Source organism: Aquarana catesbeiana, linkage group LG01 (assembly GCF_042186555.1).
Source record: "Aquarana catesbeiana isolate 2022-GZ linkage group LG01, ASM4218655v1, whole genome shotgun sequence".
Taxonomy (NCBI): Eukaryota; Metazoa; Chordata; class Amphibia; order Anura; family Ranidae; genus Aquarana; species Aquarana catesbeiana.
In genome coordinates, this window is record NC_133324.1 from 208161889 (window position 1) to 208233977 (window position 72089).

Here is a 72089-nt window from a genome sequence, read left to right on the forward strand (position 1 = left end):
TTAACAGTGAATAACTGTAATCTACATCAGACTTTTTTCAACCAGGTGCCAAGGCACCCTGGGGTGCCTTCTGGGTCCTTCAGAGGGGCCTTGACAAAAATCTAGAAATTGGTGCAAACTGCCCAAGAATTGTGTACAAGCCAGCTGGTGAATCAAAACCACAGGTTTTCATTGTGCAACCTTGGGCAGCTTGTAGGCCAGCCACCAGCATCCTAACAAATGTGGACATCTTTGGTTAATAAGGAGGATGTTGGGCACTTGCACAGCATCCTTGCTTGACCCACTGCCAATGTCTGTCAGCACTGGGGTCACATTAGCTGCTTGGGGGAAAGAACATGAGGGAGAAGAAATGCTGGAATAGTAATAAGTAGCAGTGTGCAAAAGTGTATTTGCTTTGTACAAATAAATCACCTATGGTGTCCTGCATGTGTAGATGCTGCTGCGATATGTAAAACTATTCAGTTTTTCTTTTTTTACATTTTACAACAGAGTGCCTCGACTGGAAAGGGATTGAGAAACACTGATCTACTGTACATAATTGAGCCTCATAGCTGACGTGCTTTATCGCCCTTTTTAATTTTGATGCTCTTTGCTGAAATCTTTTTAATTCAACAAATGTCTTTCCTGAGGATTGGTGACCAAAGCTGAACTGCATATTCAAAAGGAGGCTGAACTGATGCTTTATACACAGTATATCTAAGTGATAAAAAGCAGTGGTAACATCTGGCCAGCCTAAATTACTATAATGCACACTGCACTGTTTCTGAAGGCAAAGAAGACCAAGCCTTCTGAGAATGAAGGCCCCTTGAACATACACCTTTAGGGAAAGGGAGCCTTAACTGCTGGAAGCATGGCATTACTGTGGGGGTGAACCTAAAAGGGAAGTTAAGTAGCTCCTTTAGGATTGGCTACAAAGATCTGAGGTGACTGGGTGGAGCCTGAACTCTGGGAAAAGGCTACACTTGGGCATGTCCAACTGCTCTGAGAAGATTCAGCAGTCGCAAGAGTTGTCCACTCTCCTGCCGTTGTGATGTTTTGTCACAGCTTTATTGATGGTTTTGACCTTGCCAGCAATTGATGTTGCTTCATGGGCTATGTCCTCAAGTTAAATTCTGGGGTCAGTCTAATGCCTGTCTGGCACTGATGGTGAGGACAGGCCTCTTAGACTATATGAGTTTATGTTTTATGGGTGCTCACAGTATAACTGTGACTGGCATTGTTGTTTGGTACATTTGGAAAGTTGCTACCTTTACAAGGTTCAATAAGGCTGTGGCCTTGCCCTATTTCCAACTTAAGCAGCTTTGGTATCTTTTGGGGGGGGCAAGGTATTTATTAGTTGGTCATAAATGAGCCTATGCTTCTCAGCAGTCAAGTGCAGTGAGAAAAATGGGGAACAAGGCTGCGCAAATGTTGCCAGCTTATTTAGCCTTTCAACGATGTGGTACTGTAAATCATGAATGCAAATAAAACTTGTGGATCTGAGGCTTCACATCTTCTCTTCAAGGTACAGAAAAACTGACACTGGGGGCTGTAAATCTCTTTAGTATTGTTTGCTTTCTAATTAAATGTAATTATGAATCAGGAACTGATATTCTGTGCTTGTATGAGTCTGACTACATAAAGTATTTCTAAATAGGTGCAAAACATGTACACTATTTTAACCCAGTAAGTACATATACAGTGCTTGAACTTGTTGCTTAGTTACGGACTGGTGGTGTAGAAAATACTCTTTCACTGTTTTCCTCATATAATTGTTTGTTTCCTAGCAACATGTATTTCCCTTGCTCATTTTGCATGGATTCCAGAAATACAGAATGGAAATGCCATGAAGATGTAATGCTGTGATCTTGATGAAAAATGCAGATCATTTACACAAGTCTATATTACATAAAGGTGGTAATAATACCAATTCAAAAAAAAAAGGGAACAGCACCGTGCCCATACAATTTCAGTCATACAATTTAAGCCTGAGGAGGAAATACAGACAGAAGCCTAAAATATAATCACATAACTATCAAATACTGCTCAAAATGAGAACTTCTAGGGTGAAAAAAAATAGGATGAGATCTAATGGTAATTAACCATATCCATTCTCTTGTTTCACTGTGCAAAGAAAGCAGTGAGTATTGCTGCAGTTTTTATGTAGATAAAATAGTATCTTGATAAAAAATATCATATAGAAAAGCATCTTTAGGTAAAGATGTTAAGATAAATTAATTTTTTGTTGTAGCTGTAATGTCCAGTTGAAAATATCACAGTAAGTGTAAATAGCAGGCAAATGTAGCTTCACCTATAGCAGCCTCCCTTCCCTTAAGGCAAAGATGCCTAGGAGTACTAGGATACCCGCTAGCAGACCCAAGGTACAAGATAGATCCAAGGAAGCCATACCAGAAAGCCACTCTGGAGGTGTCAGGACTATCAATTGGCAGCAGGCTTAATCCTTGGATATTGCAAAGGCCAGGGCTGGCATCAGACAGATGAGGTATTTGGTAAAATAGTAAAGGTCAGGTCTAGCAGCAGACAGGAAAAGTATTCAATAAACCTAGCAAAGGTCAGGCCAGGCAGCAGACAGGAGAAGAATCCATTAAATGTAGCAAAGGTCAGTGACAAGAACAAATAGGCTCACTTGATTAGCAAGTAAACATTATAACAAGCACAGAAGCAAAGGCTTATGCACTTCAAATATGCTGCCTCTTACTTTATGGATTAATCCTAGAGCTGGGGGACACACATGGCTGGATTCAATAAGCCACAGCTGACAAGGAAGATGGGGAAAGTACAGAGCAACAGTTAGTAAATACCTGGTGGAACTTGAAGATTGACTAAGGCTGGTCATACATGTATAGATTTTCATTAAAAATGTTTCATTTTAAGAATGTTCATTCAATTTTCTAATCATTAGTGGGATAATATGGAAGGAGCAGAATGAAGACCTTTTCTTGAACAAACAAATTTCCTGACAGTGTATGTGGTTATTATTCAGGAATTACATTCCTTTTGAAATCAAATTAAATTAAATATTAAAATCAAGTAAAATGTTCTAATGGCAAGAAAGTTTGTATGAATGTTCATACGAATATTCTGATTGCTCCTATATTGAATTGTATTGTACCTGCACTGTTTACCCTAACATTGTAAAGCGCTGTGCAAACTGTTTTATAATTTAACATTTTTAGAGATTACTTAATGATTACAATGGTAGCTAGTTACAAAACAATTTGATAATCAATAGACAACACGGACTTATGGAAGACTGATGTTATCAATCAAATCTACTTACTTTTTTTTATAAGGAATTAAGCATAAGGCATAATGAAGAAAAAGGGATGGCTGTAGATGTAGTACTGTAAATGTGGACTTTGCTACAATGTTTGACAAAGTTCCACACAGATGGCTAATGTGTAAGTTAAGGTCTAAAGATTTAGAAAATGAGGTCTGTAAATGAATATAAAATTAGCTTAAAGACCAAATTCAGAAAGTAGTGATTTAAACTATTAATAGTCTAATGCCACATACACACGATCGGACTTCGACGGAAAAAGATATGATGGCTTTTCCAACGGGATTCTGCTCAAGTTTGCCTTGCATACACACGGTCACACAAAAATTTGCTGAACTTACGACCGTCAAGAACGTGGTGATGTACAACACTACGACGAGAAAATGAAGTTTTGCTGGCTGGAATCCATTTTAAAGTTTTTTGTTTGGAAGTGATATGAGGAAGAAATGCCCTTACAAGATAACCTGAATGTTCTGTTTGCTTACTCATAAAAAATCATGCAATCTTAGGGGAGTGAAACTGGATGAATTAATGACAGAGAAGGCTCCATGGGGTTGATTTACCGAAACTGGAGAGTGCAAAATCTGGTACAGTTGTGCGTGGTAGCCAAACAGCTTCTAACTTCAGCTTGTTCAATTAAGCTTTGACAAAAAGAAACAGAAAACTGGAGGCTCATTGGTTTCTGTGCAGAGCTGCACCATATTTTGCACTCTGTAGTTTTAGTAAATCAACCCCTATGTGTCCTGGTAGACTTACTAACAACATACAATGCCATTATTTACCTTCTAGAATGAGCAAGACCATTTTTTGTATTAAAAGTGCAATAGACTTTCGAGAAAGGCATAATTTTAGACCTATACGAAGCATTAGTGGAACACCATGCTTTAGGAAGAGAACTGAGTGTTCTCAAAATATATTCAGTTAGCCAACAAAATGTATTACTTATATTTCAACAACTCTGCTACTGTCTATGGCTACTATTGCACATTACTTTACAGCTGAACAGCAAAGAATAAGCCTTTTCTTCTAATGTAATAGTGCTTCTCTTCATCAATGACAGAATGTTAAACATTGCATACTTGAACACAGAGGAAACCAAGAATACATTTTCTGCTAGCTTAAAGGCATTAACAAAGCATGTAAGGCCAATCTATAGCTAGAGTGCAAGGTATTTTTCTTGTATTAAAAAAGGCATAGACTAAAAAAATATAATCTTGCCCTTGTAGAAAGCATTAGCAAGACCTCATATTGAATATACAGTTTGAGCAATAGGGATTAGCTGAATTTCCTTGAGTTCAGTTTGAGCAGGGTACAGTGAAGAAGCACGGATGCCAAAACTGAATGCTATAGAAATCAAAAGGAGTTGAATCTGTCAAATGAAAAGTGCCCATTTTCTGGACCAATAAGCAATGGGTTGTCAAAAAAATAGAAGGGCAAGAGGGCAGTGGCCCCGAGAGCATGTACCAATGCAAAAACAAGATTTATATTTTTTCAATTTGGATAGGAGCAGTGATTTTTAAAACGCTTAAAGTGAAACATTAAAAATGACCAATTTCTTTCAATAAGGTGCCTGGAGATGCCCTAATCCTGTGAAGAGGTGAATCTCTGTGATGTACAGAAAGTGCTGCAGTAGCACTGACATTTACTAATGTAAATGTGGTTTAAATTGACAGCAAATTACATTTCCCTGCAGTCTTAAAAAAAAAAAAAACCCACACAGACCCCTCCAAAGGACCCCCAAAATTCATAGAAGACATAAGGTCTGCTATATATTTTGGGGGACCTTGGAGTAGTCTATGCTTTCATTTTTATAGATGTCACTTTTGCTGTAGCGCACCCAAGCACAAAAGGGTCACAAAAAATTTGCATAGAGTCCCAACTAAATTGCATACTGGACCCTTAATCTGAGCTTGCAGCCTGGTTGGCCAGGAAAGAAAGAGGTGAGCATGTGCACCCCCTCCTGAACCATTCCAGGCTACACGCCCTCAACATAGAGGGGTACCTTGCCATGTTGATGAGGACAAGGTTCGACAGAAGAACATTTAATGAGAAACTTTTTTACTTGTCAGGTTGCTTTAACTCTCTTGCAGATCAAAGTTCAACCTTTTGATCTGTAAATAAAAAACACAGAGAGTTGCAAATGATACAATATTTCAGTGTAACTTTTTGTATTGTCTGAACAATGTTGTTGATAAACAGCCAGACTGCTTTTTTTTAAAACTCCTTCTCTGTGTACTCGGCAATGCAGCTGTGATTAATCAGAGCTGAATTGCCTGGTATTGGGACAGGGAGGGATCCCGGCAGCATGAGAGAAGGACTGAGTGTACTAGATGTGCCCTTTGCACAATGATGAAATGTTTTTGGGTGTGTCTAGAATCCAAATGTTTAACAAGTCCTTTATTAAGAAAAAACCCCTTGCTGTTGTCAGTTGTCAATCGTGTCAATCATTGCATTGACAATCAAGATGCCCGCTAACCACCGACTCACGCAAAGAAAAACCCAATGGATGCAGGGCACACAGCTGATCCCCACACTAATTCTTGGATTGGCTATAAAGGAAAAGGGAGGGTATAGTGGTGACATCTTTGCACAAATATGGTCATGGCCATGTTTGGTCAACTCCATTGCCAGAATATGGCAAGTAACAGTAAAAACAGAGATTTTATTTGCACACATTTACAAAAATATTTGGCAGTCACACCTGCTCCTCAATGCCTGTCTGTAAAGTGTGGTCCTAAGTCTTACATTTGATAGTCTCCAAATTGGAGCATATACAGTATCTCACAAAAGTATTATATCTTTTCATGTGACAACACTGAAGAAATGACACTTTGCTACAATGTAAAGTAATGTGTACAACTTTTGTAACAGTGTAAATTTGCTGTCCCCTCAAAGTAACTCAACACACAGCCATTAATGTCTAAACCGCTGGCAACAAAAGTGAGTACAATTCTATGTGAACATGTCCAAATTGGGCCCAAAGTGTCAATGTTTTGTGTGGCCACCATTATTTTCCAGCACTGCCTTAACCCTCTTGGGCATGGAGTTCACCAGAGCTTCACAGGTTGCCACTGGAGTCCTCTTCCACTCCTCCATGATGACATCATGGAGCCGGTGGATGTTAGAGACCTTGCGCTCCTCCACCTTCTGTTTGCCCCACAGACGCTCAATAGGGTTTAGGTCTGGAGACATGCTTGGCCAGTCCATCACCTTTACCCTCACCTTCTTTAGCAAGGCAGTGGTCATTTTGGAGGTGTGTTTGGGGTCGTTATCATGTTGGAATACTGCCCTGCGGCCCAGTTTCCGAAGGGAGGGGATCATGCTCTGCTTCATTATGTTACAGTGCATGTTAGCATTCATGGTTCCCTCAATGAACTGTAGCTCCCCAGTGCCGGCAGCACTCATGCAGCCCCAGACCATGACACTCCCACCACCATGCTTGACTGTAGGCAAGACACACTTGTCTTTGTACTCCTCACCTGGTTGCCACCACACACGCTTGACACTATCTGAACCAAATAAGTTTATCTTGGTCTCATCAGACCACAGGACATGGTAATCCATGTCCTTAGTCTGCTTGTCTTCAGCAAACTGTTTGCAGGTTTTCTAGGGCATCATCTTTAGAAGAGGCTTCCTTCTGGAATGACAGCCATGCAGACCAATTCAATTCAGTGTGCAGCGTATGGTCTAAGTACTGACAGGCTGACCCCCCCACCCCTTCAACTTCTGCAGCAATGCTGGAAACACTCACGTCTATTTCCCAAAGACAACCTCTGGATATGATGTTGAGCATGTGCACTTAACTTCTTTGGTCGACCATGATGAGGCCTGTTCTGAGTGGAACCTGTCCTGTTAAGCCATTGTATGGTCTTGGCCACCATGCTGCAGCTCGGTTTCAGGGTCTTGGAAATCTTCTTATAGCCTAGGCCATCTTTATGTAGAGCAACAAATTTTTCTTTTCAGACCTTCAGAGAGTTCTTTGCCATGAGGTGCCGTATTGAACTTCCAGTGACCAGTATGAGAGAGAAAGCGATAACACCAAATTTAACACACCTGCTCCCCATTCACACCTGAGACCTTGTAACACTAACGAGTCACATGACATCAGGGAGGGAAAATGGCTAATTGGACCCAATTTGGACATTTTCCCTTAGGGGTGTACTCACTTTTGTTGCCAGCGGTTTAGACTTAATGGCTGTGTGATGAGTTATCTTGAGGGGACAGCCACATACTTTACATTGTAGAAAAGTGTCATTTCTTCAGTGTTGTCACATGAAAAGATATAATAAAATATTTACAAAAATGTGAGGGGTGTACTCACTTTTGTGAGATACTGTATAGCAGTTGATAAATTAAGGACAGGTATGCCTGGAGGAAGTTCATTACTCCTCAGCCGCCTCCCACCCAGATGCTGGCCGGGTGGGAGAAGTGCCATTCTGAGTGGACGTACCTGTACATCCTTCAGAACAAGGCTACGTGTTCCCGGTGTGCCTGTGTCCGCTGGACACAGCGCATCCCAGATCAGCAGATGGGTTCTGTGATTGGCCCTTCTGATCATATGATGGCTGTGTCCAATCACAGCCATCATGTAATGTAAACATTGCGGCCTGTCACTTGATTGGCTCTACTTCTTAGACAGAGCCAACTAGTGTGGAGAAATAAAGCCTGTCTTTGTTGCTAGCGGGGGATCAGTGAGTGTACAGCATTTTCACTGAGTTACACACACTGATCACTTAACAAGTACCCCCAGTGTACACACATCTGTCACAGTGTTAAATCTACATCTGTACCAGTGATCATCAATATCTGTCACATTGTACCAGTGTCAAATCCACATCTGTCACAGTGTACCAGTGTCAGATCCACATCTATATAAAGAAACGTGATTTTGCGCTAACCATACAAAAAATAAATAAATAAATAAATAAATAATAAAAAAAAATTGTGCTGCTGCTCGTGTTAGTCCATAAATACAAAAGACCCAAAAAATAAATAGTAAATAGTGTAACCAGCGCGCATCATATCTTAGTGTGTATTAAATATAAGTGATCCCGATAGTTATGACTACTATTGGTATACCACACTTAAAGCCATTTCAATCCGGCCAAAAACTCATGAAAAACGTTATTACTATAGACATATATTTAAAAAAAAATCGTGAAATTGACTTATTTTTCTATATTAGGAACATTTAAATCCTATACTCACACCACGTGTTCAACAGTGAAACAAAACATGTGTTATTAATTACAATGTTACTTATGAAAATCAATCCGCAACAATGTAGTGAGCACCCTGAAACATATGTGCTAGTAACAATGTTACTTGTGACTATCAATTCGCAACAATGTGGTGAACACCATACATATCCAAATTAGTGCTAAAAATGTTTATCAGTGGGACACTTATTCCCCTTGAACATCTTAGATGTAGAAACAATGATCAGTCCTTGATGGAAATATGCTAGGTTGATATTAGCACCAATCTTCTTTATAGAAAGAGACACACCGATATTCCTCCTTTTCACAAATATGGTAAAAAAGGCCGCTTACCGGATCAGATGGATCTCAGGTTAGTGAGATCAGATGAGCATGTTGCATTAGCCTGCCGGCCTTAGATTATCACTTGGGCGTTTTCCTGGGAGATTTCCTCAGCCACTGTGCTCCAATTCACAGGCAGATCTGGGCGTTTTCCTGGGAGATTTCCTCAGCCACTGTGCTCCAATACACAGGCAGATCTATCCTCACTGATACAATGTATCCAGTTTCAAAATATTAGTTCATCCATACAGAAGATACACCTCAGTGGGAGTAAAACGAAAAGGGCTCCATAGTGCAAATGTGTTTTATAGATTTATTCAAAATCTCTTTCACAGTCACTTTAAAACAATTCTTTCCACTGCAAATGTTCACAGCAACACTCCACTGCACATCAGGAACTACAAATCAAAAAAACTCCCAAGTATACACCAAACGGAACTCAGATAAAAAATGGGAACCAGATAAAAATTAGCTAAAAATCAGCATACATGCAGAGCGGGAGCAAATCGGCTGACTGCATGGAGAAAGACCAGACAAACGTGATGGCGTCACAGCCTCTAGCTCCACCCGACGCGTTTCCCCCAAACAGGCCTCCACTGGGAACGGAGACATCCACATCTGTCAGTGTATCAGCGTTAAATCCACATCTGTCAGTGTACTAGTGATCAGCAACATCTGTCACAGTGTACCAGCATCAAATCTGCATCTATAAGTGTACCAATGATCAGCAACATCTGTCTGTGTGTATTAATGACAAATCCACATCTGTCAGGTGTACAGGTGATCAGCAACCCCTGTCAGTGTACCAGTGTCAAATCCACATTTGTCAGTGTACCAGTGATCATCAACAACTGTCGCAGTGTATCATTGTGTATCACTGTACACTTGATACTACTGTCCCCAATATCTCTCCCAGCCAGGCCTCTGTATTGGAGAGTACTTCTGGATCTATCATACATCACTACACTATTAGTGAACTAAAAGTGAAGTGAAGATATATTCCAGTATCCGCTATCTGCTATATGGCTGTATGACCTGGACTGTTTAATGACCATGCCTGCCAGTGCCACCTGAATTATCAACCATGTTTCTGCCTTCCACGTGAACTGACTTTGGCCTGTTAATCGACCATGCTTTTTACCTGCAGCCTGAACTGATCTTTTGCCCTGCCACTAAATTTCAATATAACACCGGGGTCTCATGTATGTGAGGGGCTTCAGAATAGTTTTTATGAGTGGAGAAAACTATGTTTTTGTTTTTTCTCTGAGTTTTGTAATTCTCGTATTAGGGTCTGCTGATAGGAGGCTTTGAAGAGATTTTGGTTGGAGGAAGCCACTACCCCTGTATCCAGGTCTTACCTGGCCGAGTCCCTAAGCTTGATATTTCGGCCTTCTGCCATCTGACCCTGGCCAGCCTGTACCTGAACTGACCACGCCCCTGCCTGGACCCTGCACTGTTTATGGACCATGTTCCTGCCTACTTCCTGCATGTCAGCCTGCAGCCTGTACTGTATAGACCATGTTCCTTCTTGCTGCCTTGCCAAGGCCTTTGTACTGACCATGCGAGATACCAGCCCCACTCATCCTATACTGACAACTGCACTACTAAAATCACAGGTGGGTGTTTGCTTTTCAAAATGTGGTCATTTTGTAGGTGTTTCTATTGTCCTGGTTCTCCAAGACCTTCAAAAATGTTATAAGTAGTCAGGAAATTAGATGTGTATTTTATGCCCCTAGAGCACCTGAAGGTGCTACTTGGATATTGGGCCTCTGTATGTGGCCAGGCTGTGGAAAAGTCTCACACATGTGGTATCGCCATACTCAGGAAGAGTAGCAGAATGTATTTATGGGTGCAATTCTTAATATGTACATGCTATGTGTTAAAAAATATCTTTTAAATTGACAACTTTGTGTACAAAAAAAATAAGTTTTCATTTTCTTTCCCTATTTTCCAAAAACTTGTGGAAAAAATGACACGTTTAAAACACTCATTATGCCTCAAAGGATATACATTGGGGTGTTTGCTTTCCAAAATAGGGTCATTTTATGTGTAATTCCAATGTCCTGGTGCTCCAGGGCTTTCAAAAATGTGCTAGGTAGTCAGGAAAAACCAAAGACATGTAGCATAATACATTCTGGCCTAAATTTATGATCAAATTTGATTTTATTGGACATTTGTTATAACAGAAAACAGAAAATATATATTTTTTTTAATCAAAATGTTTGCTTTTTTTCCACTTATATCATAAAAAAACAGTGGTAATTAAATACCACCAAAAGAAAGCTCTACTTTTGTGAAAAAAGTGATAACAATTTCATTTTGGTACAGGGTAAAAAGACTGAGCAATTGGTCTGGGCAGGAAGGGGGTAAAAGTGCCCAGTATTGAGGTGGTTAAAGGTTCAGGGACACATTAGAAGCCCCGAAAGAGCACAATGGCAACCCGATTTATAACTAACTTATGAAGTAAGGTGCACATGAAAGGGCTTTGCAAAGCACAAACAAAAAAAATGTTTTCCCAGCACACTATCAACTATCCTTAAAAAAGGGCACTACCTAACAATTTACACTAAAAACAGAGATTTTAGTTACACTTATTTGCAAATATATGAGGACGCTGCATTGCCTCTTCAAGGCCCTTCTGTAAAGTGCAGTTCTAACTCTTATATTTGAGAGTCTCCATGTTGGAGAAGTTGATAAAATAAAGGCAGGTATGCCTTGAGGCAACAAATGTTTGCTCTGAACTTAGGTTTCAACTGAACCACTGGCTCATCCCTCTTGAGCAAGGGTTACAAAAACTAAAAATATGCTGTTGAACTAAAAAGAGTGTACAGAATGGCAATTAAACCAATAAGACATTAGTGGATCGAATTCATTAATTAAATAATGTATCCATGGCAAGAAGCAACCAAGAGTAAATATGATCATAACTAGAAAAAAGTTCATAGAGTAAACCTGGTGGAATATGTTCACTTTAAAGTAATCACAAAAGAGAAGGGGGTACTCTTTGTGTCTGGAGGAAAAGAGGTTTACCTTCTGCATAAGAAAGGGTTCTTTACAGTAAAAGCTGTGAAAATTTGGAATAGACTTTCATAAGAACTGCTTCCATCCAGCTCAGAAGGTTGCTTCAAACAAAGTGCTATTTTACATTATAATATATTAATATTATTTAGATATAACACTGTGGAATGTTTATGAAATTGTCTTAGGGGATCTGGGTTGCTTCTTGTTACAGCAAACTGGATCCTGATTTCTTCTGGGTCAACTGCAGGTTTGGAATCCTGATGATGACAATTTATTTTGTTTGTTTATTTTAAGTAAAACTCAATAGACAAGTGTCCTTCTAAATTATACTAACTATATTGCTATGTAACAAACGTTTGTCTCTGTAATACGCAATGATATCACTCTTTTCTCTCTTTTGGTTAATGACAACCTTCACTTCCATTCCTAGCTGCAAAAATATAAGTATTTTCTTAAACATAAAATAAGGAGATTATTTTCTTAAATTTAGGTTATCCTTTCTAACAAATTAGGTCACTGTGTCAAAGATATATATTTAAAAAAAAACCCCAAAAAACTATTTCTTGATCGTTTTTAATTTAGATAATTAGATCATTTTATATTACAGTAACTTCATTTAATCTCCCAAGAACATAAACAAAGTTATCTTTGATCACCTGCTCTTATAGGCACACATTTCTATTTGGCTGCTTTTGCATATAGTATAGTGTAGTAATTGACTGCTAGTCATAGTGTTTTTTAACAAAAAACATTCGCAAAATTGTCAGGAAATGATCTGCCTAAAGAATTATACTCCAATACAATTGTGAACAAAGGCAGTTCTATCTTCTAGCTCCTTTATATCTCCTTTATTGCTCGTTCAACTTTAGTCATCTCAATCTTCTTTTAGGACTTCTGTCTCCCAAATTATAATTCAATTAAAGAATATCACTCTAGAAATAATTGAGTTCATCAAGCAGTTTGATGCAAGCTTCAAAAACGAATATGCTTCATTGATGAACATTTTCAAAGATCTTTGCTCAATTTTGGGTGTGCTTCAGTATGTTACAGTACATGTTAGCATTCATGGTTCCCTCAATGAACTGTAGCTCCCCAGTACCGGCAGCACTCATGCAGCCCCAGACCATGACACTCCCACCACCATGCTTGACTGTAGTTAAGACACTTGTCTTTGTACTCCTCACCTGGTTGCCACCACACACGCTTGACACTATCTCAACCAAATAAGTTTATCTTGGTCTCATCAGACCACAGGACATGGTTCCAGTAATCCATGTCCTTAGTCTGCTTGTCTTCAGCAAACTGTTTGCAGGTTTTCTTGGGCATCATCTTTAGAAGAGGCTTCCTTCTGGGACGACAGCCATGCAGACCAATTTTATTCAGTGTGCGGCATATGGTCTAAGCACTGACAGGCTGACCCCCCCACCCCTTCAACTTCTGCAGCAATGCTGGCAACCCTCACGTCTATTTCCCAAAGACAACCTCTGGATATGATGTTGAGCATGTGCACTCAACTTCTTTGATCGACCATGATGAGGTCTGTTCTGAGTGGAACCTGTCCTGTTAAGCCATTGTATGGTCTTGGCTACCGTGCTGCAGCTCGGTTTCAGGGTCTTGGCAATCTTCTTATAGCCTAGGCCATCTTTATGTAGAGCAACAATTTTTTTTTCAGATCTTCAGAGAATTCTTTGCCATGAGGTGCCATGTTGAACTTCCAGTGATCAGTATGAGAGAGTGCGAGTGATAACACCAAATTTAACACACCTTCTCCCCATTCACACCTGAGACCTTGTAACACAAACGAGTCACATGACATCAGGGAGGGAAAATGGCTAATTGGGCCCAATTTGGACATTTTCCCTTAGGGGTGTACTCACTTTTGTTGCCAGCGGTTTAGACTTAATGGCTGTGTGATGAGTTATCTTGAGGGGACAGCCACATTACAGTTTTACAAGCGGTACATTCACTACTTTACATTGTAGCAAAGTGTCATTTCTTCAGTGTTGTCACATGAAAAGATATAATAAAATATTTACAAAAATGTGAGGGGTGTACTCACTTTTGTGAGATATTGTATAACAGTTGATAAATTAAGGACAGGTATGCCTGGAGGAAGCTCATTACTCCTCAGCCGCTTCCCACCCGGATACTGCACTTAAATGGCCGGGTGGGAGAAGTCCCATTCTGAGTGGACGTACCTTTACATCCCTCAGAACAAGGGCTGTTTGCTCCCGGTGTGCCTGTGTCCGCTGGACACAGCGTATCCCAGATCAGCAGATGGGTTCTGTGATTGGCCCTTCTGATCATATGATGGCTGTGTCCAATCACAGCCATTATGTAATGTAAACATTTGTCTCTGTAATACTTGTTTGTCGCAGAGATATCACTCTTCTCTCTTTTTTGGTCAATGACAACCTTCACTTCCATTCCTAGCTGCAAAAAAATATAAGTATTTTCTTAAACATAAAATAAGGAGATTATTTTCTTAGATTTAGGTTATCCTTTCTAACAAATTAGGTCACTGTATCAAAGATATATATTTAAAAACAAAAAACAAAAAACTATTTCTTGATCTTTTTTAATTTAGATAATTAGATCATTTTATATTACAGTAACTTCATTTAATCTCCCAAGAACATAAACAAAGTTATATTTGATCACCTGCTCTTATAGGCACACATTTCTATTTGGCTTATTATTAATAATAGTATATATAAACCAGACGAGTAGACATATACTACAAACAGCGCTAATTGTTGAGCAAAGATAAATATAAAATCATGCGGCCAACTACGCACAAAAGCAATCAAACAGAGAGGTAGAGAGTCTGTGAAGTGCTCAGAAAACAGTCCATCAGTGACAATACAGTCGTATCTCAGTGTGCGCCTTCCACCGGTCAGCAGAATTTCACCCTGTGTTGACACTCTCCCCCTAGGGGATCGAACTCACCAGATCTACTAATTTAAAAAGCCTCCAAGAACAAAAGGTCTTCTCAGCACCACTCTCTCAGTACCGCTCCTGGGGGTTCAGGGGGGGGGCCACAACTCCAAACAGATGAATGCCAGAGAAAGAAAATTGTGTGCACATAGCGTAATTCTGTTTATTAAATTGTACCCCACAATCTTCATAAAAAACCCCTCATTCTATATACGTACACTATAAAAGCAGTTAAACAAGCAAAAACGTATATGGGTAGCGTGTCACCGTTCAGAAGACCAGCCGATTCGATATCCAGGGGGACAGGTCACTTCCTGGTTGTGGATCGGGCCGTGGTGGAACGCATACCTCACTTCCGGCGTCGTGTAAGCCACGCCCTGACGCGTTTCGTCATATCCTGACTTCGACAGAGGGCGTGGCTACACGGCGTCATGCAAGGCTTATATCACCCGCCCCAATCACAGCTACCAATCGCAGAACATCCGGCCCGACGTCAGGCGCATGACGTCAGACAAGGAGCTCAGCGATGGTTCAGCATAGGAAGAAAGGGGGGGCGTGTCAAACCTAGCTGCACATAGTCAGTGACTGTGGCGATGTGTCAGGATCAACGAGCGATCGCTCATCTCATAGGTCCACACAGTGCACAAACCTACACAGTCACTAGCCGGCATAACAAACAAATATCACTGCAATACAAACAGACATGATTACATAAACTTAAAGATTACTCAGATATCAACATAATCTTAATGATAGAGCAAACACTTACAAGCTATGATTTCATAAATATTTTCAAGCATAAGAGAAATTAGTTAAATAAACAGTATATATTAAAAATCATATCCCGATAAAGGACATGCAGGTAAAAAATAGATAAATCAATATAAATTGAATTAATATAGATTAAAAAGCATCAGTATCAAAAAAAGGAATATAAATCTATATCCCTTGAAGATAACAGCATATCACACACATATATACTAAAGGTCATAATGAGGGTCATACAAAAACTGACATTATAAATAAATAGTAGACATTGATTAAAAAACTCTGCTTCAGAGATAATCATTGCTCAGTTAATAGACACTATAATCATTAAAATTACCAAAAAATATTAATACACAATTACTTTTAGGAATCACTGATAAAGCAGTTGATGTCTAGGTCAACGTTTAACCCCTTTGGCGACAAGGTATCAGCCAGGAATATCCACTGGGTCTCTCTTTTGGAGAGATCGCGAACCAGATTAGAACCCCTCCATTTCTGCTTGAGGTGGTCGATACCCCAAAACTTAAGACCCGACGGGTCCTGATTGTGCTTAAGTTTAAAATGTAAAGAGACGTTATGGTCTTTAAAGCCCAGTTTGATATTGGCTATGTGTTCAGCAATTCTTACTCTTAGAAGCCTTTTTGTGCGCCCAATATAAATCAAATCGCACGGGCATTGGAGAGCATACACCACATGCGACGTATTGCATGTGATGAATTCACCAATGGCAAATTCTCTGCCATTAGAGGTTGACCTAAAGTTTTCCACAGCCCTGAGAGGCCTATTGACCTCTCTGCAAGCTCGACATCGTCTACAGCTAAAAAAGCCTTTTCTGTCCCAGATAGTGGGCAACCTGGACGGGGGGTCAAGTACTTTCTGCACTATTTTATCGGCAATACTCAGAGACTTTCTGTAAATAAACTTGGGTCTGCGTGGCAAGACCGAGTGTAGAACTCTCTCCATCAGCAAAACATGCCAATGGGACGCAATAATGTCCTCCACCTCCCTATACTGGGAATGGAATTCTGATATAAAGCTCCATTCGTGGCTTTCTCTAGCCATTACGAGTGGAGCTTCATCAAGCAAGGTGGCTCTAGGTTGGAGAGCCAGTTCATGTATAATGGAGTCCAACATCGTCTCTTGGTACCCCTTCTCCATGAATTTTTTCTTTAAAACCTGGGCTTACACTAAAAAATCTGTATCCTCTGAACAATTCCTTTTTATTCTTGTTAATTGGCCTTTGGGAATGTTCTTAAGCCACATCGGATGGTGGCCACTCGTGGTAGGTAAGTAGCTGTTAGAGTCGGTGGGCTTAAAGTAAACTTTGGTTGCCAGACAATTCCCTTTCCTAAAAATAGTGACATCCAAGAAGTGTATGTCACTCTGGCTGGCCTCACTGGTTAATACAATATTATTAGTGTTAGAGTTAAGTTCTCTCAAAAATTTGTGGAGACTATCACTAGTACCATCCCAAATAAAGAATAAGTCGTCTATATACCTCCTGTATAGCAAAAGTTGGTGGCGGGCAACCGAGAAAATAGTTTTGACCTCCCACTCACCCATAAACAAGTTTGCTATACTAGGGGCAAACTTGGCCCCCATAGCTACACCTCTACATTGAGAATAAAACTGGCCGTCAAACCAAAAGAAATTATGGCCTAAACAAAAATCTAAAGCATTCCTAATAAAGACTTTATGACTGTGTGGCAGGTCTTCCCGCTGAGACAGAGCCCAATTGAGTGCTAGAAGGGCGTCGTCATGTTGGATCACTGAGTAAAGTGATGCCACATCAGCGGTTACTAGATAGACTTCTTGTTTCCCAGTTAGGTCAATCTGCTGTAAGATTTGCAGAAGACTTTTAGTATCTCTAAGATACGCCTTGGTACACACAACGCTGTCTTGTAGGAAATGGTCTAGGTATTGGCCCATGCGAGATGTAATGGAGCCAATCCCATTCACAATAGGCCTACCGGGAGGGTTAATCAAATCTTTATGTATCTTCGGTAGAGTGTAGATCGTAGGAATCCTACTACTACTCGGCACAAGGTATTTTCTCTCACGATGAGAAAGTACACCTGAAGCATACCCACTTTCAACTAAATTTCTCAGATCTTTCTCATACTGTACGGTAGGATCTTTCGGCAATTTCACGTAAGTATTGCTATCGTTCAGCATTTCAGTGAGTTGATCATGGTAGAACTGCTTATCTAAAATCACTACACCTCCTCCCTTGTCGGCAGGCCTAACAACAATTTCCTTCCTTTTCTCAAGCATATTAATCCCATCTAATATGTACTGAGGGTTTACCTTCTTTTTCGGTACTATATGCTCTAGATCACGTGTCACTAGTCCTTTAAACACATCTATGTTCTGATTCGCACTATTCAAGGGATTAAACAATGACTTATTCTTTAGTCCACTGTCAATTGGCACCGAGGCCAAATTTGTAGCGCTGACAGGTTGGGAATTTTTATTCAGAAAGTATTTTTTAATATTTAACTTTCTAATGTACTTGTGTACATCAATAAACACATTGAACTTATTAATCGGCCTTTTAAGGCCGCATTTTAGACCCAGATGTAAAATATTAGTTTCCTTGTGTGATAAAACCACCTTACTAAGGTTAAAAATACCCCCTAATCCTGCTCTCTCCTTCTTTTTTTGGGCCCTTCGCCCTGCCCTGCAGCCCCTTGTTCTCCTCTCCATGGATTGGGATGCTCGGCATAATCCCTCTCCCATTGGGGGTACTCCTTCCATTGCGGTTCTGCATAGGACTGTCTCGGCTGTGGATGGGACGGGGGCCTCCCCCTGCGTTGAGGGTAACCTCGACCCCGTTTCTGCCAGCCCCTCCCCCTCCCTAAAAAAGGACGAGGGGAATGGTAATTAGTTCTATCACCATTATCCCTCAGGGGTTCATATCTATTGTTAACGGGGACTTGGTAATGGCTGTTAGAGGGTGTAGGGTAGTGGGGATCAGTGGGTAAATTTCTCCTAACAACCGATCTACCACGTCCCCTACCACTCCTAACTGGGGTGGAATAAGTTTGAGGGGGACGGCTAGATACATCCTCCCTTCCTCCATCCACCTCAGATGGTGCGGTGCTCTGTGAATTATTAGAGGGGTGTGCTGTTTGTGCAGACCCTCCCCTGGGATGGACATTCTCATTGTTCTTGACTTGTTGCCAAAGATATACAGAGCCAGATCTGAAATCAGCCAGATCCCTCTGGAATTTCTTGGCTTTCTTTTTCTGCGTATCTTTATCAACCTTTTCAAGTTTCTTTTTAATGCGGACATTGAAGTCCACTACTTGTTGCGAATCTTTTATTGGGTCTAGTTGCAAGCGAAACTCATTAATTTTACCCTCTAAGATAGACATCTTTTTTCGTTTACGTGCAAGAACCAGATCCTGCAACTTAAATCCCATACCCGTAAAGAAATCAAACCATTCTTTCATGGATTCCGGATCATCCAGCCCATCTTGGGGAACTACATCCCACCTAAGGCTCCTAACTATAATTTTTTCTTTAACATACTGTTCAAACGCACAGATGTCCCACCATGTGCGGACTTGTTTCTCTAATGCATTTCCCAAAGAGGTAAGCACACTATTAATATTGGTCTGTGCAGTGGTCTGCTCATTAACTGCAAAAACATTTCCAATATCTATAGTTCTACTACTCAAAAACATCAACGCATCCATGGCTGCCAAGAAAGGACAAACGAATATCAAGGTAAGGTCTGCTCAGGCCTACAGCACACCACTCAGCGCCAAATGGATCAATTGATGTCAAAAGAGAGCAAAACTAAAGACTGGGGGAGATGATAACACTCAGTATCTATGCAGAGTGATCTAAAGGACAGCAGCCGTTTTAAAAAATCATAAGATTAAAAACAAATATTATTAATAATAGTATATATAAACCAGACGAGTAGACATATACTACAAACAGCGCTAATTGTTGAGCAAAGATAAATATAAAATCATGCGGCCAACTACGCACAAAAGCAATCAAACAGAGAGGTAGAGAGTCTGTGAAGTGCTCAGAAAAAAGTCCATCAGTGACAATACAGTCGTATCTCAGTGTGCGCCCTCCACCGGTCAGCAGAATTTCACCCTGTGTTGACACTCTCCCCCTAGGGGATCGAACTCACCAGATCTACTAATTTAAAAAGCCTCCAAGAACAAAAGGTCTTCTCAGCACCACTCTCTCAGTACCGCTCCTGGGGGTTCAGGGGGGGGGCCACAACTCCAAACAGATGAATGCCAGAGAAAGAAAATTGTGTGCACATAGCGTAATTCTGTTTATTAAATTGTACCCCACAATCTTCATAAAAAACCCCTCATTCTATATACGTACACTATAAAAGCAGTTAAACAAGCAAAAACGTATATGGGTAGCGTGTCACCGTTCAGAAGACCAGTCGATTCGATATCCAGGGGGACAGGTCACTTCCTGGTTGTGGATCGGGCCGTGGTGGAACGCATACCTCACTTCCGGCGTCGTGTAAGCCACGCCCTGACGCGTTTCGTCATATCCTGACTTCGACAGAGGGCGTGGCTACACGGCATCATGCAAGGCTTATATCACCCGCCCCAATCACAGCTACCAATCGCAGAACATCCGGCCCGACGTCAGGCGCACGACGTCAGACAAGGAGCTCAGCGATGGTTCAGCATAGGAAGAAAGGGGGGGCGTGTCAAACCTAGCTGCACATAGTCAGTGACTGTGGCGATGTGTCAGGATCAACGAGCGATCGCTCATCTCATAGGTCCACACAGTGCACAAACCTACACAGTCACTAGCCGGCATAACAAACAAATATCACTGCAATACAAACAGACATGATTACATAAACTTAAAGATTACTCAGATATCAACATAATCTTAATGATAGAGCAAACACTTACAAGCTATGATTTCATAAATATTTTCAAGCATAAGAGAAATTAGTTAAATAAACAGTATATATTAAAAATCATATCCCGATAAAGGACATGCAGGTAAAAAATAGATAAATCAATATAAATTGAATTAATATAGATTAAAAAGCATCAGTATCAAAAAAAGGAATATAAATCTATATCCCTTGAAGATAACAGCATATCACACACATATATACTAAAGGTCATAATGAGGGTCATACAAAAACTGACATTATAAATAAATAGTAGACATTGATTAAAAAACTCTGCTTCAGAGATAATCATTGCTCAGTTAATAGACACTATAATCATTAAAATTACCAAAAAATATTAATACACAATTACTTTTAGGAATCACTGATAAAGCAGTTGATGTCTAGGTCAACGTTTAACCCCTTTGGCGACAAGGTATCAGCCAGGAATATCCACTGGGTCTCTCTTTTGGAGAGATCGCGAACCAGATTAGAACCCCTCCATTTCTGCTTGAGGTGGTCGATACCCCAAAACTTAAGACCCGACGGGTCCTGATTGTGCTTAAGTTTAAAATGTAAAGAGACGTTATGGTCTTTAAAGCCCAGCTTGATATTGGCTATGTGTTCAGCAATTCTTACTCTTAGAAGCCTTTTTGTGCACCCAATATAAATCAAATCGCACGGGCATTGGAGAGCATACACCACATGCGACGTATTGCATGTGATGAATTCACCAATGGCAAATTCTCTGCCATTAGAGGTCGACCTAAAGTTTTCCACAGCCCTGAGAGGCCTATTGACCTCTCTGCAAGCTCGACATCGTCTACAGCTAAAAAAGCCTTTTCTGTCCCAGATAGTGGGCAACCTGGACGGGGGGTCAAGTACTTTCTGCACTATTTTATCGGCAATACTCAGAGACTTTCTGTAAATAAACTTGGGTCTGCGTGGCAAGACCGAGTGTAGAACTCTATCCATCAGCAAAACATGCCAATGGGACGCAATAATGTCCTCCACCTCCCTATACTGGGAATGGAATTCTGATATAAAGCTCCATTCGTGGCTTTCTCTAGCCATTACGAGTGGAGCTTCATCAAGCAAGGTGGCTCTAGGTTGGAGAGCCAGTTCATGTATAATGGAGTCCAACATCGTCTCTTGGTACCCCTTCTCCATGAATTTTTTCTTTAAAACCTGGGCTTGCACTAAAAAATCTGTATCCTCCGAACAATTCCTTTTTATTCTTGTTAATTGGCCTTTGGGAATGTTCTTAAGCCACATCGGATGGTGGCCACTTGTGGTAGGTAAGTAGCTGTTAGAGTCGGTGGGCTTAAAGTAAACTTTGGTTGCCAGACAATTCCCTTTCCTAAAAATAGTGACATCCAAGAAGTGTATGTCACTCTGGCTGGCCTCACTGGTTAATACAATATTATTAGTGTTAGAGTTAAGTTCTCTCAAAAATTCGCGGAGACTATCACTAGTACCATCCCAAATAAAGAATAAGTCGTCTATATACCTCCTGTATAGCAAAAGTTGGTGGCGGGCAACCGAGAAAATAGTTTTGTCCTCCCACTCACCCATAAACAAGTTTGCTATACTAGGGGCAAACTTGGCCCCCATAGCTACACCTCTACATTGAGAATAAAACTGGCCGTCAAACCAAAAGAAATTATGGCCTAAACAAAAATCTAAAGCATTCCTAATAAAGACTTTATGACTGTGTGGCAGGTCTTCCCGCTGAGACAGAGCCCAATTGAGTGCTAGAAGGGCGTCGTCATGTTGGATCACTGAGTAAAGTGATGCCACATCAGCGGTTACTAGATAGACTTCTTGTTTCCCAGTTAGGTCAATCTGCTGTAAGATTTGCAGAAGACTTTTAGTATCTCTAAGATACGCCTTGGTACACACAACACTGTCTTGTAGGAAATGGTCTAGGTATTGGCCCATGCGAGATGTAATGGAGCCAATCCCATTCACAATAGGCCTACCGGGAGGGTTAATCAAATCTTTATGTATCTTCGGTAGAGTGTAGATCGTAGGAATCCTACTACTACTCGGCACAAGGTATTTTCTCTCACGATGAGAAAGTACACCTGAAGCATACCCACTTTCAACTAAATTTCTCAGATCTTTCTCATACTGTACGGTAGGATCTTTCGGCAATTTCACGTAAGTATTGCTATCGTTCAGCATTTCAGTGAGTTGATCATGGTAGAACTGCTTATCTAAAATCACTACACCTCCTCCCTTGTCGGCAGGCCTAACGACAATTTCCTTCCTTTTCTCAAGCATATTAATCCCATCTAATATGTACTGAGGGTTTACCTTCTTTTTCGGTACTATATGCTCTAGATCACGTGTCACTAGTCCTTTAAACACATCTATGTTCTGATTCGCACTATTCAAGGGATTAAACAATGACTTATTCTTTAGTCCACTGTCAATTGGCACCGAGGCCAAATTTGTAGCGCTGACAGGTTGGGAATTTTTATTCAGAAAGTATTTTTTAATATTTAACTTTCTAATGTACTTGTGTACATCAATAAACACATTGAACTTATTAATCGGCCTTTTAAGGCCGCATTTTAGACCCAGATGTAAAATATTAGTTTCCTTGTGTGATAAAACCACCTTACTAAGGTTAAAAATACCCCCTAATCCTGCTCTCTCCTTCTTTTTTTGGGCCCTTCGCCCTGCCCTGCAGCCCCTTGTTCTCCTCTCCATGGATTGGGATGCTCGGCATAATCCCTCTCCCATTGGGCTCTGTCTCAGCGGGAAGACCTGCCACACAGTCATAAAGTCTTTATTAGGAATGCTTTAGATTTTTGTTTAGGCCATAATTTCTTTTGGTTTGACGGCCAGTTTTATTCTCAATGTAGAGGTGTAGCTATGGGGGCCAAGTTTGCCCCTAGTATAGCAAACTTGTTTATGGGTGAGTGGGAGGACAAAACTATTTTCTCGGTTGCCCGCCACCAACTTTTGCTATACAGGAGGTATATAGACGACTTATTTTTTATTTGGGATGGTACTAGTGATAGTCTCCACGAATTTTTGAGAGAACTTAACTCTAACACTAATAATATTGTATTAACCAGTGAGGCCAGCCAGAGTGACATACACTTCTTGGATGTCACTATTTTTAGGAAAGGGAATTGTCTGGCAACCAAAGTTTACTTTAAGCCCACCGACTCTAACAGCTACTTACCTACCACGAGTGGCCACCATCCGATGTGGCTTAAGAACATTCCCAAAGGCCAATTAACAAGAATAAAAAGGAATTGTTCGGAGGATACAGATTTTTTAGTGCAAGCCCAGGTTTTAAAGAAAAAATTCATGGAGAAGGGGTACCAAGAGATGATGTTGGACTCCATTATACATGAACTGGCTCTCCAACCTAGAGCCACCTTGCTTGATGAAGCTCCACTCGTAATGGCTAGAGAAAGCCACGAATGGAGCTTTATATCAGAATTCCATTCCCAGTATAGGGAGGTGGAGGACATTATTGCGTCCCATTGGCATGTTTTGCTGATGGATAGAGTTCTACACTCGGTCTTGCCACGCAGACCCAAGTTTATTTACAGAAAGTCTCTGAGTATTGCCGATAAAATAGTGCAGAAAGTACTTGACCCCCCGTCCAGGTTGCCCACTATCTGGGACAGAAAAGGCTTTTTTAGCTGTAGACGATGTCGAGCTTGCAGAGAGGTCAATAGGCCTCTCAGGGCTGTGGAAAACTTTAGGTCGACCTCTAATGGCAGAGAATTTGCCATTGGTGAATTCATCACATGCAATACGTCGCATGTGGTGTATGCTCTCCAATGCCCGTGCGATTTGATTTATATTGGGCGCACAAAAAGGCTTCTAAGAGTAAGAATTGCTGAACACATAGCCAATATCAAACTGGGCTTTAAAGACCATAACGTCTCTTTACATTTTAAACTTAAGCACAATCAGGACCCGTCGGGTCTTAAGTTTTGGGGTATCGACCACCTCAAGCAGAAATGGAGGGGTTCTAATCTGGTTCGCGATCTCTCCAAAAGAGAGACCCAGTGGATATTCCTGGCTGATACCTTGTCGCCAAAGGGGTTAAACGTTGACCTAGACATCAACTGCTTTATCAGTGATTCCTAAAAGTAATTGTGTATTAATATTTTTTGGTAATTTTAATGATTATAGTGTCGATTAACTGAGCAATGATTATCTCTGAAGCAGAGTTTTTTAATCAATGTCTACTATTTATTTATAATGTCAGTTTTTGTATGACCCTCATTATGACCTTTAGTATATATGTGTGTGATATGCTGTTATCTTCAAGGAATATAGATTTATATTCCTTTTTTTGATACTGATGCTTTTTAATCTATATTAATTCAATTTATATTGATTTATCTATTTTTTACCTGCATGTCCTTTATCGGGATATGATTTTTAATATATACTGTTTATTTAACTAATTTCTCTTATGCTTGAAAATATTTATGAAATCATAGCTTGTAAGTGTTTGCTCTATCATTAAGATTATGTTGATATCTGAGTAATCTTTAAGTTTATGTAATCATGTCTGTTTGTATTGCAGTGATATTTGTTTGTTATGCCGGCTAGTGACTGTGTAGGTTTGTGCACTGTGTGGACCTATGAGATGAGCGATCGCTCGTTGATCCTGACACATCGCCACAGTCACTGACTATGTGCAGCTAGGTTTGACACGCCCCCCCTTTCTTCCTATGCTGAACCATCGCTGAGCTCCTTGTCTGACGTCGTGCGCCTGACGTCGGGCCGGATGTTCTGCGATTGGTAGCTGTGATTGGGGCGGGTGATATAAGCCTTGCATGACGCCGTGTAGCCACGCCCTCTGTCGAAGTCAGGATATGACGAAACGCGTCAGGGCGTGGCTTACACGACGCCGGAAGTGAGGTATGCGTTCCACCACGGCCCGATCCACAACCAGGAAGTGACCTGTCCCCCTGGATATCGAATCGGCTGGTCTTCTGAACGGTGACACGCTACCCATATACGTTTTTGCTTGTTTAACTGCTTTTATAGTGTACGTATATAGAATGAGGGGTTTTTTATGAAGATTGTGGGGTACAATTTAATAAACAGAATTACGCTATGTGCACACAATTTTCTTTCTCTGGCATTCATCTGTTTGGAGTTGTGGCCCCCCCCCTGAACCCCCAGGAGCGGTACTGAGAGAGTGGTGCTGAGAAGACCTTTTGTTCTTGGAGGCTTTTTAAATTAGTAGATCTGGTGAGTTCGATCCCCTAGGGGGAGAGTGTCAACACAGGGTGAAATTCTGCTGACCGGTGGAAGGCGCACACTGAGATACGACTGTATTGTCACTGATGGACTGTTTTCTGAGCACTTCACAGACTCTCTACCTCTCTGTTTGATTGCTTTTGTGCGTAGTTGGCCGCATGATTTTATATTTATCTTTGCTCAACAATTAGCGCTGTTTGTAGTATATGTCTACTCGTCTGGTTTATATATACTATTATTAATAATATTTGTTTTTAATCTTATGATTTTTTAAAACGGCTGCTGTCCTTTAGATCACTCTGCATAGATACTGAGTGTTATCATCTCCCCCAGTCTTTAGTTTTGCTCTCTTTTGACATCAATTGATCCATTTGGCGCTGAGTGGTGTGCTGTAGGCCTGAGCAGACCTTACCTTGATTTCTATTTGGCTGCTTTTGCATATAGTATAGTGTAGTAATTGACTGCTAGTCATAGTGTTTTTTAAGAAAAAACATTCCCAAAATTGTCAGGAAATGATCTGCCTAAAGCATTATACTCCAATACAATTGTGAACAAAGGCAACTGTGGTTCTTTCTTCTAGCTCCTTTATATCTCCTTTATTGCTCTTTCAACTTTAGTCATCTTAATCTTCTTTTAGGACTTCTGTCTCCCAAATTATAATCCAATTAAAGAAGATCACTCTGGAAATAATTGAGTTCATCAAGCAGTTTGATGCAAGGTTCAAAAATGAATATGCTTCACTAAAGAACATTTTCAAAGATCTTTGCTCGATTTTGGGTGTGGTATTTATTTAAGAGTGTTTTTATCCACATACATCCATTCTTTCCCTCTAGTAAAGGAATACCATTGATTTTACTAGTTTATAAAATTATTGATATGATGATGCCAGATAATCAGAACAAACATCTGGAATTAATAGGTTAGAAGTAAAACAGAAAACAAATTGTTAGCTAGAGGAGGACTAAGGATGCCCAGCAACAGTTATAGATTTATGAGGTGAGGTTATGAAGAGAAGGAATGTAGAACAGAGGTTTTCTATGTATAAGGAATTTCTTAATGTTAGCCCCTTATTACAGAAATGTGAGTCAGATCTGTTGCTGTTATAGAAGCAGTCAGCAAACAGTTTATAGGAATATATGTCATTTCCCAATATAGTTTTTTTCTCCTGCAATATAAAATGCAACAAAGTGATTGATAAGAAGATTATTAAAAAATAAATGCTCTTTAACCTGCACTGCCATACAAAAATAATAAAATGTAAGATGATAGGATATTTATTGGATGCAATAAATTGTCTGAGACACAAATGTTTATAGCACCATCTTCCCAACTGGATGCTATAAGATCAAAGAAATGTATCGCTGCTCTGCTTCTGTTGTGGCTCAGTAAAATACAACAAAATATAAACACAATAGAAACCTATACATTTTATATTCTTCTGTCTGGCCAGATTCAACATTTCAATGACAATACATTTTATTAATATATTTAAATGTCGCATAATTATATAGTTGAAAAACTCATACATCGAGGGGGCAGGAGGCGGAGCCTAGCGGAGCAGACATGCATTGTTAGAGCTCCACACCGCTGAGGAGAGAAGAGAAGGACAAAGCGGAGCCTGCAGGCTCAAAAGGTATCCATTTGAACCTTTTTGCCCCAGGGAACAAACTGTGAACGTTTGGGCAGGAAATATGGTACTGGGAGGAAACCGTGGCAGAAATAAAAATCACCTCACAAAGAGCTCACAGGCACTCACTGCAGCTGAAGCAGCTCCAGTCACCTCACAAGATACAGCATCAGGGCGCTCTCACAGACAGAAAATGTCACAGCAAGACTCTCCATTTGAGTCAGATACAGAACAAATCCTCTCACAAACTTCTCCACAAGCCTCCTCAGTATCCCCAGTAATATTATTACAATTTGAAAAGATGCTTCATAAGGCTTTAAAACAAACCTCAGACCAAATAACAAAAAGCCTAACCAAAGAAATAAGAGAGCTGGGAAACCGCACCGCAGCCTTAGAAATAAAAATGGATGAAATTGAAATTACAACCCAAGAAAATATAACAGAATTGGAACAATTAAAAAAAGAGAATTTAATACTTCAAACTAAGCTCGAAGATTACGAAAATAGAGCCAGACGTTCAAACTTGCGCATAAGGGGAATAGCTGAAACTGTGACAGACCTGCAATCTACTATTACTGCTCTATTACAAGAACTAAAGCCAGATATCCCTATTGAACGTTTAGAACTGGACAGAGTACACAGAGCCCTCACAGCCAAAAAGAAAGATGGACCCCCACGTGATATAATCACAAAATTTCATTATTACAGAACGAAAGAACAAATACTAATTGCTGCAAGAGAAAAAAAGGAACTTAATTTTCAAGGACACAATTATCAAATTTTTGCTGACCTATCCCAACTTACTATTACTAAAAGACGATCCATGAAACCCCAACTAACGGAACTGCAACGCCACAACATTATGTATCAATGGGGCTTCCCCTTTTCAGTCAGATTTAACTACCAAGGTACAATTTACAGAAGCAGATCAGCAGATGAACTACAACAAACCCTTTTAAAATTAAATCTGACAGAACCCACAAGCAGCAACTCTCCCACACGCAGAAGAATGGCGTCATCTTCACCTTCAGGCAGCACCCAGAAAATTTCAGAACAAAATGGGAATCATCATTCTCACAAAAGAGGCCGTTATGCCACATCATCCATGGACCAAGAAGATTCAATGGACTGACATCCTAATTCCTGATATCTCTTCATTTATTATACTAAGAGATGGTTCTCTTTAAAAAACCTATATTTATAACTGAATGTAACTGCATTCTGATAGTCACACACTGTGTGGGATCATGTTACATTCCAGTTATATTTCTTATTACTTCTGATTCATATAGCCTTAGAATACATAAGTGAAATAAGGAAATTCTTGTTCAGTTATATATTATCAGGTAATAACAATAGATTTATTACTTTTTAGGACAAATATGTTCAATAATCCAGAAGTAATGGAAGCTTTTTCTTTCTTTTCTTAAAACAAATATATTATTGCCTAACTAGTTCCTAGAATTATGTTTTTGTTTATTCTAATCTGAAGCAATACAACCTCAATTTTATGAGTTAACATATCTAAACAGTTACATATGAATAAAATATGTAATTGTTTACTCTAAAAGGGTTAAAATCCCAAAATAATTCAAACTATCTTCATCAATACCAAAGTTATTAACAGTACCTTTCTAACTGAATTATTTAGCCTAGGGCAAGACTAACCATATACAACCACCCTGGAATAAATAATTTCAACAAAAACTATATTCTGCACTCCAATTAATGAAACATCATTTTGATGTCTTTTGACATAGCACTTCTCTCCTGTAAGCGGAAGATCCGTGTACCCCCATTAGCCCTCCTCATTCTCCCAACCATATTATGTGGGAGTGTGACGAAGGCACTTATTCCCCTGAGAGAGATATTTATTCTCTTTCACGGGTAAATTGTGATTACTTGCAAAAAATAATTTATACAATGAATCATTTAATCTCATATGTTTTTTGTTTACTCTTTACTCCAGAATTCACTGGTTTCTTTTCTATCTATTCATCTCTTCAGTCCACACAGGTTGATCTGCGCAGTCAGCTCTGCATAACAAAAAGTAAGTCAAAACTATTTGATCTATTGCCATGGCACCACTGAATATACTTTCCCTGAATGTTCAGGGAATAAATGTCCCTCAAAAAAGGACCAAAGCCTTCCGTACTTTCCATAACAAGAAGGCTCACATAGTATGCCTCCAAGAAACACACTTCACCAAAGATTCTACTCCAAAATATATTTCTCCTTTTTATCAACAAATTTACACGGCTTCTGCCTGTACCAAGCAAAGGGGAACTCTAATTGCATTTCACCGATCCACACCATTCACCTTATCATCAGAAATTAAAGACCCAGAAGGTAGATACCTGATACTCATGGGTTATATAATGGATACAGCAATCACGGTGATTTCCTACTACGCTCCTAACAAACAACCTACACCATTCCTCTCACATATATTACAAGTGATTAATACACACAAAATAGGAACAGTGATAATGTGTGGGGATTCGAACCAGGTCCTCCTCCCATTTCTAGATAAATCACCTTTTACACCATCCAAAATAACCTCTAGATTACCTTTTTCTCAACTTCTTTCCAAATACAATCTGGTAGATTCATGGAGAGAAAGTAACCCAATGAAAAAGAAATTCACTTATTTCTCGCACCCTCATCAAACCTTCACCAGAATAGATCATATTTTTCTAACAATAGGAATGATACCAGAAATTATTGCATCAGATATAATTCCGATTCCGTGGTCTGACCATAATGCAGTATACACTACTATAGCCTCAGCCATACCAAAAGCGCATGACCCAATGTGGTACTTACCGGACATAATGCTCAAACACCCACTACATCAGATGGCCATTGAACAAGCTTTAAAGGAATACATATCAATTAATAATACAACAGACATCTCCCCAATAACACTGTGGGAAGCTCATAAGCCTGTCTTGCGTGGTACAATACAAAGACAAATGGCACTATTTAAACGGGAACGCAAAAATCTAGCAAAAAAACTAGAACTCAATTTTAATGCAGCCTACATATCATTTCAAGATAATCCATCTCAGAGTACAAAATCTCATCTGGAAAAATCTAGATTGGAATACGATCTATTTCTCACTGAGTCAGTTGATAAATCCCTCAAACGCTCCAAACACAATTTCTACATGAATACAAACAAACCAGGTACATATTTGGCTCGGGCATTAAATTCAACTAACAAATCTTTCAAACCAATACGTTTGAAATTATCAAAAAATGTTTACACTTGTAATCCAGTTAAAATAGTCCATAAATTTCACTCACATCTCGCAACTTTATACAAGACAAACAATGAATTTAATCCTACAGAAGCTGAATCCTTCTTCTCAAAAATAAACTTACCTGAGTTATCTCAGAATCAAAAAAGCAGTTTGGATGAGCCTATAACTATAGATGAAGTTGCTAACGCCATAAAAGACCTAAAACTTAACAAAAGACCAGGCCCAGACGGCTACTCGGCTTTATACTATAAAACATTCTCAGAAATACTCTCTCCCATTCTCACTGAAACTTTTAACAAACTTCTAGATGGACATTCTTTTCGGCAAGAAACACTAATGGCAATTGTTTGTATGATCCCAAAACCCCTTTCTGATGATACTTCCTGTTTGAATTATCGGCCTATCTCTCTGTTAAACCTCGATATTAAATTATTAGCAAAAATAATAGCAAAACGCCTCAATAGCATTATAGGAAAATTAATACATAGAGATCAAGTAGGCTTCATGCCAAATAGACAGGCAGGCGATAATATACGCAGGGCAGTGTTATTGGCACATATTGCTAAAAAACGGAAAATCCCTTTATGTTTTCTATCTCTCGATATTAAGAGGGCATTTGACACAGTATCCTGGCAATATATGCAATATTCATTACAAAAATGGGGTTTTGGACCCCACTTTTTAACATGGATCAAAGCATTATATAATAAACCCAAAGCCTATATAAAATATGCTGGATACAAATCTGAAGCCTTTAATATCGAAAGAGGTACCCGACAGGGTTGCCCATTATCTCCCTTATTATTTGCCCTTATACTCGAACCCATGGCCCAATACATCAGAACAAACCAAACTATAACTGGCATTGAAGTAGGAGGTATTACACACAAATTATGTATATTTGCAGACGATATATTACTTTTTCAATCATCACCACAGGTCTCTGGTCCTAACTTAATACCAGCTCTTGATGGATTTGCAGCCCTATCCGGCCTTATGATTAATCCTAAGAAATGCCTAGTGCTTAATATTTCACTCACAAACATGGAATTGATCCCGGCTAGGGCTGCACTCCCATTCACATGGGCAGAAAAATCAATCCCATATCTTGGAATTCATTTAACAGCATCTCATTCTGACTTATTCTCAACCAATTATCCTCCTGTATTAAGACAGATCACAAATCTAATAAAACAATGGCCGCAACTTCCTTTATCCTGGATAGGGAAAATTAATGCAATCAAAATGACTATTCTACCCAAATTGCTTTATCTATTCAGAGTCCTCCCTATTCCAATTCCTTCCTATTTTTTGAGAATAGTACAAAAAAGAGCAACTTCGTTTATATGGGGCTCTTCTAAACCACGTATACCTATACACACACTACATCTTCCCAAAAATAAAGGAGGCCTGGGATACCCTAATTTTACTAACTACTACAGAGCAGCACATTTGGCCAGTCTGTCCAAATACCATGCAAAACAGGAAATCCCATTATGGGTATTTAGAGAGGCTTCAGAAAATGACCCTCTATTAATATCAAATTTATTATGGCTTGATCCTAAAGACCGCTTTAAAATTCATAATCCCATAACTAAACACTTCTTATCTCTCTGGGATAAACTAAAAACCAAATATCAGTTACAATCTCCACACAATCCTCTCCTTTCTTTTATCAGAAATCCGGCCTTTTATCCGGCATGGATCTACCCAAATTCTTTTAAAGCTTGGACAACATCAGGCATTCAGACACTAAATGACTTCATAGCATCTAAATCATTCCTTTCATTCCCATCGCTTAGAGAAAAATATGATCTACCAAACTCTGAGATATTTAGATATCTCCAAATCAAAAATTTCTATACACCATTCCTAAAGGGGGATACACCATTATCCCAATTATCCATTTTTGAATCAATCTGTACAAAAGATCCATTTGCTAAAGGTACAATTTCATCACTTTATAATCAATTATATGGAGTAGCAAATCTTAATAGACCCTCTTACGTTCAGAGGTGGGAGGAGGACCTGGGACGAACTTTAGAAGACACGGACTGGTCTAACATATGGCTCACATCTAAGTCATCTCCACCCAACATCTTAGCACTGGAGACAAATTATAAAGTCCTAACTCGCTGGTACCTTGTACCCGCTAGAGTGGCAAAATATTCACCTAATACCTCAGCTCTTTGTTTTCGAGGATGCCCAGAAATAGGCACATATTTACACATATGGTGGACGTGCCCAGTAATCCAAACCTTCTGGAAGGAAGTTTTCGTGATTGCATCTAAAATATTTAAAAAAATAATACAACCAGATCCATATTTAACTTTACTTAATTTAAAACCGGAATGGTTAACACTCTCTCAATTCAAACTTATGATCCAACTAATAACGGCTGCAAAACAAACAGTGGCCAAGGCATGGAAATCTCCTACATTGGTACTAGCAGAAACAATTCACAGAATGAATAATACAATGTCCCATGCTAAGATGGTAGCCATCGATCAAAATCCAATTCCAAAATTTGAAAAACTTTGGCACCCTTGGATAAAACAACAGTTCCTGTCAAATTTCAATGACTCTGTCCTGTTGCCATGGTAACAGATTAAATGACTTACAGAGACACCCATTCTAAGGCTTCAAAGAGAACTAAAAAGAATAATAAACTGACGAGCGGGACAACCTTGTGGACCATACCTCTACCTTTCAACCCTTTTTCTTCTTTCTCTTTCCTTTTCTCCACCTTACGATTAAAGCTTATTATCAGAATTTATTTGACCTATATACACTCTACTTGTAAACAATATGTATAGTAGGTATAAATCATTTAAATACCTACAAAAGTAACTAAGGAAATTATATATATCTTTAATTTAGGTTTATGTGAACCCAATGTTTAATATTTGAAATTTCATGATATTTACCTATATAAACCCTACTGTAAAACAATGAGCTTACTTTATAGATCCTTGTAAACTTACTTTATGTATCTTTATAACATTGTATACTCAATAAACTTCTTTTGACAAGGAAAAACTCATACATCAAGTTCAACCTGTTCCCACTCTTATGCCCTGTACACACGACCGGTTTTGCCGTCGGAATAAACTCTGACGGTTTTTACGACGGAGTTTAGATGGAATTCCGCTCAAGCTTTCTTGCATACACACAGTCACACCAAATTCCAACCGCCCAGAACGCAGTGACGTACAACACGTACGACCGGACTAGAAAATGGAAGTTCAATAGCCAGTAGCCAATAGCTTCCGTCTCTTACTTGCTTTAGATCATGCGTTGTTTTTGGTGCATCGTAACAGCATACAGACGAGCGTTTTTTCCGATAGTAATTTGTTCCATTGGAAAAATATAGAACATGTTCTCTATCTAAGTCCGTCTGAATTTTCGACAGAAAAAGTCCAATGGGGCATACACACAGTCGGCATATACGATGAAAAGCTCCACATCTGACTTTTTCTGTCGGAAATTACGCTCGTGTGTACACGGCATTAAAAGCGTTGACCTAGAGGAAGGTAAGACAAAAATCTCTTAGTGAAACAACCATCAGCGTAAATAAAATTCTTGACTCAAAAGACAAGTGAACTAAACTTACTTTATCATTCACTTATACTGTTTAAGAACATTATTTAAAACATGATTGAAATAACATTAAGACATGCATTTAATCCTTTCTGTAGTCTATCACCTACATTTGTCTGCTCAAAATTTCTTGGCTATGACTGTCATACACCCATAATTATTTAAAATATACTTTAAAGTTCTGTATACTTTCTGACCATTGTCACTGGGTCAGAAAGTGATGGGAAATACAAAATGCAACAGTTGTCACAGAACAATAATAGACCAGATATCTTCAATATGAACACTGATTCCAGTGAAAACTGTCTAAGGATGTTTCCTCACTTTAAAGAGGTTTTCTCTCACTTTCCATTCTGTTACCAGGACAGTAAGTGAAAGGAAATCAAACAACATGGCACAGACAGGGAAAAGCCAGACAGGAATTTCAACCATTACTGACTCCAAAAAACTTAAAAAGCAATGGCTTTAGATACTTTATTCATTCCTTTAAACATTTACCTCAAATATACAGTAACTCTGATTGCCAGACTTCCAAACTGCAGCACTCATTCTTATAACATTCCCTATTGTTTACACCTAATGTTATTTATTTTTTTTAATTTGTTCCCATCATTAGTTTACACCTTGATTAGGCCTAAAGTCTAACTAAAGGAAAAGTGTTTTTTTAAGTTTTGGATAGATTGGTAAGGGAACACAGTCTTTGTCAGATATTCATTGCTGTATATTTCCCCACTTAGGGGGATAAACTCTCTCTATATAAGCTCTCTACTTGTCCAGATCCCCATTGTCCCCAGGTTTGAAAATGAGGGTAAAGTCAAAATTGCCACTAGAACAATAACATTAGGGAAATCTTCTAATGAGAACCCTTCCTGTGATGACTGTGTAAGAAGTTATTTCCTTCATGTTGAAAACATATCCTCTTATTTTCTGTTGAGTCAGAAAATGAAGGGACATTTCCCTAAAGATATGGCAAAAACATGACAGACAGCTTGTTTAACCCTCTCCCACTCTATCCAAAATGAAAAAAAAAAAAAAAAAGTCTAGGCTTTCGACATACTTTAAAAATTGAGTTTTAGTCAGCATTTTATTGGTTAAACAGTAACTTGAAGCATATGCTGTTTAATTCACATTTAAAGTATATGCAAATCCTAATAATAATCTTCATTTTTGCTCCCTTTTGGTCCCTTAAATATAACATTGAAAGTGTTTTGTTATATAAGTTGGATCAGTACAAAAAGAACTAAATACCTGTTGATCGTGTTAGATAGTTCAGAGCTATTCTATGTCTTTGAACAATTCCTTTGTCATCTCAGGGAGACTAATTAGCTTTCTTAGTTATTAGGACAACAGAATGAGTGACTAGGTTGTGGAGATGAAAGAAAGGGTGGGTTTGAGTAGTTTAAGAAAGCACAACTGGGCAAGGCTGGCACTACTACTACTATGCTATATTTTGTCAGCCCACAGCAGGACTTTTTGGCTGAGGGCATTTCTATTAATCAACAGGTATTTTTCTGTACTTCTGGGGTCTGTAAAGTGGAACTTCACTGCATCTGAGCACTACAAACAAAAAATGCTATTTCATTCAAAGCAAACTCACCCATCCACCCTTGATTCCATGCTTTATTTTGCTATCACTTTGAAAAACACCTCCTAGTATTTCTGGCCATGGTCATCTTGAGTAAGAGCAGATGATTTATGTAGCATTTACTTCCTGGAATCAATCTGCCCTTAGCTCAAGCATGCAGGCAGAAGGGTGTGCTTAGCCAAAAAAAAACCCAACCTCCCCTCTTTAGATACGTTATTAATTCCTTCAAATGTTTCCCTCAAATATACAGTAACTCTGATGGCCAGACTTCCAAACTGCAGAACTCATTCTTATATCATTCACTATTGTTTACACCTAATGTTAGATTTTTTTATATTTGTTCCCATCATTAGTTTGCACCTTGATTAGGCCTAAAGTATGGTAAAACTAAAGGTAAACATTTTTTTAAGTTTTGGATAGATTGATAAGGGGATACAGTCTTCGTCAGATATTCATTACTGTATGTGTCCCCACTTGGGGGGATAAACTCTCTCTATATAAGCTCTCTACTTGTCCTGATCCCCATTGTTCCAGGTTTGAAAATGAGGGTAAAGTCAAAATTGTCACTAGAACAATAACATAGGGGAAATCTTCTAATGGGAACTCTTCCTGTGATGACTGTGAAAGAATTTATATCGCTCATGTTGAAAACATATCCTCTTATTTTCTGTTGAGTCAGGAAATGCAGGGAAGTTTCCCTAAAGATATGGCAGAAAAATGGACAGCTATTTTAATGCTCTCCCACTCTATCCAAAATGAAGTCTGGGCTTTCCATATACTTTAAAAATTTGGTTTTAGTCAGCATTTTATTGGTTAAACAGTAACTTGAAGCATATGCTATTTAATTCACATTTAAAGTATATGCAAATCCTAATAATAATCTTAGTTTTTGCTCCTTTTTGGTCCATTAAATATACCATTGAAAGTGTTTTGTTATATATGTATGACATCATTTGACTAGGCCTAGAAACCAGGAAGTAACTGAAGACATGTAAAAAAAGTTTAAAAACAAGTAAATATGATATACTTTCCTAGCTATTACTAGCTATACTAATGCTAACAGGATAAGGATTAAAAAAAGTAAATCTTAAATGAGAGAGTGACATTCCACTTTAACAAGATTAACCACTTCCTACCCGGCCTATAGCAGAATGATGGCCGGACGGTGGTTCGGTTATCCTGGTTCAGTTATCCTTATATGGCGTCCAACTGGATAACATGCTGGCGCACACATGCGGGTCGCACAGTGCGGCGATCAGTGGTGCTGTATGTCACTCTGACACACTGCATCCCTGATAGTAGTAAGGAGCCTCTAATGGAGGCTCCTTACCACGTGACCAGCTGTGACCAATCACAGCTGATCACAGCGTGAACCAGCGTGAACCAGAAAGTGCTGGTAAACGTCTTTCCTCGGTTCACGCTGACAGGGAGATGTGATCGGCGGCTCTCCCTGTCAGATGGGGGACTGTGCTGATGTCAGACGGGGGACTGTGCACATTGATTATAAGCATTGTGCCCCATCAGATGTTCCACCAACAGTGCTCATCAAAAATGCCTGTCAGTGCCCACAACAGTGCCAATCAGTGCCCACAACAGTGTCAATCAGTGCCCACAACAGTGCCAACCAGTGCCCATCACAATGCCAATCAGTGCCCATCAGAAAAACCTGTCAGTACCCCATCATCAGTGCTGCCCATCAGTGCCATCTTTTAGTGTCCATCAGTGCCACCTGTCAGTGCCAATCAGTGCCACCTATCAGTGTCACTTATCATTACCCATCAGTGCTGCCTATCAGTTCCCATCAGTTCCGCCTGTCTGTGCCCATCGGTGCCGTCTGTCAGTGCCCATCAGTGCCGCCTATCAGTGCCCATCCGTGCCACCTATCAGTGCCCATCAGTGCTGCATATCAGTGCTGCCGATTGGTGCCCATCAGTGCTGCATATCAGTGCCACCCATCAGTGCCCATCAATTCTACATATCAGTGCCACCTTATCAGTGCCAACTCGTTAGTGTCCATCAGTGCTGCCCCATCAATGCCCATCGGTGAAGGAGAAAACAAAATTTTATAACAGAAACAAAGAAAAACTTTTTTTTTCAAAAGTTTTGTTTTTTTTTAGTTTGTTTAGCAAAAAATGAAAACCCCAGTGGTGATCAAATACCACCAAAAGAAAGCTTTATTTGTGGGAAGAAAATGCTAAAAATGTAGTTTGGGTACAGTGTTGCATGACCGCGCAATTGTTATTCAAATTGCAACAGCGCTGAAAGCTGAAAATTGTCCTGGGCAGGATAAGGGAAAAGTAAATAAACATGGGGAATGTATTGCAGATATGTACTGCATATTTCTTTATATTACATAGTTACATAGTAGGTGAGGTTGAAAAAAGACACAAGTCCATCAAGTCCAACCTATGTGTGTGATTATGTGTCAGTATTACATTACATATCCCTGTATATTGCGGTCATTCAGGTGATTATCTAATAGTTTCTTGAAGCTATCAATGCTCCCCGCTGAGACCACCGCCTGTGGAAGGGAATTCCACATCCTTGCCGCTCTTACAGTAAAGAACCCTCTATGTAGTTTAAGGTTAAACCTCTTTTCTTCTAATTGTAATGAGTGGCCACGAGTCTTATTAAACTCTCTTCTGTGAAAAAGTTTTATCCCTATTGTGGGGTCACCAGTACAGTATTTGTAAATTGAAATCATATCCCCTCTCAAGCGTCTCTTCTCCAGAGAGAATAAGTTCAGTGCTTGCAACCTTTCCTCATAACTAAGATCCTCCAGACCCTTTATTAGCTTTGTTGCCCTTCTTTGTACTCGCTCCATTTCCAGTACGTCCCTCCTGAGGACTGGTGCCCAGAACTGGACAGCATACTCCAGGTGCGGGCGGACCAGAGTCTTGTAGAGCGGGAGAATTATCGTTTTATCTCTGCAGTTGATCCCCCTTTTAATGCATGCCAATATTCTGTTTGCTTTATTAGCAGCAGCTTGGCATTGCATGCCATTGCTGAGCCTATCATCCACTAGGACCCCCAGGTCCTTTTCCATCCTAGATTCCCCCAGAGGTTCTCCCCCCAGTGTATAGATTGCATTCATATTTTTGCCACCCAAATGCATTATTTTACATTTTTCTACATTGAACCTCATTTGCCATGTAGTCGCCCACCCCATTAATTTGTTCAGGTCTTTTTGCAAGATTTCCACATCCTGCGGAGAAGTTATTGCCCTGCTTAGCTTAGTATCGTCTGCAAATACAGAGATTGAACTGTTTATCCCATCCTCCAGGTCGTTTATGAACAAATTAAATAGGATTGGTCCCAGCACAGAACCCTGGGGAACCCCACTACCCACCCCTGACCATTCTGAGTACTCCCCATTTATCACCACCCTCTGAACACGCCCTTGTAGCCAGTTTTCAATCCATGTACTCACCCTATGGTCCATGCCAACGCACCTTATTTTGTACAGTAAACGTTTATGGGGAACTGTGTCAAATGCTTTTGCAAAATCCAGATACACCACGTCTACGGGCCTTCCTTTATCTAGATGGCAACTCACCTCCTCATAGAAGGTTAATAGATTGGTTTGGCAAGAACGATTCTTCATGAATCCATGCTGATTACTGCTAATGATATCATTCTTATTACTAAAATCTTGTATATAGTCCCTTATCATCCCCTCCAAGAGTTTACATACTATTGATGTTAGGCTAACTGGTCTGTAATTCCCAGGGATGTTTTTGGGCCCTTTTTAAATATTGGTGCTACATTGGCTTTTCTCCAATCAGCTGGTACCATTCCAGTCAATAGACTGTCTGTAAAAATTAGGAACAACGGTCTGGCAATCACCTGACTGAGTTCCCTAAGTACCCTCGGATGCAAGCCATCTGGTCCCGGTGATTTATTAATGTTAAGTTTCTCAAGTCTAATTTTAATTCCGTCCTCTGTTAACCATGTAGGTGCTTCCTGTGTTGTGTCATGAGGATAAACACTGCAGTTTTGGTTACTGAAGCCCCCCGATTCACTCGTGAAGACTGAGGAGAAGAATAAATTCAATACCTTTGCCATCTCCCCATCCTTTGTGACCAGATGTCCTTCCTCATTCTTTATGGGGCCAATATGGTCTGTCCTCCCTTTTTTACTGTTTACATACTTAAAGAATTTCTTGGGATTTTTTTTGCTCTCCTCCGCTATGTGCCTTTCATGTTCTATCTTAGCCAACCTAATTGCACCCTTACATTTCTTATTGCATTCTTTATAAATTCTGAATGCTGTGGATGATCCCTCAACCTTGTATTTTTTGAAGGCCTTCTCCTTTGCTTTTATATGCATTTTTACATTGGAGTTAAGCCATCCAGGATGTTTGTTCGCTCTTTTAAATTTATTACCCAATGGGATACATTGGCTAATGCCCTTATTTAATATGCTCTTAAAGCAAACCCATCTCTCCTCCGTATTCTTTGTTCCTAATATTTTATCCCAATTTATGCCTTTTAGCAAGGTTTGTAGTTTAGGGAAGTTGGCTCTTTTGAAATTCAGTGTCTTTGTGTTCCCTTCATGTCTCCTATTTGTGTGATTTATACTAAAACTAATTGACCTGTGATCGCTGTTACCTAAATTCCCCCGTATTTCCACATCTGTTATCAGGTCTGTATTGTTGGTAATCAGTAGATCTAGTAATGTTTTATTTCTAGTTGGTGCGTCTACCATCTGACCCATAAAATTGTCCTGCAAGACACTAAGGAACTGGCGAGCCTTAAATGAATGCGCGGTTCCCTCCGCCCAGTCTATGTCTGGATAATTAAAATCCCCCATTATGATAACACTTCCCATCCTTGCTGCTAATCCAATTTGTGATAGGAGATCCGTCTCCACTTCCTCCCTCAGGTTAGGGGGCCTATAGCATACTCCCAGTATTATTTTCCCCTTAGCTTCATCCCTTTGGAGCTCTACCCATAAAGATTCCACCTCCTCCCTAGCCCCCTCAGTGATGTCATCTCTCACATTCACTTGTACATTATTCTTGATATATAGGCATACCCCTCCCCCTTTTTTACCCTCTCTGTCCTTGCGGTATAGGGTATACCCTTGAATGTTTGCCAGCCAATCATGAGAGCTGTTGAACCAGGTCTCTGAAATTCCCACAAAATCCAAATCCTCCTTGTACAACAGTATCTCTAGTTCACCCATCTTGTCCGCCAGGCTCCTGGCATTGGTGAACATGCCACATAGTTTAGACCGGTCGCATATTGTCCTCGTATTGGGTGTTTCAAGATTGCAACTTGGACTTGCTACTATACTCACCTTGTGTTTTTGTGCTTTGGTTAACCTACCACTAATGCCCCCAATACTACCCTCTGGAATATCTTCCGCGCTGGCTATCACTGTCTCTGGACCCTCCCCCCCATCGCCTAGTTTAAAAACCCCTCTAACTTTTTGGCCATCTTCATTCCCAGCAGATCTGCACCCTCCTCATTTAGGTGCAGTCCGTCCCTTCTATAGTACCGGTTACCGACTGAGAAGTCGGCCCAGTCCTCCAGGAACCCAAACCCCTCCTTACTACACCAGCTCTTCAGCCACTTGTTTACTTCCCTAATCTCCCTCTGCCTCTCTGGTGTGGCTCGATGTACCGGTAGTATTCCTGAGAACACTACCTTGGAGGTCCTTTTCCTCAATTTAGCTCCTAAGTCCCTAAAATCGTTCTTTAGGACACTCCATCTGCCTCTGACTTTGTCATTGGTGCCAACGTGCACCATGACAGCCGGGTCTTCCCCAGCCCCTCCCAGTAATCTGTCCACAAGATCCGTGATGTGCCGAACCCGAGCGCCCGGAAGACAACATACTGTTCGGCGCTTCAGGTCTTGGTTACAGATTGCCCTCTCTGTCCTTCTAAGAATTGAGTCCCCTACCACCAGAATCTGTCTTTCCTTTCCCTTTGCTGCCCCCCCACTCTCACTGGAGGAGTTCTTCCCCTGGCAGCTAGGAGAGTCCCTCATCTCCAGCAGTGCTGGTCCCTGACTGGTTACACCAATGTCACTCAATGGAGCGTACTTATTGGGATGCTCCAGTCCTGGATCGGCCTCCCTGGCACTTCCCCCTCTACCCCTCCTGACTGTCACCCATCTACTCTTTGCTAGTGCCTGCACCTCTTTGTCTCCACCCGTCTCTGTGCTGGCCCCTGCCGGCACCTGCCGTGTACGTTCCTGGCTCACCTTTAGTATGGAGGGACTTCTCAGTGCTGACAGTTGCTTCCCCAGATTCAGAACCTGGGCTTCCAGGGAAACAATGTGCTTACATTTTGCACAGCAGTATTCGCCCTCGATCGGATGATCAAGGAACGCATACATGCGGCAAGATGTACAAAGAGTCGCCTCTCCACACCCGCCGGGCATTGTACCTATTAAATTTGGTGAGGATTTGGGGATTTTACCCTGTCCAAATTACCTAACAACTAGCTTCCTGGCACTAATACTCAAGACAATACACAGGTACACGACAAGACAATACACAGGTACACAATACACAAGTACTAACGATCCACACACACTACTCAGACAACACTCAGATACTCACACTACACAGGTACTATGACCCCTGTTATAACCTCTTGTTTTAAACTCTTGTTTTTAACTCCCACTTAATCCAGCTCCACTTACACCAAGCTCCACAGCTTCAAACTGAGCACGCTCAGACTGAGTCCTACAACAAGTTAAATAGGCACCTGTGAGCAATTAACCACACCCCTTAATTGATAGACTGATGAAACAGGAAAAAAAAAAAAAAAAAAAAAAAAAAGCTATTTAAAAAGTGACAGCAAAAGGCAAATTAAAAACTAAAAGGAAAAGTCCCCAAAATGCAACCCAGCAAACACCAACAGACAGCAAACACACACCAACAGACAGCAAACACACACCAACAGACAGCAAACACACACCAACAGACAGCAACACACACCAACAGACAGCAACACACACCAACAGACAGCAAGACTTGTATACTCTAACTCTTGTTTTTAACTCCCACTTAATCCAGCTCCACTTACACCAAGCTCCACAGCTTCAAACTGAGCACGCTCAGACTGAGTCCTACAACAAGTTAAATAGGCACCTGTGAGCAATTAACCACACCCCTTAATTGATAGACTGATGAAACAGGAAAAAAAAAAAAAAAAAGCTATTTAAAAAGTGACAGCAAAAGGCAAATTAAAAACTAAAAGGAAAAGTCCTCAAAATGCAACCCAGCAAACACACACCAACAGACAGCAAACACACACCAACAGACAGCAACACACACCAACAGACAGCAACACACACCAACAGACAGCAACACACACCAACAGACAGCAAGACTTGTATACTCTAACACTTGTTTTTAACTCCCACTTAATCCAGCTCCACTTACACCAAGCTCCACAGCTTCAAACTGAGCACGCTCAGACTGAGTCCTACAACAAGTTAAATAGGCACCTGTGAGCAATATTATCAGTGCATTCTCAGACCACTAAGGAAGCCACTTTTTAGACGCATTTAAATCTATAAATAATTCATGGGTAGAGACTTACTAAAACTGGTACACACATAATCTGCTGCAGCCATGCATAGTAACCAATAAGCTTCTAGTTTTTATTGTTAAAATGTGCAAAAAAATACCAGCGCTTGGATTCAATTAGCAGAATTAAAAACACACATCAGCTAGCATAATATGTAGGCAACACACAACATTCAAATAATAAAAAGAATGCAGCGCTATCTCTTTAAAACATTAGAGAAAAGATAACTACGCACACACTACCACCTCAAATATGTGAACAAAGTGCCTATATAAATTAAACACAATATATGTGATCAGTGCATATGTTTGAATCCATAAAGATATCACTATGAGGTAAGATGTAAATAGGGAGAATCCTCCAACATCACCAACACTCCAAAAGTGCAGCCTCTTACCAGAAGAATTTTGCCACCACACTGAGTGGCAAAATTAGCACAGTTAATGTTGCTCCAGGCAAGGTTAGTCAAACGATCTCCAGTGTATACATCATTCCAGGATGGCTAATTATCTCGGAGAGGATTGGGACACTTTGATGTCCAAATCCTTAAAAGAGTTTGACACTAACAAATCAGCTGAATCAGAGATTTTATACACTTTCCAACCTCACTCATTTGGTAGAAAAAAAGGCATCCCTCTACTGGCATATAAAATCCATTGAGGACTACAATAAGGAAGTCATTAACCCTTTTGGCCTCAGGTTACAGATCTTCCCTTCCTTTGAGAAGCTCAAACCCGAGTTTAAGATCGCCTGGGAAGATGTTCTAAAATAGTGCTCCACGGCCCTTATGATGCTTTTGATCACAGAATATATCAAAAGAATTAAAGTTATTGATGCCAAAATTGATACTTTGAATGCACAATTAACTAGGCTCAAAACATGCACTCTATTTAAATCTTTAGAAAAGAAATTTAAGGACCATTTAAAAAATATAACAAAGACATTCTTATCAAGAAGGATAAAAAAATTCTATTGTGACAAGAAGACCTTTAGAGAGGAACGGGTGTATAAATGGAATGATGCCCCTAAAGGAATTCACAGGAACAATTCTTACAACACAGCACACAGTGCCAATATTTCCAAACAGTCTTCTTCATTAGGAAATTCCTCACAATCAGCACTGACACAATCAGAGGGGCAACAAACGATCAAGACAAAGCAATACTTCTGATGACACTTGTTCTCCTCACACACTACTGGCCATCACAATACAGTAATTCTCACAGCAACACACAACCTAAAATTTAAGTTTCACATAACACTTCCTTAAGTTCTTGAAAATCTATTACCCCTCTGTCCAGTTTCAGGGGGTTCACAATGAGGTGATTTTTTTTCAGATCTATTATGGGCACAAACCCAAAAACATCAGGAACACACCAAGAAACTCAGTCACAAAACAAGCTGATCTCACAAACCTCAGACTCATTCAGCATAATTAACCTATCCTCTCATGTACTAACTTTGGAGGATAAATGTTTCCCGGAAAAAGGGTTTACTTTTTTCCCTACGGCCCAAATTAACAAATTTGAAATGATCAAAGATATACATCTGTTTGTGCTTAATTTGTTGGTCAAAAGCCTGTTTGTCAAAAAATGGACGGACTCAGTCCTAACATATACACCACAGAAACTTGAAGCGATTGATCAACTTACAGCTCTGCTTTAGGAAAATGACCCTGAGGAATTATTGGATTCCATTGATTTTGAGACAATACTAGCCAAGGTTGATGGCGTCATTATAACTCCTTCCCCTCACTACCTCTTTCAAAAGCTTGAAAAAGAAGTCAAGCCTCTATCTTGCACCTAGTTCAAACCCAAATGCTGCTTCTTTTCTTAAAGCAGTTGTTAGACATTCAAGAAATCAAAGTCCCAATTAGAGTAGAGCGAAACCTGACAAATGATGAATGAAGAGCACTAAAATTCCTTATGAAAAATCTGGATATAACAATAAAACCTGTTGATAGAAGAGGGCAGGAGGCGGAGCCTAGCGGAGCAGACATGCATTGTTAGAGCTCCACACCGCTGAGGAGAGAAGAGAAGGACAAAGCGGAGCCTGCAGGCTCAAAAGGTATCCATTTGAACCTTTTTGCCCCAGGGAACAAACTGTGAAAGTTTGGACAGGAAATATGGTACTGGGAGGAAACCGTGGCAGAAATAAAAATCACCTCACAAAGAGCTCACAGGCACTCACTGCAGCTGAAGCAGCTCCAGTCACCTCACAAGATACAGCATCAGGGCGCTCTCACAGACAGAAAATGTCACAGCAAGACTCTCCATTTGAGTCAGATACAGAACAAATCCTCTCACAAACTTCTCCACAAGACTCCTCAGTATCCCCAGTAATATTATTACAATTTGAAAAGATGCTTCATAAGGCTTTAAAACAAACCTCAGACCAAATAACAAAAAGCCTAACCAAAGAAATAAGAGAGCTGGGAAACCGCACCGCAGCCTTAGAAATAAAAATGGATGAAATTGAAATTACAACCCAAGAAAATATAACAGAATTGGAACAATTAAAAAAAGAGAATTTAATACTTCAAACTAAGCTCGAAGATTACGAAAATAGAGCCAGACGTTCAAACTTACGCATAAGGGGAATACCTGAAACTGTGACAGACCTGCAATCTACTATTACTGCTCTATTACAAGAACTAAAGCCAGATATCCCTATTGAACGTTTAGAACTGGACAGAGTACACAGAGCCCTCACAGCCAAAAAGAAAGATGGACCCCCACGTGATATAATCACAAAATTTCATTATTACAGAACGAAAGAACAAATACTAATTGCTGCAAGAGAAAAAAAGGAACTTAATTTTCAAGGACACAATTATCACATTTTTGCTGACCTATCCCAACTTACTATTACTAAAAGACGATCCATGAAACCCCAACTAATGGAACTGCAACGCCACAACATTATGTATCAATGGGGCTTCCCCTTTTCAGTCAGATTTAACTACCAAGGTACAATTTACAGAAGCAGATCAGCAGATGAACTACAACAAACCCTTTTAAAATTAAATCTGACAGAACCCACAAGCAGCAACACTCCCACACGCAGAAGAATGGCATCATCTTCACCTTCAGGCAGCACCCAGAAAATTTCAGAACAAAATGGGAATCATCATTCTCACAAAAGAGGCCGTTATGCCACATCATCCATGGACCAAGAAGATTCAATGGACTGACATCCTAATTCCTGATATCTCTTCATTTATTATACTAAGAGATGGTTCTCTATAAAAAACCTATATTTATAACTGAATGTAACTGCATTCTGATAGTCACACACTGTGTGGGATCATGTTACATTCCAGTTATATTTCTTATTACTTCTGATTCATATAGCCTTAGACTATATAAGTGAAATAAGGAAATTCTTGTTCAGTTATATATTATCAGGTAATAACAATAGATTTATTACTTTTTAGGACAAATATGTTCAATAATCCAGAAGTAATGGAAGCTTTTTCTTTCTTTTCTTAAAACAAATATATTAGTACCTAACTAGTTCCTAGAATTATGTTTTTGTTTATTCTAATCTGAAGCAATACAACCTCAATTTTATGAGTTAACATATCTAAACAGTTACGTATGAATAAAATATGTAATTGTTTACTCTAAAAGGGTTAAAATCCCAAAATAATTCAAACTATCTTCATCAATACCAAAGTTATTAACAGTACCTTTCTAACTGAATTATTTAGCCTAGGGCAAGACTAACCATATTCAACCACCCTGGAATAAATAATTTCAACAAAAACTATATTCTGCACTCCAATTAATGAAACATCATTTTGATGTCTTTTGACATAGCACTTCTCTCCTGTAAGCGGAAGATCCGTGTACCCCCATTAGCCCTCCTCATTCTCCCAACCATATTATGTGGGAGTGTGACGAAGGCACTTATTCCCCTGAGAGAGATATTTATTCTCTTTCACGGGTAAATTGTGATTACTTGCAAAAAATAATTTATACAATGTATCATCTAATCTCGTATGTTTTTTGTTTACTCTTTACTCCAGAATTCACTGGTTTCTTTTCTATCTATTCATCTCTTCAGTCCACACAGGTTGATCTGCGCAGTCAGCTCTGCATAACAAAAAGTAAGTCAAAACTATTTGATCTATTGCCATGGCACCACTGAATATACTTTCCCTGAATGTTCAGGGAATAAATGTCCCTCAAAAAAGGACCAAAGCCTTCCGTACTTTCCATAACAAGAAGGCTCACATAGTATGCCTCCAAGAAACACACTTCACCAAAGATTCTACTCCAAAATATATTTCTCCTTTTTATCAACAAATTTACACGGCTTCTGCCTGTACCAAGCAAAGGGGAACTCTAATTGCATTTCACCGATCCACACCATTCACCTTATTATCAGAAATTAAAGACCCAGAAGGTAGATACCTGATACTCATGGGTTATATAATGGATACAGCAATCACGGTGATTTCCTATTACGCTCCTAACAAACAACCTACACCATTCCTCTCACATATATTACAAGTGATTAATACACACAAAATAGGAACAGTGATAATGTGTGGGGATTCGAACCAGGTCCTCCTCCCATTTCTAGATAAATCACCTTTTACACCATCCAAAATAACCTCTAGATTACCTTTTTCTCAACTTCTTTCCAAATACAATCTGGTAGATTCATGGAGAGAAAGTAACCCAATGAAAAAGAAATTCACTTATTTCTCGCACCCTCATCAAACCTTCACCAGAATAGATCATATTTTTCTAACAATAGGAATGATACCAGAAATTATTGCATCAGATATAATTCCGATTCCGTGGTCTGATCATAATGCAGTTTACACTACTATAGCCTCAGCCATACCAAAAGCGCATGACCCAACGTGGTACTTACCGGACATAATGCTCAAACACCCACTACATCAGATGGCCATTGAACAAGCTTTAAAGGAATACATATCAATTATGAATACAACAGACATCTCCCCAATAACACTGTGGGAAGCTCATAAGCCTGTCTTGCGTGGTACAATACAAAGACAAATGGCACTATTTAAATGGGAACGCAAAAATCTAGCAAAAAAACTAGAACTCAATTTTAATGCAGCCTACATATCATTTCAAGATAATCCATCTCAGAGTACAAAATCTCATCTGGAAAAATCTAGATTGGAATACGATCTATTTCTCACTGAGTCAGTTGATAAATCCCTCAAACGCTCCAAACACAATTTCTACATGAATACAAACAAACCAGGTACATTTTTGGCTCGGGAATTAAATTCAACTAACAAATCTTTCAAACCAATACGTTTGAAATTATCAAAAAATGTTTACACTTGTAATCCAGTTAAAATAGTCCATAAATTTCACTCACATCTCGCAACTTTATACAAGACAAACAATGAATTTAATCCTACAGAGGCTGAATCCTTCTTCTCAAAAATAAACTTACCTGAGTTATCTCAGAATCAAAAAAGCAGTTTGGATGAGCCTATAACTATAGATGAAGTTGCTAACGCCATAAAAGACCTAAAACTTAACAAAAGACCAGGCCCAGACGGCTACTCGGCTTTATACTATAAAACATTCTCAGAAATACTCTCTCCCATTCTCACTGAAACTTTTAACAAACTTCTAGATGGACATTCTTTTCGGCAAGAAACACTAATGGCAATTGTTTGTATGATCCCAAAACCCCTTTCTGATGATACTTCCTGTGTGAATTATCGGCCTATCTCTCTGTTAAACCTCGATATTAAATTATTAGCAAAAATAATAGCAAAACGCCTCAATAGCATTATAGGAAAATTAATACATAGAGATCAAGTAGGCTTCATGCCAAATAGACAGGCAGGCGATAATATACGCAGGGCAGTGTTATTGGCACATATTGCTAAAAAACGGAAAATCCCTTTGTGTTTTCTATCTCTCGATATTAAGAGGGCATTTGACACAGTATCCTGGCAATATATGCAATATTCATTACAAAAATGGGGTTTTGGACCCCACTTTTTAACATGGATCAAAGCATTATATAATAAACCCAAAGCCTATATAAAATATGCTGGATACAAATCTGAAGCCTTTAATATCGAAAGAGGTACCCGACAGGGTTGCCCATTATCTCCCTTATTATTTGCCCTTATACTCGAACCCATGGCCCAATACATCAGAACAAACCAAACTATAACTGGCATTGAAGTAGGAGGTATTACACACAAATTATGTATATTTGCAGACGATATATTACTTTTTCTATCATCACCACAGGTCTCTGGTCCTAACTTAATACCAGCTCTTGATGGGTTTGCAGCCCTATCCGGCCTTATGATTAATCCTAAGAAATGCCTAGTGCTTAATATTTCACTCACAAACATGGAATTGATCCCGGCTAGGGCTGCACTCCCATTCACATGGGCAGAAAAATCAATCCCATATCTTGGAATTCATTTAACAGCATCTCATTCTGACTTATTCTCAACCAATTATCCTCCTGTATTAAGACAGATCACAAATCTAATAAAACAATGGTCGCAACTTCCTTTATCCTGGATAGGGAAGATTAATGCAATCAAAATGACTATTCTACCCAAATTGCTTTATCTATTCAGAGTCCTCCCTATTCCAATTCCTTCCTATTTTTTGAGAATCGTAAAAAAAAGAGCAACTTCGTTTATATGGGGCTCTTCTAAACCACGTATACCTATACACACACTACATCTTCCCAAAAATAAAGGAGGCCTGGGATACCCTAATTTTACTAACTACTACAGAGCAGCACATTTGGCCAGTCTGTCCAAATACCATGCAAAACAGGAAATCCCATTATGGGTATTTATAGAGGCTTCAGAAAATGACCCTCTATTAATATCAAATTTATTATGGCTTGATCCTAAAGACCGCTTTAAAATTCATAATCCCATAACTAAACACTTCTTATCTCTCTGGGATAAACTAAAAACCAAATATCAGTTACAATCTCCACACAATCCTCTCCTTTCTTTTATCAGAAATCCGGCCTTTTATCCGGCATGGATCTACCCAAATTCTTTTAAAGCTTGGACAACATCAGGCATTCAGACACTAAATGACTTCATAGCATCTAAATCATTCCTTTCATTCCCATCGCTTAGAGAAAAATATGATCTACCAAACTCTGAGATATTTAGATATCTCCAAATCAAAAATTTCTATACACCATTCCTAAAGGGGGATACACCATTATCCCAATTATCCATTTTTGAATCAATCTGTACAAAAGATCCATTTGCTAAAGGTACAATTTCATCACTTTATAATCAATTATATGGAGTAGCAAATCTTAATAGACCCTCTTACGTTCAGAGGTGGGAGGAGGACCTGGGACGAACTTTAGAAGACACGGACTGGTCTAACATATGGCTCACATCTAAGTCATCTTCACCCAACATCTTAGCACTGGAGACAAATTATAAAGTCCTAACTCGCTGGTACCTTGTACCCGCTAGAGTGGCAAAATATTCACCTAATACCTCAGCTCTTTGTTTTCGAGGATGCCCAGAAATAGGCACATATTTACACATATGGTGGACGTGCCCAGTAATCCAAACCTTCTGGAAGGAAGTCTTCGTGATTGCATCTAAAATATTTAAAAAAATAATACAACCAGATCCATATTTAACTTTACTTAATCTAAAACCGGAATGGTTAACACTCTCTCAATTCAAACTTATGATCCAACTAATAACGGCTGCAAAACAAACAGTGGCCAAGGCATGGAAATCTCCTACATTGGTACTAGCAGAAACAATTCACAGAATGAATAATACAATGTCCCATGCTAAGATGGTAGCCATCGATCAAAATCCAATTCCAAAATTTGAAAAACTTTGGCATCCTTGGATAAAACAACAGTTCCTGTCAAACTTCAATGACTCTGTCCTGTTGCCATGGTAACAGATTAAATGACTTACAGAGACACCCATTCTAAGGCCTCAAAGAGAACTAAAAAGAATAATAAACTGACGAGCGGGACAACCTTGTGGACCATACCTCTACCTTTCAACCCTTTTTCTTCTTTCTCTTTCCTTTTCTCCACCTTACGATTAAAGCTCATTATCAGAATTTATTTGACCTATATACACTCTACTTGTAAACAATATGTATAGTAGGTATAAATCATTTAAATACCTACAAAAGTAACTAAGGAAATGATATATATCTTTAATTTAGGTTTACGTGAACCCAATGTTTAATATTTGAAATTTCATGATATTTACCTATATAAACCCTACTGTAAAACAATGAGCTTACTTTATAGATCCTTGTAAACTTACTTTATGTATCTTTATAACATTGTATACTCAATAAACTTCTTTTGACAAGGAAAACCTGTTGATAAAGGCGGCAACATCATTATCCAAGACAACGCAGATTATATACGAATGTGCAAAAACATTCTGGATAACCTTGAATGGTACTGTCCGATATCCAAATCTTTAATTGATAATTTTACTAGGGAATTATATAGTTTGGTTGATGAGGGATACTACTGCAATGTACTAGATAAAAATATATGGGAATATATGAGAACTAGTCACCCTCGTGAGGCTACCTTTTATACTCTACCAAAAGTGCATAAGAATCCAAAGAAACCTCCAGGAAGACCTATTGTCTCCGGCAGAGGCAGTCCGACTGATAATCTAAGCAAATTTGTGGATTATCAGTTAATACCATTGGCTGAGGATCTGCCCTCCCATATGAAGGACACTATCCGCCGCCTTCAAACGCTGGGGGGGCCTCTGGTGGCCATTGACATTGAGACCCTCTACAGCTCTATACCACATGATAAAGGCCTCTGTGCCATTTGACATGTACTTCTTCGACAAAATCACTTTGAACATACATAAGTGCAATTTTTGCTGGCAGCCTTAAAGTTCATACTAAAACACAATTTTTTCTCTCTTGATTCCCACTACCTCCAGGTACATGGCATAGCTATGGGCACTTCCTGTGCGTCATCATATGCCAACCTGTACCTGGGGGAGTGGGAATGTAATCTTTTTGTGGATGAATCTGCATCAGTGTATACAAGCCGTGCCTTAGCATGGTATTGGTACATTGATGATATTCTTATTTCTTGGGACGGTTCAGTTACACTTCTTGACCAATTTCTCCTATACATCAATTCCAACAATTATTTCAATCTCAAATTCACAATAGTCCACATCATTTAATCTAATACTTTTTTGGACTTGACTATATACAAACACGCTGATGGTCATGTGTATAGAAATCTGTATCACAAGCCAACAGCAGGGAATACTATCTTGGAAGCTTCCAGCTTCCATCCTAAATCCCTACTATCCTCAATACCCTATGGCTAATATCATTTATATAGAGAGGGCAGGAACAATCAGCCTTGGCGCCACATCCCATAAAGAGATACACAAAGGCAAAGGGGATGGGGTAAATAAATAAATCTCCCCAGTTGAGCAGAACAATGTTTTTACATGTGTCCATATACTGGCAGTAGCCACAATGGCCACAAGGATAGGTATCACAATATTTAGTTTTGGTCTTCTCTTTCTTAAACTCACTGTGTACCAATTTGTTGCATAGTGAGAGAACCCACTTAAATGTAATTAAAGGGCAGTCATTGATTAAAGGTGCAAGAGTAATATTAGTGTATAGCAAATACCAGTGTTTATTCAAGATGTTTCTTATCTGTTCATGTTGAGAAGTATATTGTGTAATTGTGTAATGACTCTGGTTGGATTATTGGTCTCAGCTTTTCTATGTGAAAAAAGTAGTTCCACTCGTGTTTTATTTTTGGCTTTTTTGTAAGCTCTTTTGAGGACACTGTTCGAATAACTTCGAGCACGCAATCTAGTCTGAAGGACCGCCGCCTCCTTCTCAAAGAGGTTGTCACTCAAATAGTTGCATTTGGTGCAAATATATTGGCCGTAGGTACACAAAGGAAAAGGGGATGGGGTAAACACCCCAGGGACTTTAAAAGTGCTTAAATACAATGGTAATTAGAGTAAGAAAATATATGTATACAAGATCTATCCATACAAAAATGTATTTATTCAATTTAATACATGTTGACAAAAAAGTTAAAAACAGGTCTTTCAATATCCATATCTGACTTTACAAAGACAATGGAGGGAAAGCCACTTAGTGATTATCACTCGACATGTTTCGCTCTTTATGAGCTTCATCAGGAGTTCTGGTAAACATGTGGTATACTGAGAATGAGAAACACAGAATAAATATCACATTTATGAAAATTGAAATTATTATTAGTAAAATCACATGGATAGAGTAATTACTGTATACATAGGTAGCAGAATTCAATCAAAAAGTTCAAAAAAGATATTGATGTCACAACAATTAGTCAATAAGGAATAAGGTAAATCTGACACAGCAGAAAAGGCATCTTATCAATAAATAATCATAATGAAGACAATCTTACCAGGCTAAATAGTAAATGAAGGTAAGAAATTGTTGTAAATTGTTGAACGCGGTGGATAGCATTCAAAAATATAGGTAGGTCTCTCCTGCCTGGGCTCCCCACATTGTTGGTCACAGAGGGGCTGAGTATAAATAAATCCTCACTGGGAAATTGGATAAAAGTAAAAAATAATTACAAAATGGTCTACAGGGCGCTCAAAATTGAACACCCAAAGATCAGGCACAAGTTGATTGCTAAAGGCTATCAAAGCCTTATTGCAAAGTTGAAGCAGCTGCTTAAAATCTCCCTGGTATGGAGACTTAGCACTGACTGTTGTTAACAAGTCACAGGCAATGAATGGTGTTAGAAGATAAATCCTGCAAAAAAATAAAGAGAAAGAAAATCTGTATCAATAAATGTACTATCCACACCAATGAGTCGCTTTCGTATCGAGCAAAGTCAGTGTGTGGAGGCACTTACCTGGATAAGGGTATGGGCAGGCATGCAATGAAGGGGAGAGAGAGACACAGCCTCTCCTTCAGTGAAAGAGCCACCGACAGAGAGTAGCGGCAGATTGCCGCATACTTATAGTCCTTCCATCCCGGCGGCGTCTGACGTCACCGCCGGGATGCGGACGTACAGTGAGGAATTCCACACACGGGCACATAGATTGGGGCGGGAGTGAGGATCAAGCGGCGTGACATAGGACACGTCAATACTCGTACCGCGCATGCATCGAGGACCACGGCGCTGACCGTGCATGTACCTATACTGCGCATGCGTTGGGGAAATAAGTAAACAATGGAAGTTTCAATCACATCAGAGGGCCGGTATCGCCATTTTGGAAGAGGGAAAGGAGACCATAACTAAAGTATATATAGGTCCCCCTAAGCCAGTATCATCTTTCTGAAGGAGGGAAAAGAAAAAATGAGATATATGCTTATCCCCTATAACAATAGGGACTGAAATAGTGTCATTGAAATAAGCCTTAGTGTAATATTGTCACATCAATAGGCAATACCAAAATAATAGTGCTGAGGGGGAATGGATGAATGAATATGTAGTGTGTAAACAAAAAATGTAGACCTACGTAAGAAGGAAGCAGGCCCCATCCATTATAGTGACCCCTTGTGGAACTGGCACCTCTAGGGCTCCCATAGCTGAGCGATTGATTATTCACACATCCCATAGGTGCCCCTGGCGTCTGCGTGAACCAAAGAAAAGGAACCCAAGCAGGAGAGGTCCATAAACCTATTGGATAAATAATCAAGATCTTAGTAATGATAAATAATGAAACCAAAAATGCCTGGGAAGAAAGTCAATTCAAATATGGGGAAACATAGACAATACATATCTGTACCATATGTTAACAACAATTGGTCACAGTCCATATGCATATATACAGAACATGTGTGTGTTTAAAGAAAAATTAATTTGTGTATCCAACGAGCCTCTCGTTGTAAAAGTAGCTTGTCATAATTCCCGCCTCTATCTCCAGGGGGAATGTGCTCGAGAGCAAAAAAGTGCATTTTACTGCTATCGAAGTTATGATGCAATCCTATGTGTCGACTTATCAGGGTTTCCATTCTCTTCTTCTGTATCAGGGATACGTGGTCCCTGATTCGACAGAAGAAGGGACGTTTGGTTTTGCCAATGTAGAACATTTGGCATTCACATACCATAATGTATACAATGCCAATAGATTGGCAGAAAAATTAGGTTTGAAAAAACGACCATTGGGAAGCACAATGCCTCGTGCAGCATAAATGAATCTACAAAATTGACACTTATGACAGGGCCTGTTACCCTTTCTCAATTCACCAGGTGTCTCAGTTGAGGTATCATAATGGCTATGTACCAAGGTATCTCTGAGAGATCGGGAACGCCTGAAAGTAATTTCAGGGTAGGACTTAAGGTGTTTAGAGACTTTCTCATCTCCCATTAGGAGGTACCAGTACTTTTTGATTATGTCTCGCACCTGTTGGTGTTGTCCCGAAAATCTGGTGATTATTCGAACACCTGAATTCTTTTCTTTGGATTTCACATTGTGTATAAGTGAAGCTCTATTTTGATTTTTGGCTTTCAAATACGCCCTTTTTAAGCATTTATTGCTGTAGCCTCGTTCTTGCAATCGAGACCGCAACAGCCTAGCTTCTTTTTCAAAATCTGAATCTGCACTACAATTTCGTCTGGTTCTTAAGTATTGTCCATAGGGTACATTCATGATAAGAGGAGCAGGGTGGGAACTGGTAGCGTGAAGCAAAGAATTGTCTGTAGATGGCTTACGATAAAGGGTACTCCCTATGCTACCATCCTCATTTACTACAATTTGAACATCCAGAAAAGTTAATTGATGTTGACTGAGCTCAAAAGTAAAGTTCAAGTTGTATCTGTTGATCCTTAAGCTGTCTAGAAAGGAAAGAAGGGTATCTTTGCTCCCAATCCAGATAAAAAAATATCGTCAATAAAACGTCTCTAAACCGGAATTTGATCAAAAGGAATTTGCATGTCATCCCTAAAGAAAAGTTCACGCTCCCACCCCCACAGATACAGGTTAGCATAGGAGGGGGCACATTTGGTCCCCATAGCTACTCCCTGTATCTGGAGGTAGTGCGAGCCACCAAAAAGGAAAATGTTGTTGGAAAGAATGAAGAGAAGCAAATCCAAAATGAATTTGTTGTACTCACTTGACACCTCAGGATTTTCAGAAATGAAACCCTCCACAACTTCCACCCCCATTGAATGGGGGATGGAGTTGTAGAGGGCTTCTACATCGAGGGCTACCAACCAAGAGCCAACTGGAATGGAAATACCATCAAGAATATGGAGAAGATCACCCGTATCTTGAAGGTAAGACATAAGACCCTCCACGTGGGGTTTCAGAAAGTGATCAACCAACTGGCTGGCAGTCTCGGTGAGGCAACCAATTCCAGATACTATTGGCCTGCCAGGGGGTCTTTTTGTATCTTTATGAATCTTGGGGAGTGCGTACAAAGTTGGGGTTCGAGGTGAAGCAACATTGAGGAATTCCCAAGTGTTCTTATTTATAAGGCCTTTCTGGTACGCTGATCCTATTAGATGTTTGTATCTAGTGACCGTGACTAAAGTGAGGTGACCGGAAGAAACCTTCCGATACCATTCACGATTTTGGACAATGGCCAGTACCATGGCTTCATATTGGCTCCTGTCCATGATGACCAAATTTCCGCCCTCATCAGAGGGTTTGATAACGATATCTTTATTGTGTTGTAATCATTTAAGGGCCTCTATTTGTGGATCGGTTAGATTTGATCGAGACAGATCCCTCCATGTAGTCTGAGTAATCTCTCTCCTCACTTGGTTCGTGAAGGCCCATACATTGGGGTTCCCTTGGAGAGTGGGAAAAGTACAAGATTTGGGTTTATATTCCCTGGGTAGAGAAATGGCTAAAAAAGGAAAGGAGGATGGGGGTGGGGGAGGAGGGGGACCAGAGGTGGACAAATAATCGTCTGCCTCCAACAGATCGATCTCATCCAGGCCTCCCTCCTCCCACAGCTCCATCAACTCCTCGATCGCTTTAATGTCTGCAATGGTCATGCCTTCCCAAATGGGGTTGGCCGAGGCATGATCATTGATTGGTGGATTGGGCTTGTCATATAGAACCTTGAACATGAGCTTTCTGGAAAAAAGGTATATATCTTTAATTAACTCAAATTGATCCACCCTTTGAACAGGGCAGAAAGTCAAACCAAGTTTTAAAATTGATATTTGTTCTGCTGAGAGAGAATAAGAAGACAAATGTATCACCTCGAATTGGTTTTCAGTATTTTGGGATTCGTCAGATCTACATTTGCTATCTTTTTTGGATCCGAGACGGTTGGAAAAATATGGGTGCCGGGCAAAAATCCGGATGTGAGGACACAGGATTAACATTGCTTACCTGTGCATTAGGAAACAGTGTTTGTGGAGTGTTGGTAAGGCAGGTGCTCGTGATTGGATCAGAGTGACCCGGTGCGTTAGTGGATGAATTTTTGGCCGTGCTTGCTCGAGTGACCATAGGTGCTGTGGTGCTGGGAGTGCATCTTACGGTGCCTGTGGAAACGTTCTCCTTCGTATATTTGGAGTTAACCGGTCCCTGAGTTTTAGTGCTTCTCGTGAAGTCTTGTGCCTGTAGAGAAGAAACAGAAGAGACAGATGAATCTGAATCATTGGGTTCACTAGTTAGTTGCCTAGAGTTTCGTGTTTGGTTATTCCGCCTTCTTCCTTTATTATTGATTTGGACCCAATGATAGGCCTGCTTATTGTCATAGGACAATTTGTCCCTGACAAATTTCTTTTCCTTAGTTTAGAGAATTTCAGTAACATAGCCCTCTAGGTTGGTTTTAAGGCACTTTCTTGTGTAGGGAAAAGGCCATCCAAGGTGATTGGTTGGTTATCTTCATATAATTTCTCAATTTCTTTATCCAATGAAGTTAATTCATTTGTATAATGTTTGCAAAGAAGCTCCATCATCTTAATGGAGCAAGTTTGCAAATTCTCCTCCCATTCCAGCCTAAACTCTGGTTCCAAATGGGCAATAGTGGGGAAAATTTGAATTCTAATGCCGCGTACACACGAGCGGACTTTCTATCCTACTTGGTCCGGCACACTTTCCGACGGACTTTGTCCGCCAGGTGCGCCGGACTTTAAAACGGACGGACTTGCCCACACACACCGGGACTTTCCGGCGGGCTAAGTCCGCCCGTCTTTCCGACGGACTTTCGCCGGAGTTCCGGCGGACTTTCAGAATGAACGGACTTGCCCACACACGGACAAGTCCGTTCATTTTGAACGTGACTCAGGTGCGACGGGACTAGAAAAGGATGTCAATCTTGCCGCTTTTATCGGCGAGATTGACACCTTGCTAGCCCCGTCGCGGGGCATACCAGGCCCTTAGGTCTGGTATGGATTATAAAGGGGAACCCCGCTACGCCGAAAAAACGGCGTGGGGTCCCCCTAAAATCCATACCAGACCCCGATCCGAGCACGCAGCCTGGCCGGTCAGGAAAGGGGGTGGGGACGAGCGAGCGCCCCCCCCCTCCTGAACCGTACCAGGCCGCATGCCCTCAACATGGGGGGTGGGTGCTTTGGGGGAGGGGGGCGCCCTGCGCCCCCCCCCAAAGCACCTTGTCCCCATGTTGATGAGGACAAGGGCCTCTTCCCGACAACCCTGGCCGTTGGTTGTCGGGGTCTGCGGGCGGGGGCTTATCGGAATCTGGGAGCCCCCTTTAATAAGGGGGCCCCCAGATCCCGGCCCCCCACCCTATGTAAATGAGTATGGGGTACATGGTACCCCTACCCATTTACCTAGGAAAAAAGTGTAAGTAATAAGACACACTACACAGGTTTTTAAAATATTTTATTAAACAGCTCCGGGGGGGGGATCTTCCTCCGGCTTCGGGGGTCTTCTTCCGGCTTCGGGGGTCCCTCCGCTTCATCTTCTCCCGGCGTCCGGTTGGTTCTTCTCCGCTCTCCGGCCTCTTCTCCCGGTGTCGCAGGTCTTCGGCCGGCCCCTCCGCTCTCTTCATGTAGCTCTATTGCGAGCGGAGGTCCGGACTTCTGGGCTTCTTGGCTTCTTGGCTTCTTGGCTTCTTGGCTTCTCTTCTCTTCCCCCAGATGTTGACACGACGCTCTCTCCGGCTGGACTGGTCTCTGAGGGCTGCGTTGTGACTTATATAGGCGGAGACCCCGCCCCCATATGATGTCACAGTCCCTGGGCATGCTGGGACTGTGACGTTTTAGGGGGCGTGGTCGACCACGCCCCCTAAAACGTCACAGTCCCAGCATGCCCAAGGACTGTGACATCATATGGGGGCGGGGTCTCCGCCTATATAAGTCACAACGCAGCCCTCAGAGACCAGTCCAGCCGGAGAGAGCGTCGTGTCAACATCTGGGGGAAGAGAAGAGAAGCCAAGAAGCCAAGAAGCCAAGAAGCCAAGAAGCCCAGAAGTCCGGACCTCCGCTCGCAATAGAGCTACATGAAGAGAGCGGAGGGGCCGGCCGAAGACCTGCGACACCGGGAGAAGAGGCCGGAGAGCGGAGAAGAACCAACCGGACGCCGGGAGAAGATGAAGCGGAGGGACCCCCGAAGCCGGAAGAAGACCCCCGAAGCCGGAGGAAGATCCCCCCCCCCGGAGCTGTTTAATAAAATATTTTAAAAACCTGTGTAGTGTGTTTTATTACTTACACTTTTTTCCTAGGTAAATGGGTAGGGGTACCATGTACCCCATACTCATTTACATAGGGTGGGGGGCCGGGATCTGGGGGCCCCCTTATTAAAGGGGGCTCCCAGATTCCGATAAGCCCCCGCCCGCAGACCCCGACAACCAACGGCCAGGGTTGTCGGGAAGAGGCCCTTGTCCTCATCAACATGGGGACAAGGTGCTTTGGGGGGGGTGCAGGGCGCCCCCCTCCCCCAAAGCACCCACCCCCCATGTTGAGGGCATGCGGCCTGGTACGGTTCAGGAGGGGGGGGGCGCTCGCTCGTCCCCACCCCCTTTCCTGACCGGCCAGGCTGCGTGCTCGGATCGGGGTCTGGTATGGATTTTAGGGGGACCCCACGCCGTTTTTTCAGCGTAGCGGGGTTCCCCTTTATAATCCATACCAGACCTAAGGGCCTGGTATGCCCCGCGCTCGCCGCAATAGGAAGATTTGTTTTTCCTATTGCAGCGAGCGCGAGATGCAATACCATCCCCTCGTGTCGTACTTGGTCTGTCGGACCAGCCTACACACGAGCGGGCTTTCCGTCGGACCAGCACACACACGAGCGGACTTTCCGCCCGAAACTGAGTCCGATGGAAAGATTTCAAACATGTTTAAAATCTAGGTCCGGCGGGCTTTTGGGAAGAAGTCCGCCGGAAAAGTCCGCCGCCGCCCACACACGGGCGGATTGTCCGGCACACTCTGGTCCGCCGGACCAAGTATGCCGGAAAGTCCGACCGTGTGTACGCGGCATTAGGCCACATGGAGAGATGTTGTCTTCAATGTACTTAGAAAAATACCATTTATTCCAGAATAACCTCGATTTCTTTTTGAGCATCCATTGAAGTCTCAAGAAGAACCGATCCATAGAAAGACCGCCACTTGAAACATTTTGTGACTTGTGGATATGATCAAATTCCGGTTTGGAGACGTTTTATTGATGATATTTTTTTTATCTGGCTTGGGAGCAAAGATACCCATCTTTCCTTTCTAGACAGCCTAAGGATCAACAGATACAACTTGAACTTTACTTTTGAGCTCAGTCAACATCAATTAACTTTTCTGGATGTTCAAATTGTAGTAAATGAGGATGGTAGCATAGGGAGTACCCTTTATCGTAAGCCATCTGCAGGCAATTCTTTGCTTCATGCTACCAGTTCCCACCCTGCTCCTCTTATCATGAATGTACCCTATGGACAATACTTAAGAACCAGACGAAATTGTAGTGCAGATTCAGATTTTGAAAAAGAAGCTAGGCTGTTGCGGTCTTGATTGCAAGAATGAGGCTACAGCAATAAATGCTTAAAAAGGGCGTATTTGAAAGCCAAAAATCAAAATAGAGCTTCACTTATACACAATGTGAAATCCAAAGAAAAGAATTCAGGTGTTCGAATAATCACCAGATTTTCGGGACAACACCAACAGGTGCGAGACATAATCAAAAAGTACTGGTACCTCCTAATGGGAGATGAGAAAGTCTCTAAACACCTTAAGTCCTACCCTGAAATTACCTTCAGGCGTTCCCGATCTCTCAGAGATACCTTGGTACATAGCCATTATGATACCTCAACTGAGACACCTGGTGAATTGAGAAAGGGTAACAGGCCCTGTCATAAGTGTCAATTTTGTAGATTCATTTATGCTGCACGAGGCATTGTGCTTCCCAATGGTCGTTTTTTCAAACCTAATTTTTCTGTAACATGCCAATCTATTGGCATTGTATACATTATGGTATGTGAATGCCAAATGTTCTACATTGGCAAAACCAAACGTCCCTTCTTCTGTCGAATCAGGGACCACGTATCCCTGATATAGAAGAAGAGAATGGAAACCCCAATCAGTCGACACATAGGATTGCATCATAACTTCGATAGCAGTAAAATGCACTTTTTTGCTCTAGAGCACCTGGAGATAGAGGCGGGAATTGACAAGCTACTTTTACAACGAGAGGCTCGTTGGATACACAAATTATCGGCTTTAAAACATCCTGGCCTCAACGATGCCTTTAGCTTTAAACCTTTTCTCTAATCATACCAGACATTGGTCTAAACAAGATTCCTTCTTTTTTTTTCCCTTTTTCTTTCCCTTTTTTAAATTCTTTTTTTATTTAAACACACACATGTTCTGTATATATGCATAAGGACTGTGACCAATTGTTGTTAACATATGGTACAGATATGTATTGTCTATGTTTCCCCATATTTGAATTGACTTTCTTCCCAGGCATTTTTGGTTTCATTATTTATCATTACTAAGATCTTGATTATTTATCCAATAAGGTTTATGATTATTTATCCAATAGGTTTATGGACCTCTCCTGCTTGGGTTCCTTTTCTTTGGTTCACGCGGACGCCAGGGGCACCTATGGGATGTGTGAATAATCAATCACTCAGCTATGGGAGCCGTAGAGGTGCCAGTTCCACAAGGGGTCACTATAATTGATGGGGCCTGCTTCCTTCTTACGTAAGTCTACATTTTTTGTTTACATACTACATATTAATTCATCCATTCCCCCTCAGCACTATTATTTTGGTATTGCCTATTGATGTGACAATATTACACTAAGGCTTATTTCAATGACACTATTTCAGTCCCTATTGTTATAGGGGATAAGCATATATCTAATTTTTCCTTTTTTTGCCCTACGTCACGCCGCTTGATCCTCACTCCCGCCCCGATCTATGTGCCCGTGTGTGGAATTCCTCACTGTATGTCCGCATCCCGGCGGTGATGTCAGACACCGCCAGGATGGAGGGACTATAAGTATGCGGCAATCTGCCGCTACTCTCTGTCGGTGGCTCTTTCGCTGAAGGGGAGGCTGTGTCTCTCTCTCCCCTTCATTGCATGCCTGCCCATACCCTGATCCAGGTAAGTGCCTCCACACACTGACTTTGCTCGATACGAAAGCGACTCATTGGTGTGGATAGTACATTTATTGATACAGATTTTCTTTCTCTTTATTTTTTTTTGCAGGATTTCTTCTTCTAACACCATTCATTGCCTGTGACTTGTTAACAATCAGTCAGCACTAAGTCTTCATACCAGGGAGATTTTACATGGCTGCTTCAACTTTGCAATAAGGCTTTGATAGCCTTTAGCAATCAACTTTTTATTCAACACAAGGTAAATTTGTGCCTGATCTTTGGGTGTTCAATTTTGAGCGCCCTGTAGATCATTTTGTAATTATTTTTTACTTTTATCCAATTTCCCACAAAGGATTTATTTATACTCAGCCCCTCTGTGACCAACAATGTGGGGAGCCCAGGCAGGAGAGACCTACCTATACTACCTATATTTTTGAATGCTATCCACCGCGTTCATCAATTTACAACAATTTCTTACCTTCATTTACTATTTAGCCTGGTAAGACTGTCTTCATTATGATTATTTATTGATAAGATGCCTTTTTCTGCTGTGTCAGATTTACCTTATTCTTTATTGACTAATTGTTATGACATCAATATCTTTTTTGAACTTTTTGATTGGATTCTGCTATCTATGTATACAGTAATTACTCTATCCGTGTGATTTTACTAATAATAATTTCAATTTTCATAAATGTGATATTTATTCTGTGTTTCTCATTCTCAGTATACCAAATGTTTACCAGAACTCCTGATGAAGCTTATAAAGAGCGAAACATGTCGAGTGGTAATCACTAAGTGGCTTTTCCTCCATTGTCTTTGTAAAGTCAGATATGGATATTGAGAGACCTGTTTTTAACTTTTTTGTCAACATGTATTAAATTGAATAAATACATTTTTGTATGGATAGATCTTGTATACATATATTTTCTTACTCTAATTACCATTGTATTTAAGCACTTTTAAAGTCCCTGGGGTGTTTACCCCATCCCCTTTTCCTTTGTGTACCTACGGCCAATATATTTGCACCAAATGCAACTATTTGAGTGACAACCTCTTTGAGAAGGAGGCGGCGGTCCTTCAGACTAGATTGCGTGCTCGAAGTTATTCGAACAGTGTCCTCAAAAGAGCTTACAAAAAAGCCAAAAATAAAACACGAGTGGAACTACTTTTTTCACATAGAAAAGCTGAGACCAATAATCCAACCAGAGTCATTACACAATATACTTCTCAACATGAACAGATAAGAAACATCTTGAATAAATACTGGTATTTGCTATACACTAATATTACTCTTGCACCTTTAATCAATGACTGCCCTTTAATTACATTTAAGTGGGTTCTCTCACTATGCAACAAATTGGTACACAGTGAGTTTAAGAAAGAGAAGACCAAAACTAAATATTGTGATACCTATCCTTGTGGCCATTGTGGCTACTGCCAGTATATGGACACATGTAAAAACATTGTTCTGCTCAACTGGGGAGATTTTCTACCCAAACACTACATTAACTGGGGTAGTATATTTACTGTCCTGCAATTGCAGCAGTTTTTACGTAGGGAAAACTTAATTAGAACTTTGGCTCCATATGTATCGACATGTTGTCAGCATTGAGAAAAAAGATTCCTTTTTCCCTTTAGGTCAACATGGTGCATTAGTACATGGCATGTCATTCCCAAAGTGAAGTTCTTAGCATTGGACCATATTGGTGCCACCCCACAAGAAGGGGACCATAATAAATCTCTTTTACAGAGCGAACTTAGATGGATATTCCAGCTAATACAACACCCGGCCTTTACATTTTAGGCCTTATCTCGCTGGCTTCGAATGAGGAGTCTGCGAATTAGATCTTTAATGTACATTGCAGTAGTTATTTTATCCCTTCTACTTCCAAGCAATTCCCAAGTAGGGATGAGCTTGCTGTTCAGGTCGAACATGAGTTCGACTCGAACATTGGCTGTTCGCCCGTTCATCGAAAACCGAACATTGTGGGCCGTTCGCACCAAATTCGAGCAGCGCGTAATGGCCCATAATGCACTGCGGGAGCGCAGTGCATTGCTGTATGATGATTGGCCAAAGCATGCACCATGACCTGCATGCTTTGGCCAATCCTAACGCCCTCAGCTAAGAGAGCCATAATTGGCGAAAGACAGGGTGCCTTTTGTCAATCATGGCTCAGGGGGACTAAGTCCATGCCCCGCACTATATAGGGCTGCCTGCACGTCGGCCCCATGTAGTGTGTTGTTGGCGTGGACGGAGAGAGAGTGTCATTTAGATTGAGCAGGCAGGTTATTCAGTTAGCAGCAGTGTATTTAATATATATATATATATATATATATATATATATACACACAGACAGTATCATATATTAAGGAAAATTGTTATCCATACTTACCGTAGTTTTCCTTTCCTGGATCCTCCCCATGTCAGCCTACTATGGGTGAGCTCCACCCCCTCTGACCCTTCCAGGACCACCTCTTTTCTAGCCCATAAAAGGGCGGCTGTCTGCCCACACCAGTGTTCAAAAAAACCCTGCCTCGCGACGGATAAACTGGGAATCCTCCGGCTGACATGGGGAGGATCCAGGAAAAGAAAATCACGGTAAGTATGGATAACAATTTTCCTTATTCCTGGACCTCCCCATGTCAGCCTACTATGGGATGTACCAAGCAATATTAAGAAGGGAGGGAAGACAAAAAAATAAGCTAAACCCTCAATGCAATGCTACTCAAAATTTTTAATGGGCAACAGCCACCATAATAACCGTAGAGCCAAATGTTTCCTCAGGCGGACAAGCCATATTAAGCCTGTAATGCCTAATAAAAGATGTTGGGCACGCTCCAGCTTGCTGCTCTGCAAACTACCTCAGGGGTGACCTTCGTGTATGCCCAGGATGCATGGTCTTGACAAACCAGGAAAACACAACTCTGGATTTTGCTAGCATACCCTTTTTAGACCCCAATGGGAAAACCTACAGCTGATCTTGTTTTCCAAAGCTTTTAGTCCATTTCAGGTAGGTTGAAACCGCAGAGACCAGGTCTAACCTACTCCACTCATCATCTGTATCTGCCGGAAAGGCTGGAAGAATGACCTCCCAGTTCATATGAAATTATGTGGCCACCTTAGGTAGAAAGCTTGGTATTGGCCTAAGGACAACTTGTCTGGGAGCACCAAACAATATGGTTCTTTAGATGAGAAGGCGGGCAACTCTCTTCTGGCCGAGGCCACAGCTAGTAAAAAAACAAAAACAAAAAAACTGTTAAAAGAAATAATGAGAAAGCTTGATCAAAACAGAGGAACCAGCAATGTCCCAAGACTAGTGTTAAGTCCTCTTTTGGAAAAAACGATTTCAATGGAGGTCTGATTTCCATGGCTGCCCCTAAAAATCAGATCACCAACGGATGTAGAGCATATTTTGTACACAACATAGCCAGCAAGGCAGGGATTTGACCCTTCAGGGAATTATAAGCTAACCCTTGGAGACTACTCTGCAGAAACTCCAAAATGTTAGATACTGAAGAAGATCCAAGGTCTCAACCTCTTTCCATAGTATTCCAAATCCAGTGATAGGTTACATTCGTTCTGATGATCCTGTAATAATGTCATTAACTTTATCCTCCTGCCGTTCGGGTGTCAGGCCCCACTCTGCAGAAGGAGATTTTGACAAGGAGGCAGAGGGATTGGTGAGCCCAACTTTATCCTCCAAGCCAGAGGGAACCACAGCTCCCCGAGCCAGTAAGGTAGGACTACTATTGCTGTGACCCTTTCTCGCAGATTCTTCAGCAGGATTTTGAGAGCGGGAACACATACACCAAGGGGAAGTTACAAGACCTGGACAGAGCACCCTGACCCAGTGCCTGTGGATGCTAGGTCCGGGAGAAGAAGCAAGGCAGTTGACAATTCTCCAATGCCATAAGATCTATCAAAGGCATCCCCCAGACCCTGAAGATCTTGCATAGGTACTTGGGGTTGAGGTCCCATTTGTTGTGATCCCCAAAGCCTCGACTCAAGCGATCTGCTAAAACATTGCCAGGCCCTGGGAGTTAAGATGCTGTAAGAGAGCCGAGATTCTTCTCTGTGCATAGGAAGATTGACATGCCACCTGAAGGAGAGGGTGACTTCTTGTGCCCATTTGATGAGACACATAAGCCACCGGAGTTTTGTTGTCCAAAAGAATCTTGACAGCTCGACCTCGCAACTTAGGTTGGAACGCTAAGAGCGCGTCTGATAGCATCCAATTCCAGGAAATGTTAACTCTTCGCCCCACAAAGGTTCCATTGGCCTTGAACCTGCTGTCCCAGGTCGACACCACCATTGGTTCTGAGGCCTTCAACGGAACTCTGCGGGAAAGATTGCGAGCTACTGACCACCAACCAGAGACCAGATTATCGGAATTGGCAGACGATCCCACTGAAGAAGAAAGTTGCATTGAAACCTCCTTCTGCGCCACCTGACCCACGGGACTACTGGAACTGTGGCTGATAAAACCCCCAGATACTGCATGCATTCCTTCAGCATCATAGAAGGCCTAGCCATCACTGCTTTTTCTGAGACTGGATCTCCTGGACCTTCCTCTGAGGAAGAGAAACACGACCCCGATCTGTGTTGAATTGTACTCCTAAATACTCTAACATGTGGGACAGATGCATCTGGCTCTTCCGAAAGTTGATCAACCGAAACAAGCTAGTGTTTTGCAGGTGAATTCACATGAACTAGAAGGAGCTCATTTGACGGACCCAGAAGTAGCATGTCATCTAGATAATGGAACATTTGCACTCCCTTGACCCTGAGAGTCGCAACGACAGCAGACAGTAGCTTTAAAAACGTTCTCGGAGTCGTGCAGAGACTGAATGGGAGAGATTAAAAATGAAAATGAGAGCCTTCCACGGAAGGCCTGAGAAAGTGATGGTGAGATGCGTTTATGGAGACATCCGCCAGATCGATGGAAACCATCCAGTCTCTTGACTCCACAACCGAAACAATCGTTTCCAATGACTCCATTTTGAATGGTGGAACCTTCATGTAAGAATTCAGGACTTTGAGGTCAAAAACTGGTCCGAAACCCCCTGAGGTCTCTGGAACCAAAAACAGAGGGGAACATACTCTTTGACCCAATTCGTGCCTTGGAACCAGAAGGATGGCCCTTGCTGCCAACAGCTCCCCTATATATCCTTGAAAACATTGCCTCCTTTCCAAATCCATAGGAAGTCCAGTTTCTATGAACAAGGTCTGAGGGGGCCTTGTTCTGAGCTCGAGACAATAACGTGATCGAATGACGGCTACAATCCAGGCATCATGTAATTTGTCCGCCCAAACCCCCCCTAAATTGGGCTAGTCTTGCTCCTACTTGAGAGGGTTAAGCGGAGACAGCTTCAGAAGGACTTAGGCTCTGTTTCCACTACTGTGAGTTGTTGTGTGACCTGACACATGCAAAGTCGCATGACAAGTCAAAACCCATGTATTTCAATGGTCCCCGTTATAATTGGTGCGACTTAAGTCACAGTGACTCCAAAAAAGGTTTTTGCACTACTTTGTTCCGACATCTGTGCGACTTGTTCTCACATGGTTTTCACAGGTCGAATGACATCGCATCACAAATCGCACAGCAAAGTCGCAGTGTAAATCACATAACCTTTGGGACGCCGCCGTGGAAACACAGCCCCAGGAGCTATGTTGGCCCTGGGCTTCGAAGGTTTCTGGAAGGTTGAACCAGCTCCCCTCCACTGTCTGAAAAACTGTCTGTAAGCCCTGGCCTCTCTGAATCCTTTTTTGGATACCTTGTTAAACCGAAAGGGCTGCTGTGTCTTTTTCTCTTCTGCGGGATTAGGCCAGATCTGCAGCCGGAAACCCGCTGAATTGCTGATTCTAATGGCACGTACACACGGGCGGACTTTGACGGACTAGGTCCGGTGGACTTTGACGGACTTTCCGACGGACTTTCGAATGAACGGACTTGCCTACACATGATCAACCAAAGTCCGACGGATTTGTACGTGATGATGTACGACCGGACTAAAATAAGGAAGTTCATAGCCAGTAGCCAATAGCTGCCCTAGCGTTGGTTTTTATCTGTCGGACTAGCATACAGACGAGTGGACTTTTCGACCGGACTCGAGTCCGTTGGAAAGATTTGAAACATGTTTTATTTCTAGGTCTGTCTGACTTTTGGGAACAGCCCACACACGGTCGAATTGTCCGACGGAGTCCGGTCCACTGGACCTAGTCCGTCGAAAAGGCCGCTTGTGTGTATGCAGCATAAGTCTTCCTCATTGGTGTGCAAAGCCTGTTGCATTAGGGTGTGCACCCCAAGGCACAAAGACGTGTATATCAGCAGAGCAGTGGACGGTGTCAGTAGATTTTTATTTTTATTATTAACCTTACATAGTAGGTGAGGTTGAAAAAAGACACAAGTCCATCAAGTCCAACCTATGAGTGTGATTATCTGTCAGTATTACATTGTATATCCCTGTATGTTGTGGTCGTTCAGGTGCTTATCTAATAGTTTTTTATCGATGCTCCCCGCTGAAACCACCACCTGTGGAAGGGAATTCCACATCCTTGCCACTCTTACAGTAAAGAGCCCTCTACGCAATTTAAGGTTAAACCTCTTTTCTTCTAGTTCTAATGAGTGGCCACGTGTCTTATTAAATTCCATTCCGCAGAAAAGTTTTATCCCTATTGTGGGGTCACCAGTATGATATTTGTAAATTGAAATCATATCCCCTCTCAAGGGTCTCTTCTCCAGGGAGAATAAGTTCAGTGCTCGTAACCTTTTTTTATAACTAATATCCTCCAGTCCCCTTATTAGTTTTGTTGCCCTTCTTTGTACTTGCTCCTTTTCCAGCACATCCTTCCTGAAGACTGGTGCCCAGAACTGGACAGCATACTCCAGGTGAGGCCGGACAAGAGTCTTGTAGAGTGGGAGAATTATCGCTTTAAAATGCATGCCAATATTCTGTTTGCTTTGTTAGCAGCAGCTTGGCATTGCATGCCATTGCTGAGCCTATCATCTACTAGGACACCCAGTTCCTTTTCCATCCTTGATTCCCCCAGAGGTTCTCCCCCCCAGTGAGTACATTGCATTCATATTTTTGCCACCCAAATTGCCATGTAGTTGCCCACCCCATTAATTTATTCAGATCTACTTGCAAGGTTTCCACATCCTGCAGAGAAGTTATTGCCCTGCTTAGCTTAGTATTGTCTGCAAATACAGAGATTGAACTGTTTACCCCATCCTCCAGGTTGTTTATGAACAAATTAAATAGGATTGGTCCCAGGACAGAACCCTGGGGGAGCCCACTTTCCACTCCTGACAATTCAGAGTACTCCCCATTTATCACCACCCTCTGAACTCGCCCTTGTAGCCAGTTTTCAATCCATGTACTCTCCCTATGGTCCATGCCAACTGACCTTACTTTGTACAGTAAACCCTTATGGGAATACTGTGTCAAATGCTTTTGCAAAATCCAGATACACCACATCTACAGGCCTCCCTTTATCTAGATGGCAGCTCACCTCCTCATAGAAGGTTAATATATTGGTTTGGCAAGAACGATTCTTCATGAATCCATGGCGATTACTGCTAATGATACTGTTTTCATTACTAAAATCTTGTATATAGTCCCTTATCATCCCCTCCAAGAGCTTGCATACTATTGATGTTAGGCTAACTGGTCTGTAATTCCCAGGGATGTATTTTGGCCCTTCTTTAAATATTGGTGCTACATCTCCAATCAGCTGGTACCATTCCAGTCAGTAGACTGTCAGTAAAAACTAGGAACAATGGTCTGGAAATTACTTGATTGAGTTCCCTAAGGACCCTCGGGTGCAAGCCATCTGGTCCCAGTGACTTATTAATGTTAAGTTTTCCAAGTCTATTTCCAATTCTATCCTCTGTTAGCCACAAGAGTGCTTCCTGTGATGTGTCATGAGGATAAACACTGCAGTTTTGGTTACTGAAGCCCCCTGATTCCCTTGTGAAGACTGAGGAGAAGAATAAATTCAATACCTTCGCCATCTCACCATCTTTTGTAAACAGATTTACTTTCTCATTTTTTATGGGGCCAATATGGTCTGCCCTCCCTCTGTTACTGTTTATATACTTAAATAATTTCTTGAGATTTTTTTTTGCTCTCCTCCGCTATGTGTCTTTCGTGTTCTATCTTAGCCGCCCTAATTGCACCTTTACATTTCTTATTGCATTCTTTTTAGAGTCCGAATGCTGATGATGATCCCTCAGCCTTGTATTTTTTGAAGGCCTTCTCCTTTGCTTTTATATGCATTTTTACATTGGAGTTAAGCCATCCAGGACTTTTGTTTGCTCTTTGAAATTTATTTCCCAATGGGATGCATTGGCAAATTCCCTTATTTAATATGCTCTTAAAGCAAACCCATGTCTCGTCTTTGTTCTTTGTTCCTATGATTTTATCCCAATGTATACCTTCTAGCAAGGTTCATCGTTTAGGGAAGTTGTTTTTTTTTAAATTCAGTGTCTTTGTATTCCCCTTATGTTTCCTATTTGTGCGATTTATACTGAAGCTAGTTGGCCTGTGATCGCTGTTTCCTAAATTGGCCCTTATTTCCACATCTGTGATCAGGTCTGTATTGTTGGTAATCAGTAGGTCTAGTAACACTTTGTTTCTAGTTGGTGTGTCTACCATCTGACTTATGAAATTGTCCTGCAAGATATTTAGGAACTGGCGAGCCTTAGACAAATGCGCGGTTCCTTCCGCCCAGTCTATTTCTGGATAATTAAAATCCCCCATTATGATGGCACTTCCCATCCTTGCCGCTAATCCAAATTGTAATAGGAGGTCCGTCTCCCCTTCCTCCCTTAGGTTAGGGGGCCTATAGCATACTCCCAGTATTATTTTCTCCTTAGTTTCATCCCTTTGGAGCTCTACCCAATGGATTCCACCTCCTCCCTAGCTCCATTAGTTATGTAATCTCTCACATACCCTTGTGCATTGTTCTTGATATACAGGCATACATCTCCCCCTTTTTTACCTCTCTATCCCTGCAATAAAGGGAATACCCTTGAATGGTTGCCAGCCAATCTTGAGAGCTGTTGAACCAAGTCACGGAAATTCCCACAAAATCTAAATCCTCCTCGTACAACAGTATCTCTAGTTCTCCCATCTTGTCTGCCAGGCTCCTGGCATTGGTGAACATGCCATGCTTAATTATCTTTTACATTTTTTTATTTTTTATTATTTTTTAGAATATTATTTTTTATTACTTTTTTTTACAATTTTTTC